At 42.1% G+C, this 72,089-nt stretch overlaps 1 protein-coding gene and 1 long non-coding RNA gene across 3 annotated transcripts; both read right to left on the bottom strand.

The window, feature by feature from the left end:
• Nucleotides 1-13,766: 13,766 nt before the first annotated feature.
• LOC105025308 lies at nucleotides 13,767-25,048 on the bottom strand. The gene is made up of 4 exons (XR_829114.3): nucleotides 25,000-25,048; nucleotides 24,207-24,826; nucleotides 14,784-14,922; nucleotides 13,767-13,848 (listed from the first exon to the last, which is right to left on the bottom strand). It is a non-coding gene; the product is annotated as an uncharacterized LOC105025308 (long non-coding RNA).
• Nucleotides 25,049-33,797: 8,749 nt separating this feature from the next.
• Nucleotides 33,798-62,285, bottom strand: lrrc4cb (leucine rich repeat containing 4C, genome duplicate b). Of its 2 annotated transcripts, none has more exons than XM_010895907.4 (2): nucleotides 60,887-62,285; nucleotides 33,798-37,938 (listed from the first exon to the last, which is right to left on the bottom strand). In XM_010895907.4, the coding sequence occupies exon 2, from the start codon at nucleotides 37,909-37,911 to the stop codon at nucleotides 36,019-36,021; it is 1,893 nt and encodes a 630-aa protein (XP_010894209.1). In that variant the 5' UTR covers nucleotides 37,912-37,938; nucleotides 60,887-62,285; the 3' UTR covers nucleotides 33,798-36,018. The 2 variants fall into 2 exon arrangements, with proteins under 2 accessions (XP_010894209.1, XP_010894210.1); XM_010895908.4 differs by lacking the exon at nucleotides 60,887-62,285 and adding an exon at nucleotides 38,567-38,734.
• Nucleotides 62,286-72,089: the final 9,804 nt, after the last annotated feature.

Genomic DNA, 72,089 nt, shown 5'->3' with positions numbered 1-72,089 from the left:
TTGGAGGTCTGGAAAATGCCAAAACACTTTGAATGGATTTTACATTTCAACGCTGTTTTCAGACCTGGCAGTGTGTCATCCACGTGCTAGCTTGGCAAAACTGCAGAAAATATGAAGCAAAACCAAGAGAATCAAAGGAATTCTGTCTTGTCAGAAAACGGCATACATCGACATGTTCTGATGAGGTTTTAATTGCCAATTTCCTGACAGGCCCTACGCACTGTTGCACCTACTGCACTAATGTATTGAGCACAGTTGGAGCTTCGCCCAAGCCAGGCATTTGATTAGATGGACCTGTTGTAACCCAGATTTACATTGGGTTACTGTTTAGCTATATTTCTGTTGCTTATTTCCCTAGGAGTCCCTAAACGTCCCCTTCACTGAGGCGAGGGGGGGGGGGGGGGGGGGGTGCACTGCAATGTTTGGGTTGTGAGGTTATCCCCAACCGATTCACACTCAGGGCGTCCAAAAGACCAGAGCCGACCCCGTTCGACGTCTTAAAGGATAAAAACAAACAGGACGGAGTTAACTGCATGCAGAATCCGGGAGGAAATCCGTTCATTGGAAGAGGAATTCACTGGACAATAACCTCCAACACCAAGGTAATTAAACTAGTGTCATTTACCTAGAAGACAGCAGGCTTAGATATAGTTTTGCCTTAAATCAGCTGGAAGACTTAGGCAAGTTCAGCCGTGTTTCCCAACATTCTGACAGTGCCTAAATAATTTAAAAAGGAATGATTGGCCAATATTTCACAGTCCAGGTTTGCAAAGCTCTTAGGCTGTTGACTCATGGCTTTTACATAAGTATTTCATATTATCTTTTTACTACTTTATTCTTGTTTTAGCTTTGAATGTGTTGCATGGACTAAGTTGTGTGCATAACAAACACTGTTTTCTCACTTCAAGTTGTCACGACCACAAGCTTTAAAGCAACTGGATGCTTTATTTATATTCCATTTATCGGAATAATGTATACTGGTAATCGTTATAGGTGAAATAAATTCCTCTCTTAATACTGTTGGTGTTTAGAATGATTTAGGTCAAGTTTTATCTGTTTGGCAGGGCAGATAAGTGGAGCCTGTTAGATCTCTATATGAGCAGGGAAAGCTGTGACAGAACAGGCCTTCTCCCATAAGCCAGACTAAGAGAGAATTAGCTGGCTTGCATCCTATTGACAGCCAACTGTCAATAATATATCACAAACCCCGATCTTAACCCTAACCTTTACCTAATTTTAACCAATTCAAAAATGTCATATTGGTTTCCACATTAGTCAAGTCTCCTTGCTTTTCTCTGTCAGTGTGCTCCTCTATTAAATTTACATTACAGGAGTAATAAATTAATTATATTTATCAATTGATTCTTGAAGAACATAACTTCTAAATGCTGCATGAGTTTAGTTTTACTGTGGGTTCCAAGCAGAATCCAAAGTATAAGCTTGTTTTACTCCAGTGTATGTGAACAAAGTACATAAACATTATATAACCCGAAAACATGGTTGAAATAATAAATCTCAGTCCTTGCATCCACAACTCTGTGTATGAATTTCAGAGTGGTTACACTTCTCCGGCTCTACACTCAGCTTTTTACAGAAACAGGGTTGAGGAGAAGCTTTGTTATCGATTTCACTGCTGAATGAAATCAAAGACCTCGGGTATTCTCTTTAAAAATCTTACCCTCAAACGTTTTTTTGGAATGAAGTCTGATCTCTGATCAGTGATCAGATGCAAAATGATGATATTACATTTCCCAACATTTAAGACAAGCAGATTTAACTGGATATTGCATATTAGGCTATGGAAAGACAGAATGTGTTGCTGTATTCATGCAAACCATCCGTTTTTGGGACATGGAGTTCTGTTTGAGCTGCGTGGAGCAGGCCGAGCCTGACACTTCCCTAAGGGACTGGGTCGTCTATGCCTTTTTATTTATTTATTTTGGAGCATGTGTCTAGTGTGAACTCTAATAGGCTAGTTCCAGTCATTTTTACAATCCCAGAAACAAAATGTGTCACATTCAAAAACACCGTCCGTAAGTGGTTCCAGGTTTCTGAGAGCACGGGGCGTTGTGACATTAGCTCAGAAAGTGAGTCAGGCATGAATCCATGTGAACATGCGTTTCCTTCTGGGTAAGAATTGGATGAATCAACGTAACGTTAAAACGGTTGAATCAATATGGCAAGCAGATTACATTCGCAAAAAACGGTAATCAATGTTAAGTAGCTTTGACTGTAAAACAAAGCAAACACGAGAGGAAAAATACAAATGTTCGAACCATGCCTTCCACGCTCATTCCTGTATATTGTATGTGATTATTCCAGTCACCCTTTTGCATCTATTTCTGAATATGCAGCAATCTGGAGAGAGAGTCAAGGCTTTGTGAACATTGGAACAAATAAAAAAAAGGCGTGTTTCCCAAGGGACAGTGCCCCCCATAGTTGACTCCTGAGGGAGCGAGCTGCTTTAAATAAAGCGTTCCATTTCCATCCCCAACTCCATCTTCCTTTAATCCAATATATGGTATAGAAGAGTGGGGAGGGCGATAGGGGAATAAGCTGTTTGGTTCCTTCCTCTGCACTGCTTAAGCCTTTAGAACCGGGGGTTTAAAACTTTTTGGGTTGACCCAGTTAGACACAACTGTAACTGTACACTCGTGTCCCCTAAAAATCCATTTTACAAACCAAAAAAAAAAAAATCGACTGTAAACAAGCGCGCTGTACTGTACATGCCACAGCGACCACCTGAGACCAGAAGTGTCACACTAAAATGGGAAAGGTAGGTTGCCGAATGTTATCGGTAACACCAGTAACTTCCCTAAAAATCCCAGCCTTCCGAGTTGCGCAGCAGTCTACCCTAAGAATGTGTTGACCCCTCTCTCTTGTGTGCTCTGCCTCTATGGTAGTGGATGGAAAAACTGGAAGCTGACCCTTCAATGTGGGGGAAGCCTGGAGGGTGGTGCGGTGGTGGCAGGTCAAGGTCGGGGAAGCCTGGAGGGTGGTGGCGGAGGTGGCAGGTCAAGGTGGGGGAAGCCTGGAGGGTGGTGTGGAGGTGGGCAGGTAAAGGTGTGGTAAGCCTGGAGGGTGGTGCGGTGGTGGCAGGTCAAGGTGGGGGAAGCCTGGAGGGTGGTGCGGTGGTGGCAGGTCAAGGTGGGGGTAGCCTGGAGGGTGGTGGCGGGGGTGGCAGGTCAAGGTGGGGGAAGCCTGGAGAGTGGTGGCGGGGGTGGCAGGTAAAGGTGTGGTAAGCCTGGAGGGTGGTGGCGGGGGTGGCAGGTCAAGGTGGGGGAAGCCTGGAGGGTGGTGGCGGGGGTGGCAGGTAAAGGTGTGGTAAGCCTGGAGGGTGGTGGCAGGGGTGGCAGGTCAAGGTGGGGGAAGCCTGGAGGGTGGCGGGGGTGGCAGGTAAAGGTGTGGTAAGCCTGGAGGGTGGTGGCGGGGGTGGGCAGGTAAAGGTGTGGTAAGCCTGGAGGGTGGTGGCGGGGGTGGCAGGTAAAGGTGTGGTAAGCCTGGAGGGTGGTGGCGGGGGTGGCAGGTCAAGGTGGGGGAAGCCTGGAGGGTGGTGGCGGGGGTGGCAAGTCAAGGTGTGGTAAGCCTGGAGGGTGGTGGCGGGGGTGGCAGGTCAAGGTGTGGTAAGCCTGGAGGGTGGTGGCGGGGGTGGCAGGTAAAGGTGTGGTAAGCCTGGAGGGTGGTGCGGTGGTGGCAGGTCAAGGTGGGGGAAGCCTGGAGGGTGGTGCGGTGGTGGCAGGTCAAGGTGGGGGAAGCCTGGAGGGTGGTGGCGGGGGTGGCAGGTCAAGGTGTGGTAAGCCTGGAGGGTGGTGGCGGGGGTGGCAGGTCAAGGTGTGGTAAGCCTGGAGGGTGGTGCGGTGGTGGCAGGTCAAGGTGGGGGAAGCCTGGAGGGTGGTGCGGTGGTGGCAGGTCAAGGTGGGGGAAGCCTGGAGGGTGGTGGCGGGGGTGGCAGGTCAAGGTGTGGTAAGCCTGGAGGGTGGTGGCGGGGGTGGCAGGTCAAGGTGTGGTAAGCCTGGAGGGTGGTGCGGTGGTGGCAGGTCAAGTAAGACTATACAGGTAAAAGTATCAAGTATACAGCTGTAATCGTTGCATTAAAACAAACCAAATATAATATGTCCTCACATCTTTAGCTTATGTTACACTAGGGGGGGGGGGGGGGGGGCAAGAAGTAGTTTTGCTTTTATCCACTTGTATACAGCTCCGGAGCTGTATACACCGATCAGTCAAAACATTACGACCACTGACAGGTTAAGTGAATAAATGGCACCTGTCAGTGAGTGGGATATATTAGGCAGCAAGTAAATATTCTGTCCTCAAAGTTGATGTGTTAGAGGCAGGAAAAATGGGCAAGCATAAGGATCTGAGTCACTTTAACAAGGGCCAAATTGTGATGACTAGACGCCTGGGTCAGAGCATCTCCAACACTACAGCCTTTCTGGGATGTTCCCTGTCTGCAGCGGTCCAACGGAATAAGGTGGCCTGGTCTGATGAATCACGTTTAACATCTCGTGGATGGCTGGGTGCATGTGTGTCGCTTCCCTGGAGAACACATGGAACCAGGATGCACTATGGGAAGGAGGCAAGCCAGCGGAGGCAGTCTGATGCTTTGGGCAATGTTCTGCTGGGAAACCCTGGGTCCTGACATTTATGTGGATGTTACTTTGACACGTACCACCTACCTAAGCATTGTTGCAGACCATGTGCACCCTTTCATGGCAACTGTATTCCCTGATGGCATTGGCCTCTTTCAGCAGGATAATGCGCCTTGCCACAAAGCAAAAATGGTTCAGAAATGGTTTGAGGAACACCACGAGTTCAAGGTGTTGACTTGGACTCCAAATTCCCCAGATCTCAATCAAATCGAGCATCTGTGGAATGTACTGGACATACAAGTCCAATCCATGGAGGCCCCACCTTGTAACTTACAGGACTAAAAGGATCGGTTGCTAACGTCTTGGTGCCAGATACCACAGCATACCTTCAGAGGTGTAGTGGAGTCCATGCCTCCATGGGTCAGGGCTGTTTTGGCGGCAAACGGGGACCTACACAATATTAGGCAGGTGGTCATAATTTTATGGCTGATCGGTGTATATGTAACTTTGTGTTGTCTTGCTTTGGCCAGGTCATCATTGCATACATTATGGCTTTGGCCAGGTCATCATTGCATACATTATGGCTTTGGCCAGGTCATCATTGCATACATTATGGCTTTGGCCAGGTCATCATTGTATTCATTATGGCTTTGGCCAGGTCATCATTGCATACATTATGGCTTTGGCCAGGTCATCATTGCATACATTATGGCTTTGGCCAGGTCATCATTGCATACATTATGGCTTTGGCCAGGTCATCATTGTATACATTATGGCTTTGGCCAGGTCATCATTGCAAATGACAGGTGGTTCTCAAATCGGTTTACCTGGTTAAATAAAGGCAATCAGTCAAACACACCTTGAGGCACTAATCACCCGTTCTCCTCCTCCATATAAAAGGTACGGGCGGGTCACTTTTGGGGAGAGCTCCGGGGAAGAAAAACGTGTGGTTTCTCCATGCGGAACAGGTACCAGCGAGGATGATTAAAGTGAAAATCGGAGATACACACCATCACCGCAAGCGAGCTCTCTAGTTAAGACGGTGCCACACCCTTGATTTATGTTAGAGTTAAGTTTCTTACCTTGTTTATTTATCCCTGAGTTTTATGTTATACTATTGAGAACATCCTTAGCTGTGTGCACGTGCGCGTGCATGCGTTTAAGAGGAAGGCAAACAGAGAACATGTTTCTTTTGTGTTAAACCTGCTCCTGACTCATTATTTTTCCACCTTCCTTCTTAAAAGCAACCAACAAAAAGACACGGTCCACTCACAATAAATAAAGTAAACTACATGTCCAACCACCATAATTATATCATGACATTTTTTTATTTATTATTAGAGTCAGACTTGGGGGAAGAGTTGTTTAGCACATAGAGTTGACTGAGGGAGAAATGTTGTTTAGCATATCCTTCAGATTCCTCTAGAAAGCACACGTTCTAACTCAGGCATTTGACCCCAGCTTAGTTCCCACCTAATAATTGAGATTGTGTTTTCAGAAACATGACCTTGGCTATTAAAGCAGAGAAGGAAAGGTTTTACTTCCAAGCAGGGTCGATTAATAATAACAGCAATCATTTATTCAACTTTTATAGCACTTTTCATTACAGAAAAAAATCCTAAGCGCTCGAAAAAAAAGCAAAACCAAATAATAAAATAAAACGGCTATGATAAATTAGGTCTGGACTATAATTTTCTGCCAGAGTTATAAAGCTAAATTCTATAACATTTTGGAATCAACTCAGATTTCCCTTGTGCTCCTGAGAGCATTGAGCTAACAGCTGAATGGGAAAATACAGAAAGAACAATCCACCTCAATATAAAAAATAATAGCTTTTTTATAACACGCTATGGACGCTAAGGATAGTGTCACTCCTAAAAAACGAGGTGATTTGAAAAGCAATATCATTGTTACAGGCAGTTGCAGCTGCCAATTACGCTAAAACCATTGGATACAGTTGATCACAGTGCACTGCATTTTATTACGGGCGGTGAGTTGAGTACACATTATTGCATTCTCTATCAGAAAGCAGATATGCCCCTCCTTGATGTCTTGCAGATTAACGCAGTGCTCTCTTTTCTGTCTATTCACTCCCTCTAACCAGCCGCAGAGGATGGGTTCCCTCCTTTGGTTTCCTCCGTGCTGGGTCTGCCTCTGCTCCATACAGTTCATCCCAAGGTTTCCCCCATCTTAGGAGTTATTCACGGTGCATGCGTATGTGGCACCTTCCCCACCTAGGCTAGTTCCTCAAGGTCTTTGTTACAGGACGGTTGCCATGTTTAATCTAGCTTACTCCAGCTAAGTCTGTTTCAAAGGCATTTCTTTTCACCAAACTTTATACCTCATGATCATGAATGTAAGCTATTATACGAGCACTAGAGAGCATTTTACATCTGGATACACTACAAAAAAAACAAAAAAAACATTCATCCTACTTAATCTGCAACCACAATATCAAAGCTTCATATTTACTTCCAATCCATATGATGGCTTCACTTTGTATGTTTCACATCGATTCTAACAATGCTGGGTTCTCACCAGTTCTTTTAGGGGATTAACATTACGCTGAGAAGTAGACACCACAAGAACTTCCTCTCTAACACTCAAGAGTCAAGCTCCACCAACCATCTAAACCATCTAGATCCTTCAACCAACCATAACCATCTAGATAAGGGTTATTCAAATTTCACCCTAGATAGATCCGGAGCCTGCCGTTTTTCTGTTCTACCTCATCTTTAATAGCACCTAGCTTTAATTGCACCCAGGATTACCAGGTTAGAGGGTGTGTAATGAAAAAATTACGTAGAACTTGCTTAGAGGTCCTTTAGCCTCCACCTAACAGTAAGCTCCTTCAACCATTCCAAACTGTCATGCTCCTTTAAGAATCTAGACCCTCCAAATGAACACCTAATCTGACGACTCCAACCACAATGCTTTCTTTCTACTTCCACCTAACTAGAGCCAACATTAGAAACTCAAGGTCATTCAGCTAAAACACTTCCTCATTGCATGCCTCGTAACTTCTCCTACAGTCTGTTACAGTGGACCTCAAAAGTATTCACACACTTTCAACTTTCATGTGTTTTACATTATGAAATTAAAATGTATTTAATTAGGAGTTCTTGCTACTGATGAACACAATGAAAATCCATAATATCAACATGAAAAATGTAATCTACAACTTAAATTTATAAAATAATATGGTAGAGGCAACTTGGACAGCAATTACAGACCAGTCTCCACTGGCTTTGCACATCTGGACAGAGACATTTCTGCCCTTAATTGCTCAAGCTCCATCAAGTTGGACCAGGACCTTGGTGAACAACAACCTTTGGTGAACACCAACTTTTTCCACATATTCTCAATAGGCTTTTGCTGTATGTTTGGGTTCAATGGCCCTCATTCATGAAACCTTCTCAGAAAAGATCTCGGATTCGAACGTTGGGAGAGACTTAAGATCATCTCTAAGTGTGATTCACGAAACTGTCACACCGGGTCGAAATGAGCGTGGATGTCATCGCAGATTGATACATCAGATAAAGCCGTGGACGCAAGAACGCGCTGCACCTGTCCTTATTTACATTTACATATGCGATCAGCAACCCAAGAATTGACAGATTTGCACATAAATAATAGCCTGAAAATGGCTAATAAACCATTCATCATTTTCCATGACTAAATCAACGCAGTTACGAAACACTTTTGCGTCTCAGCCCAGATGAGCCGAAGTTCTTTAAAAGAGCAAGCTCCGCCATCCTCAGGGTAACTGCTCGACCCTGAACTACTGGTTTATTTATCCTTTCACTATTACATTTAAGGCATGTAAGCTAATCAGGATTAGCCAAAATTATAAAGACTATGTTCTCCAAGTATGTCGACACGGCCTGAATGACTTAATTAGGAACGACAAAGAAAGTTTTTGTTTAGCGCATTACATACAAAGGCATTTGAAACCTTACAAGCGCATGAACAACAGAAATAAGAGAGAAAATGCAAAATAACGTCAAATGAATAATACAATAATAGCGTATACGGTAGTTATACAATATTTAATATTGTGGTACGTTTGTGTGTGTTATATTTCTCGTCGTCTTAGTTTATATTACCTATTATTATAATTGTCGTTGTTTTTACTAAGGCTTTTACAATTGTTGTTTTTCGTGATATTGGTCTTATTGGGAATCAAGCATGATCTTATTTTTTGACGTTGCTCTTATTTTTTGACGTTTCGCGATCAAACTCCGACCAGACGTGAGTTTGATCGCGACAAAGATAATATTGATGAATAGCAGCTGTGCTGTGAAATTTGATCGTACACAGGTTTCATGAATGAGGGCCATTGTCCTGCTGAAAGATGAATCAAGTCCCAGTTCTCTTACAGACGTCTTCCAGGATTTCTCTGTACTTCACTGCATCTTTTTTGCCCTCCGCCTTCATAAGCTTTCCAGTCCCTGAGGCAGAGAAGCATCCCCATAGCATGATGATGCCATCGTCATGCTTCACTGTATGGATGGTGTTCTCAAGATGATATACAGTGTAAAGGATTGCGCCAAACACAGCCCTTGGCGCTGAAGCCAAAACACTTCGAATCTTCCACTTGGTCTTAGTCTCGCATATGCCTTTTGGCATTTGTTTTTTCAACAACGGCTTTCAATTTGCCACTTTACCCCCCCTCAGCCAAGGAATATTTTTTACAGTTGCCATACGCCGGTTGGTGGCCTCCCTCACCAGTGTTCTTCTTGCCCAGATACTTACTTTTTGAGGATGGCCTGTTCTAGACAGATTCTCAGTTGTCATATTCTCTCCATTTCTAAATAATAGACTTGACTATGCACTTGGGGATATTCAATGCCTTTGAAATGTTCTCATAAAACGCTGACTGGTGCATTTGAAGAACCTTATTCTAGATTTGCATTGACTGTTCCTTCTTCATTATCAGTTTTTCTGTTATAAATAGCACAAACCTGTGCGACCTCCCAGAGGTGTATTTAACCTGAAATAATGTGGTGTATATACCTGAAATCAATCAATTTTAGTTTTTTTATGTTTTAATTTTAATTCATTTAGAAAAAATTGCTTTCTTTTCACTTTGACATGATTTACTTTATGTTGATCATTGGCAAAAACACGTGATTCATATTGAAAAGCAAAAGGGAGACACTTTTTTGAAAGCCACTTTATCACAAATGTACATTTGCTCCAGAAACATCCACAAAATATAATTCATGTTCTCCTTCAGAACTTTTGTTTTCCATTACTCACAGCCCAATATATTACCACTGTATATTGAACCAAAGTCTGCCATGTTTGTGGATGACGTGATAACATCACTGCTAGCTTTGGTCTCCAGTCCCCGCTATGTGCCATTGTGCTCGTTATTAGCTCTGGCAGGCAACCAAAGCCAATGGCAGCCACCATGAATCTGCATTTGTGAAAACTAGTACATTAAGTTAAACAAAATGGTCAGCCATTTTGGAAGCTGTCTCCAGTTAGTTCATAGCTCGGTGACAAACACATGCAAACATAAACAGACAGACACACAAAGGTTTGTTAACATATATATATATTTTTTTTGAATTGGTTCTTTATTTGATTCAATTCATTTTGTAACCAGCTGAATAAAAGGTCATACTGAAATGTGGTTTCTTTTTAACTCAATCTCTATAAATTGGAGAAGTTCTGCAGTTGCCACAACAGGCTCCCAGGGAGCAAGAAGGGTTAACGTTCTTGCTCATGGACAGAACATTACATTTTACTCCTTGCCATGTTAGGGATTCAATTTTGCAAACTTTTATTTACTGGACAGACGCACTAATCATTCTGCCACCATGATAAAGTATATAATAAACAGTTGTTTATTTATAGTTAAAATTTGAATTCTAACCAGGGACTCCAGACTGTCCTTTTTAAGTCTGGGCATCATTATATGGTTTAGTCCTCTGTAACATGACAAGACCCATTTACCACAGGCCCAAGAAGTCTTCAGAGACAGGTAGCTCAGTAAGTCACCCAGGCTGAAGCTCATTCCCTTTATTTCACACTGTGGCAGCACAACTGTTAAATCACATCTCCAAGCCGGGAGTTAACTCCATTCGCCTGGTGGAAGTCAGCCATTCTCGGCATTACACCCTTATCTAAGGTGGCATAGTCACCTAGAGCAGCCAAAACAGGTTATTAGAGAGGTCTGAACCCTGGAAAGAACAGCATCAGGATTCCAAGATAAACATGTAGCACATTCGCAGTTTTCACCCAAGCAGGGCTACATTTTGTTGTCCTGACAACAAGTGCAAATTGAATGAAGAACGATATGCATTTGTACAGTGGAACGTCGGCAAAATTTGTTCTAATGATCGGATAGAGGAAACCAGTGCTCATAAGGTACAGTACATGGGGTAGTGCTGTATTCAAACAGGCTTATTCCTCATCGGTTTTGGCCACCTACCTGGTATGGGCTGCACGTGACATGCAAGCTCATAATGAATCCCACAATGTCTGAGCTTGAACCAAATGTGGATCGGAATGACCCATAACCCATTTAGCATTTTACATTAGGCATTAGGCATATGTGCATCCTTGCTGTCATTTGTTTCCATATAATCCAGCGTCAATTTCGTCACCTATTTTAGTTTTACTTTGCTTGGATATTTATCTGCATACTAAAACTCTGGGAAACAGCCCTAATGTAGTTGGACAACGCTTTTTGACCAAATGTGGACAAAATATGAATTTTTTCATAGAGGTTTGAAGTTGAAAGTCTGTCATTAAAGTTTATAATTTTATTAATTGCTTTGTTCCCCTTCTGAAATAATGCATGTTTTGGCCATCTCTTACTTCATTACGTGCACAATCAGACAGCCTTGTCCAACTACAGTTGACCTGTTGTCCAGCGTTATAGTAGACTGATAAAACAAAAACGACAAAAATGACTAAAGAGCTGCCAAAATTAACCCTGCTGCAAACCAAAATGAACTGGACGTTGTATCATTACCCCTGGCTGTTTGCTGGGGTTACACTTCAGCTCAGGCCAGGCAAGTTTGTCAGAAAACTAATTCAGTTGTTTTAGATTGTGCTGTTTATCGGGAAAGAATATACATAATTAGTTTATTGATGTGAACAAAACAGATCAATCATCCGATATCCTCCTCTGATATTTACCTCTGAAAGGTAAATGGCCTAACATCGCAGATTCCTTTTGCATCCCAAAAGGCATAACCTATAAAAATGACCCAGACCTGCGAGGACGTTGACAGTAGAGTTAGGATGACTCCGTCCCCTCACCTGTTTAGGTCACTTTTCCCCCTTTATTCCTCTGATAAATGACAATGCTTCAAGATAACTTCAAATCCATCTGAATATGGCCGAACCAGAATTGGAGTGATGAGTGTCCATGGCCAGGGGTGTCTATTAACCAGAGCCTTTGCCAAACACCCCAGCAATTCCCTGAGCTACGAATGGCTAGGAACGGCACTGACTGAGTCACGGGCCTGTCTCAGTCAGAGACGTCCATTGGGTCACGTGGGAAATGTCGGGAGGAATATGGTTTTACACGTTGCCCATTTCAAATTGGATGTCACTGCACTTTCTTCCCAATTTGGCCCCAAACCTGTCAGAAAACCACGGGCCACTGTGGCTAATATAACAATGTGGCTGTCAGCGGGACCAATTTGCTTTGTGTCGTGTGCGGTACAGTACAGAGCAGTTCATCCTTGGTCACAGTACAGTACTTTGGGGTGCGGGATGTTTCCAAAGGACACATTCAGAGTCCCTTTATGGAAGTCTCTTTAATAGGAGCATGAACCTAAACAGAGTTGTAGATGGTTTTTGGGGGTGGATGTTTATTACTTTAATGTACCTCTGGAATTACTGATACCAAGAGCGTTCTTGAACGTGGTGGCTTTCTGTAGTGTAATGGTAATTAAATCAATTTAACCATTATTATCATAGAGGCACCTAACTACATCCTGAAAGTATTTAAACTCTAAGTGAACTCTCAAATCCTCCATAAAACATTTACCAACATGTATGCCTGCTAAAAGGCTACCTTACGTCAAAGTGGTAGAGATGTGAACAAATTATGAGTTACAAACAGAAACAATTATGCAACATGCGATACATACAATTACATTGGAATTTTCTTCTCTGAATACACTCGCACATTTGGAGTCGTTTAGCGGGTGCTCTTATTTAGAGCAACTTAAAGAAGCAATTAGCAGTAAGCGTCCTTGTTAAGGTGGTGCCTCTGCCTTCACAGTCTTGGGCATTTGTGTTCACTGAGAGATTCTCTCTGGCTACGGGAAGAGTGGCATGCCGTGGGAGAATGGCGGACTGTTAGTTTCCTGCCAAATGATCTCAAGGAATGTATCTATGTGCACCATAACAGAAGACTGAAAAACGTTCATCCTTACATATATAACTGCCAAAAAGGGCAACTTATTTAAAGACCTATGAACAGTTTTAAAAATAAGTTGACACTTTATTATGTATTCACATTTCCATCTACAGGTGTTCTGTAGATGGAAACACTATCAATAAACGTTCAACAAGAGGTCTGTTGACAAGCAACTGCTTGCTATTTTTAGGGTTAGAGTTTAAAAAAATAAGGTTAGGGCTTAAGGTTAGAATTAGCATTATGATTAAGGTAATGGTTACGGTTAGTAAATAGTCAGTTGAAATGTCACTGGTGGTAAGTAGATAATCTGCAGAATATCTACAGACACACATTTGGGACTGTCAAAACAAAGTGTCACCAAAGATAATCATGATCCCATATTACAACTGAATTCATGTGGCTTGTTGAAATCATCTGGCGAGCGTTCACACTTTATGATTGGACTGACAACTTGTGCCAGGCCACATTTGCACTTTTGGGTAGGACACAAAAAGCAAATGTTTTGTAATCGTGGGACAGTGCAGTGAAAACATCACACCCATAAGTCCTATTGTGCTGTACAGGACAGTAGGCTGCATGAGGATACAGACCGGGTCATTTAATAAGCAGGTCATATGTAAATGGTTGGCTCACTATTTGGCAATCACTGATCAGTTATTGTACTTTTGACCCGTGTGATAAAACTGCTCATTAATGGATTTGCAAATGATTGAATAACCCGCTATAATGTAATAAAAACCCTTCGATTAACCCTTTTTATAAATGTTACCTTATTACAAAGAGTTAGCGATTATTCATCCCCCCTCGCTATCTCTCCGGACACGTGTGGCGTGTTCCTCGTCTTGTGTACACAACGACATCCATTCCCTAGACAGAAGCACGCACAGATCCCCTTGGTTACGGTGTTGTGCGGTGAAACATTGTAATCTCTTGCCTAGGTAATTAGATCCTTGTTTGAAAGCCAAGGCACACATCTGCTAATGTCGAGGGAAATGGGGAAAAACCTGACAAATCTATTCCTATCCTAGACGGCTCTCTCTGCACCGGAAATCAATTCCTTTGATGTCATTCAGGTGGTACGTATGAATCATGACAGGATCATTGTTCTACATTTACCATTGTTCCAATTTTATTGTTGCTACATGCTCTCAGTTTCTAGTGTGTTTATGGTGACAAAATACCACACGCTGTTCATTCTATTCCCTAGATTGTTCTACCATTCTTCATGCCCTTCTATACCATCCATGCCTTTCCATACCATGCTCCTCTATCGTCGGTGATCAGTTATCAGAGAGATGAGCACCTGTTCACTTGCACTGTGTGGATCAACGTGATCCAACATGACAGATCTCTCGTTTTCTCTGTCTGTACCCATGTGGTCGGCCATTGCTCTGTCTGTCTGTTTGGCGTTCGAGTCAATTTATCTTTGAGTTTTAGGATGAGGTTTCAGGGTGACAGGTTTCAGGTAGGTCTCGATAACACCCCAGTGGACCCAATTATATGTCAATTTGGCTTCGAATTAGAAGGTGAAATTGAAAACCTTGCTGTTGCGCTCCAAAAGGAAACCCACATTTGCAGTAGCCAAAGTCTTTCTTTTCCCCACCTCCGCCAAAAAAATAGTGGTTTACCTAAATCCCTGGTTAGGGAAGTGGAACGTGTAGTATTCCCTGATTAAACAACATTTTGTGTGGAATGTGACGGGGGAAACTTAGTGTGCTGGCAAATTCACTGTAGTTCTCCTAACAAAAGGAAGACGAGGCGGTGAGGGGCAAATTAGAATTTAAATTACATGATATTCACACCTGACATTCTCAAATGGCTGTAATGCTGGAGTTCTGTAGTAATCAGCGGAGGCACAGCAGGTGTCGTAGCCTCGACAGATTGCGGTTGCAGCGTCCCTTGCCCTCGCTCGTATGCAGCCCGCCTATACCTCAGCAACACCTGGTGGGTAGGAAATAACAGCCAAACGGGGAGCATTTGCTCAAAAGACGAATGTGTCATTGTCACCATAACAACGTTTAAGAAACTCATTGAGGAATGACCAGACAAACGGCAACATTTGAGTCACGTTGTATTGTCACGTTGTAAAATGTCGTGAACTAATAGCTTCATCAGTAACCGCGGGTTACGACAAACAAGGACCTGTATTTAGAGGAAAACAAACACTGTGTATAATGTTATCAGACCAACCTCAGTGAGGCTGCAATCAATACAGGTAACCTCACTGTCCACATTTTCTCCTCTTTATTTTATTTTAGCAGCGTCGTGTCGCCAAGAGGGATTACGTGACACGCTGAATCATGATGCCCCGTTTTCAGCAAAGGTCGCGGGAGGGAAGACACATCTGTCATGCATCAATCATGTTCTATTTTTTATTTTCAATTAAACCCGGGAGCGGCTTCATAAAGTGTCACCCGTGGTGTTGTAAAGGCTCAATACTGCACCCTGGAGCCTCCTGCCTTGATTGTTAGTGTTGATACTAATAACATAAGCTCAGTCCTTCCTGAGTGGATGGGTCCCCAGGTTTTCACACAACGCTTCATTACAACAGAGCACAATGTGCATTTCAACTGCCATTTTGACTCAGTTACAGGGTCATTTGACTGGGGTGATGAACAGTGTTGTGACAGAATCAACACAGGGATATTTGTTGATGTATCACAAATGGGATTGGAAATGAAATCGAAATAAGTGATGAGCATGGGGCTGTGAATTCGCATTCCTATTGTGCTTTTGGACTTTATTTAACAATTGTCAAGTTTTTAATACACACCTACGTTTTTCTGTGCAATTATGTTTTTGGTTGCAGAACGCAATACATTTCTTGTTCAATTAACTAGTGCAAAAGGTGTATATTTTTGTGTGATATATGATCACATTTGATGCATGTCATTTTTACACTCATCCAAAGCAAACTACAATAGAGACTGCGCTTTCATATTGTTTCTCTTTTCTAAACTTCCCATCTATTTTAACTGGAAGTCATTTTGATTATTTCTCAGGATTCCCTTTAGCCTTTTTTGCTTGAACAGGCACACTTCCCACAGCCCACTGACAATAGAAAACAAATGTCACCAAACACTGTCATACTGTTGGAAACAACAGTCAGAATGACACAGTGACAAAAACAAACAGGTTTCTACCACAAACACACAGGCATCCGTGAATAACAGGATCACCCGCAATTCTGAAAATGGATATAGCACGTGTGTAGTATTCGGGAATGAAATCCTTTATGAGCTTGTAAACAGATTGATGATTTCTAATTAGTAACCGCTGCAAATATAGATTGGGAAGAAAATAAATACGATGTCAAGATTATTTGCTTGCTATGAATGCATGTTCACTAATTAGGCCCCTCTTTTATTTGACACAGTAAAACATTGGCCCTATTAAGAATTTGCTGCTTATTATGAGAAGAAACCTCTAAACGTTAGGAAACAAACCATATTTTATGAGTTCATGCATCCTATCTAGTAGAAATAGACCCACCGGTAAATGCTATCTATATTACTCCACTGCACAACCTTACCTCATGGCTAAATGAAAGCACAGAAGATATGATGGCGGAGAAATAAAACACAAAATGTCCCACCCTAGCCTCTCCAGCCTGTGTGCGAGACGTTCTGATCACCACCAGGAAGGAGCTTGTTATCGAAGCTTTGCTTTCTCGCACAGATGACTTTTTGAAAAGGTCTGGACTGGAAGGGAAAGACCCAAAATGTGCTCTGCTAAATGTGAACAGCTCTAGGAGAGATGCAACAAAGGCAACTGTGGGGAAGTAGGAAAATGCCCACCCCCCCCCCGCCCCCCCCCCCCCCCACCACCACATTTACACTAATGAATAAACCACGCACACTGACACACAGCAATCAAGGACACATCTATTGGTGCCAGTGAGTTGGGTGAACCTGTTAAACTCGGACATGGGTATTCAACCAGGCTTGATATGATTGACATTAGTCCTCAGCTTGTCATGAAGCTAGAAGCTGTGGGAGATTTGGTCCCAGCCATTCAAATTAGCTAAAAAAATTTGCTCCAATGTGTGCATTCTTTTCAAAGGGTTTTGAGGGAAATGAATACAATATCTGTAGGAGTGAGGAGGAAGTCATGCTGTTCTGCAGCAAGCTTTCTCACACATCACACCTGACATTATGAGTGGAAAACGGGTGGTGTCCTGAATGTGGAGTGGATTTACTCTGCCACTAGACCAACCCACCTGCTCAACACAATATACGGTGTGTAGGGATGTTGGCAGAGCCTTCCTGCTACTGGACATGTGGAGGAGAAAGATCCCACTGGTCATGAACACTGAGGACAGCCTCTTGGGCCTTAAAGGGGAAGGCTGGTCATGAACACTGAGGACAACCTCTTGGGCCTTAAAGGGGAAGGCTGGTCATGAACACTGAGGACAACCTCTTGGGCCTTAAAGGGGAAGGCTGGTCATGAACACTGAGGACTTCCTGGGCCTTCAGAGGGAAGGCTAACGACGGACCTCAATGATATATGAAACCAGGCTGGAGTGACTGACTCCATGAAACCAGACTGACACAGTGACTGACTGGGTGACTGTCTCTGGTTGTGGCAGAACCCAGCGTGGTGTTGGAGGCCTCTTACACTTGATTGAACATCTTGTCCTACATCCAGGACAACACACCTCAGTGTCAGACAGCAGGACTGGACTGGCCTCGGGCAACAGGGTAAACCCACAGCCCTGGACTGTGCTGAACACCGGCTCTCAGCCCTTGTTTTCAGAGCGCCGCCCTTGGCAAAGACATTCTCACCTTTACCTTTAATGCGAGGTTACTGGTTCCACGAATAAAATGTAATCTACCTCTCTGCTACACTACAAACTGTGACCCATTTCCTCTTCTACATTAGTAAAATCTAAAAGAGCCGGTTAGCCTCCGATGTGAACCGCTCTGTCCTTTCATGCGTCGCTGTCCTTTCATAGATCTGAACACGAACACCGTGCCTCAAGTAGACTTACCAGAGGACCACATCCACAAAGCGTCTTACAGTTAATGTAGGTAGGGGAGGTTGGTTCAGTGTTGAGGACGGGGCGAATTGATAACCTAATAGTTAGAGCATAGGACGAGTAACCAAAAGTATAGTTCTGAACAGGATGAGAACGTCTGCTAAATGACTCGAATGCAGAAATGTAGCAACGATGAGATCTCCAGTGTACCGGATAACATCGGATGTTGCCGTTGTTGGGCGATGGCACGTAGAAGTGTTCATGGCAGAGGCAGGCTGCTCATTTACCTGCTACATGAGGCGTGCCTTGGCTGACAAGCTGCTTAAATAACGGCCCCCCGAATGTTGTCCAAACAGGGCCATTTATGAGCAAAAACCCGGAAATACATGAGCGATGCAGAGATGACTCGGTTGTAAGGGTGTCTACGCCGTGTGGAGACCGAGCTGCTCCGTCTGTACCCCTTGGTGTCCACACTTGAGATCTTGACAATTGTTGAAGCCCTTTTTTTGAGTTGAACATCTGATGTGGGGCCACTTTAAAGAAAGTGTTTAAAATATGTTCGCATGTGCGTGCGTGTGTGAAGTATAATGCCCCACTGAATGAAGGAGTCCATACATGACAGGAATACGTCTTCTGGTTTAATACAAACTCCCTGACACACACCCGATTCAAATGCTACCCTACCACTCACACACCTGATTGACGCAAATCAACCTATCAGGTGTGTGAGTGCTTGGGCACAAACAAAAACGTGCACCCTGTTGGGTCCAGAGGACCAGGATTGGGAAGCACTGCTAGACTAATGACATACCTTATTCCTCTCTCATACATACACACACACACACACACACACACACACACACACACACACACACACACACACACACACAGACAAACAGGCAGGCACCTACGAAGCCCATTTCACCAAAAGGGCATTGGGGCCACACATCAAGTGTCAACAAAGCCTTTTACTTTGACATGACCCAGTGTGAAAACAGAACGTAGTTCCAGGTTCGTTCGCCGTGTGCTATTGGCTCCTCTCTCTCGCTGCATTCAGGAAGAACATAAGTATATCCTCCTTTCTGTTCTTTGAAGACTCCAGTGTGGAATGGTAATTACACCCTTTTGCCGTAATGTGGATGGTAATTACAGTTTAGCTGCAGACAGACGTCTCATGTTAGCACTTAATTACAATCGCATGAAGATGAGGGGACTCCAGATAAGAGACAGGGAAGCCGGGAGACCTAGGCAGCCTTTTCAAAGTGCGGGGAAAAAAAATCTATGGTACTGGGAGAACCATGGAGCTGCCAAGCCACGGGCCAAATACTGAACCCGTGTGATGTTTTTCACCTTTCGTCCAAAACGGAATTTATTAATTGCTTTTTTACAAGCTTGTTCTAATGCATTCATCCATATTTCACGGAGCAATGTCCCTATGGGCCTTCACCAGTAGAGGGAGTAACGACCCTCCACGGGACGTCGATAATGGATAAGTGTAGACGTACACAAATCCACTGTTTTGCTCCATTGGAAACAAACAAAGACAATGTGGTACGAACGGATATACCTAGTCTTTCAGCCAATCAGCATCTAGGACACATACTGCCCCATATGGGACCCTTTTTTTCCGATTGGGGTAGTCTGTAAGGATGTCTGTGAAAGGCACCGTTTGCAACATATACTTTTTAACGTACAATTCTACTCTGGCAAGGGATCTTTAGTACCAGGGCCGCAGCTTTGCTCTTCTGATGGGTGGACGGCGTCAACCGGCCTAAATTAATTAACTGATGGACCTCTATCCGTCACGGTACCGGCTCCGTCCATCACCAGGGAACACACACACACAATGCAACGGTGCCATAAATTAAGTCCGACTCCGGTGTCTGGGCTCCACTGGAGACGACAGCGTCAGGCTCATGGATTAGCCGCCGCCACAGACCATAACTCAAAGGAAAGTGCTGAAAATCAACTCCGTCTTTGAGATGAGAGATCAAAATGTCTGGAGGTCAGTTACGAGGCCATTTGCCCTCACTGCTATCACATGATCAATGAGGAGAAGTACTTTGGTTCTCACACTTTTCACAGTCTTTCCACATGGAGCTTTCCATATTGCTGCCGAAAGCATTTAATAGCAATGCTTTACTAAAAGCCAACGGGTACAATGCAATTTGTTGCACTCATAAAAATCCTTGTAGGACCTGTTATGGGCATTTATGAGCCATTTCTATTGTCCTCTAATCATCTCATAGGCCTAATGATCCAGACAATATACCAGCCAATGTAAATTAGCTAAAAAGTTTATTTTTTAGTAAACCTTTATTTACCCAGGCAATTAAATTAATTAATAGCATATACAATATCGGTAATTCGGGAGATTCTCTTATCCAGAGTTGTTTATAGGGGCAATTATGATTACGAAGTTGTTCATGGACAGATCTTTCACCAATTCAATCTAGCAACCTTTCCTTTACTGGCAAGACAGTAAAGGTTAAGCTATCCGATGCCCCTACCAAGGATTAACAGCATACCACTGTGACTTGCTAGAAATGATATGTTGATCTGTTTTAATTCAAATAGGCAGGTTGCTTGGAAGTCAAACCCTGGTTGCTCACAATTAAAACCTTCCCAAGCTGCCAAATTCATTCTCTTAGTCACTGGTGATGACACAATGAGAGATTGCTTGCATTGCTGCATTGATGAAAATAAAGTATTGCATGCTTTCCACCTCACGCGAAGAAACCATTCCCATGCTTTTTAAAAATATAATATTAAAATAAGTTATGTTCATATACAACCCTGTTTCCAAAAGCTGCACTAAAATGCAAAAAGAGAATGTAATGGGTAAATCATCTATTCCTATATCTAATTGAAAATAGTACAAAAACATATCAACATGTTGAAATTACATTGTTTTTGGAAAAATGAATTTGATGTTAGCAACATCTAAAAAACTAAATTGGGAAAGGGGCATGTTTATGATGATCTTGCATCACCTCTTCTTTTAATAATAATACTCTGTAAGAGTTTGGGAACTGAGGAGACCAATTGCTGTAGTTTTTAATGTGAAATGTATTCCCATTCTTGCTTGATATAGGATTTCCCTTTCTCAACACATCGGGGTCTCCTCTGTCGTATTTCCAATTTTATAATGCACCAAATGTTTTCAATGGGTGACAGATCTGGACTGCAGCCAAGCCAGTTTAGCACCCATACTCTTTTACTACAGAGCCATGCTGTTGTAATGTGCAGAATGTGGTTTGGTATTGTCTAACTGAAATAAGCAAGGCCTTCCCTGAAAGAGACGTTGTCTGGATGGCAGCATATTTTGCTCCAAAACCTGTATATATTGTTCGGCATTTATGGTGCCTTCTCAGATGTGCAAGTCACCGATGTCATGTGCACTAATGCACCCCCATACCATCACGGATGTTGGCTTTTGAACAGTGCGCTGATAAGCCGGACGGTCCCTCTTTAATCTGGAGGACGAGGCGTCCATTATTCCCAAAAATAATTTCACATTTTGATTTGTCAGACCACAGGACTGTTTTCCATTTCACCTTAGTCCATCATAAAGTTTTAACTTGCATTTCTGGATGCAGCGACATACTGTGTTCACAGACAATTGTTTTCAGAAGTGCTCCTGAGCCCATGCATTGATTTCCACTACAGAATCGTGTCTGTTTTTATGCAGTGTCGCCTGAGGGCCCAAAGATCACAGCCATCCAATATTGGTTTTCGGCCTTGTCCCTTGCATACAGAGATTTCTGCGGATTCTCTGAATCTTTTGATGATATTATTTACCACAGACGATGAGATACCCAAACCCTTTGCAATTTTACATTGACACACGTTATTCTTAACTTGTTGCACTATTTGCCTGCACAGTCTTTCACTGAGTGGTGAGTCCCTCCCCATCCTCACTTCTGTCAGACCCATCCTCTCAGGAATGGTTTTTTAATACCCAATCATGTTACTGACCTGTTGCCAATTGACATAATTAGTTGTGTGATATTCCACCAGGTGTATTTTTCAGCATTACACAACTTTTCCAGTCTTTGGTTGCCTCTGTCCCAACGTTTTTTTAAATGAGTTGCTGACATCAAATTCAAAGTGGGCATATATTTTTAAAGAAACAATAACATTTCTCAGCGTCAACATTTGATATGTTGTCTTTGTACTACTTTCTATTGAATACAGGGTTTACATGATTAGCAAGTCATTGCACACAGCGTCCCAATTTTTTGGGAAAAACGAGGATTTACATGTAATCAAGGTTGATGTAATGAGCTTATTTGTCCTGTTGCAATTCATGTGCTGCCTGTCTGTTATTTTCAGTTTTCACAATAACATGAATAAAATATAAACAGGTGGGGTGTTGAACAGTCACTCATATAGAGGTCTATGGAGCTTGACCCTATGGGGCTACATTTCTATCAAATTGTTGTTAACTTGTTAGTAGTGAGTCACAAATACACCCAGCGAATCACAAATACATAATGCAACTGTCAAATAAAAATCCCTGTCAAGAAATATATGGATATTTTCACAGCTATGTCAAAATCCAAAAACAAAGGATGATTAGCAAATCACAAATATGTAAGGCCACTCACAAATGTAATACAAGTCACAAATTAGTTGACAAATGCTGTAACATTCACAGGAAACATGTTCGAACATTAAAAACGGTCATACATTAATTTGCTACTCATGTTGGATTTTGTTATAGAGTAGTTTTCCGCTTGCAATGCAGCTTTGCGATAGGGGGACGTACGGTTTCCACTCATGAATTTGTACGATGCTAATAACGCTAATTAATGACTGAGACAGAGATGAATAATGGATTGTTTTAATAAATGACTATTTGCCAGAAGGATGAACTCGGGGTAAGGGAACTGTAACCGAAATATGATTTTTGGACCAACTATCCCTTTAAGTGAGTGAAAACAGGAATGTGAAAACAGCTACATTTCTTTCTATCTTGCATTATCTTAAAAGGACTAGTTTGACCTAGTTTCATATTTGGGTGAAATAACGTTTAACTTGAGTGGTTCTTAACCCATAGATTCATTTTTCACAACAAGACATTATTAAAGACATGATTCACATTATTGTGAATCGGTTGCTCTCTCGCAGTCAAAGGATGCGTCTTTGCCCCGACTTCAGACCACAGAAATCTCTGCATTTATAAACGAGCATTGGAACCTGGTAGGTTGATGATTTCACAGTGGCCCCACCCCTCTCCTGGGGTACAAACAAAGCTCAAAAATGTGCAATTGGAGACTACTGAAATTTGCTTCAAATTTGCTTTTAGAGTGGCCTTTTATTGTGGCCAGCCTAAGGCACACCTGTGCAATAATCATGCCGTCTAATCAGCATCTTGATACGCCACACCTGTGAGGTGGATGGATTATCTCGGCTAAGGAGAAGTGCTCACTAACACAGATTTAGACAGATTTGTGAACAATATTTGAGAGAAATAGGCCTTTTGTGTACTTAGAGAATGTCTTAGATCTTTGAATTCAGCCCATGATAAATGGGGGCAAAAACAAAAAGTGTTGCGTTTATAATTTTGTTGAGTGTATATAAACACACAAATACATGAATACAAAAGGTGAGTTGTTCAGCAGAAACATTAGTGGCTGCATACGTTTTTGTACAGTGTCTTTGTTTACCAGTTTGCTTATTATAAGCAAGTCCAATTTAACTCTTTGAAAAAGACAATACAACATTATAAGTCCCAAAACAAGAATATCAGGCTTGTTAAGATTTGTTGTTGTCTTATTTAGACTGAACCATGTCTTGTTATAAAGCAAACCCTCACAAGCAATAACAGCAGATTTATGTTGTTATTGCTGCTTGGTTCAAGTATTCTTTCATTTTTTTGCAGAAGGATTTTGTCTCATTAAAATTAATATTTTACTTTTGAAAAAGCTCTTATTCACTGTAAGCATCACTGTTGTCAGTACTGTAAGTTGCTCTGCATATAAGAATCTGTCACAGGAAATGTTACTGCCGTAAAAACTGGTGATGTGTAACCGTGCAGATGGAAGTTAAATTTAGATTTGTATGTTTCTACTGGTCGTATGCACAGGATACATGAGACGAACCACAGAAGACAAAACTAGCATGCAATGTTAGTCGACAAAGCTACAAAAAAATTAATCCAAATGATCAACAACATCCATACAAATGAAAACAGAACACAGTATAAATAACAATACAAATAATAGTATAAATGATTGACTACCTGGTCTTGCTGTCAGGTGTGAAGTTCCGGTGCCGTCCGTCCTGCAGGCAGGCTGAGTTCTTGGGATGGTGAAAGCGATAGGTAAGGGACCCATGCTGAGATTCTTTGGTTGAGAAGAGCCGCTGTTGCGCAATCTAGACAACTTGTAAAAGCTGACGCGTTTAAAAATGCTGACACCCTTTAATAGCTCCATTGATATGAATCGGAGCGTGTTCCCGCCTCTGATTCCCGAAGAAAACAACCATCTCCTTTGTGTTGCTGCTGTTGAGCGAGAGGTTGTTGCACCACAGTGGCAGTTTTTTTTAAATTTCCTGTATTACTTACTCATCATTGTAAGGCCTACAAACTTGGTGTCATCAGCAAACTTCATGATAGAGTTGGTGTCGTGCGGAGCTACACAGTGGGGAACTGGGAGCAAAGCAGAAGGCTTTGGAGTAGGGAAGGAGTAGGTGTTGTTGCAAATTCTCACAGCCTGCGGTCTGCTCATCAGACAGTCTAGTGCTCTGAGCTTAGTTATTAGTTTAGAAGGAACACTAGCGTTGAACTAAAGCAGCAACAGCTATCCTAGTTGGCTGAGTGATGCCTGCCAATAAGTGAGTGCGGAATGTGTTGATCTTGTTCTGGAGGGAAACATTGGTTGACACCATGCAGTTTGATTTACAGTGCATTCAGATCCCTTCACTTTTCCCCACATTTTGTCACGTTACAGCCTTATTCGAAAATGGATTACACAACACTCCAACATTTTAGCAATGGTATTTAAAAAAAGAAGCTACAGAAATATCACACTTACATGAGTAGTCAGACCCTTTTCCTATGACAAACGAAATGGAGCTCAGGTGCACCCAGTTCACATGAATCATCCTTGAGATGTTTTTATGACTTCATTTCAGTGCACCTGTGGTCAATGTAAATGATTGGACATGATTTGGGAAAGGCACACACCTGTGTGGTCCGAGAATTGTCATCAGTACCTGTAAATTTGAGGACCTTGTATTTACTGATTGTGTAAGTGCCATGTGCAACTAAGTGGTTGGGATTGTTTATACACGCATTTCCTCAGTGTTGCTGGAGTCCTGTGTGGATGGATGTCTGGAAATGCGTCAGTCTGTTCTCAAAGCGATCTTGCAGAATAGAATTAGCCTCCGCTGACTACCATCTCACTGACCTAAGTGTAGGTGTTTTTTGTTAAGTTGTTGCTTGTAGGCGGGAGAATAGAACAGGGAGTTCTGATCTAATTGGCTGAATAGGGGGCGGGGAATGACATTTCTTGTAGATTATCTTTCCGCGTTGTGGATTGTTTTAAGTCAGTGAGTTGAATATCTCCTGTGATGGTTAAGGGGTCTTCTAGATGAAATAATTTATGCTGGTTGACATTCTCATGGAAAAGTGCTCATGCCAGAAAAAAACTGAAATATTAATATATATTTTGTTTTCCTACGATAAAGGAAAGGCAATTCAAAATAATTTTTCCAAGCACAATTTTTTAGCCATGTTCCCCATTGTATGTCTTTCACAACGCGTTTCTATTCACGGCTGGGGGGGGGGGGGGGGGGGGGGGGGGGGCAGTCCAAATATAACTCTGGTCTGAGCTAGGCTGGCACAAAAACCTCAGATTGTAATAAAATCTGGTATGTGGTTCTTGCTAATGAAAGGTCCGTGACAGGTTGTGTTGATTAGCCCGTATTCATCCATACCCGTGTCATTGGCTCACATAGCTCTGAGATATTGATTTAAAATTCAGTATGGATGCAGCTACGGTATACGTCTAATTGTGATGTATTCAACAGGCTTACACCTTGAACACCACAAAGATAATATTTGCAGACGTTATGGGAGAGTTTAGGATTTTAATGTGATCATAATAGAGGAAATTGTGGATCATACTTTTATGTGTCCGCTTGCAGTTTAAAGGATGTTTCTATAGCGCTGTTAATTAGCATTAGTGCGAAGACTGGAAACCATTATGGTAACAGGTAGAATGTTACCTGTTCCTGTAGATTTTCATTCCTTGTGGTAAACTAGGTAGCATTTTCAATCACTAAATGCCTTGATTCTGGATGCAGATTTATATGTTTATTCTACCTGACGTGCTGGCTCAGAACACATTCTTTACCCCACGTAGGAGACTGGGCTATTATATGGAAAGATTAATGCATATGATAGAGCAAGTAATTTAATTAGGTTTTTCCTCATTTGGCACAGTGTGTGGGCTATCAACCAATGCCAATGCATCAATTTAACTATTCATTTAGATGTTCTCTTACCTTGAAAGAAGGCGATAGTCAGGGAAGACTGCACACCAGCATCGTTTCGTGAATATATTACCTGGATATGAAAATGTGACAGCCGTGACTAACTCTTTGGTTAAGAGGCACGATAACACTACATTTATTTTTATGAAAGTAATTCTGCTATAATTGAAACCAGGTAGGCTAAAGATATTACATAAAGGAAATGATTATGAGGTTTTGAAAATGGTGAAAAACAAGTCTCGAACTCTTCAGAAACATGCTGAAACTGGACTTAATATTTACTGTGAGGCCTCAGAGCATCGATATTACACGTAAAGAGGATCAATAAAGTATTGAGTCGAAACAAAGAAAACATTGATTGACATGAAATTACGAAACAAATTGACGCTTTTCGGAGTATTGCAGCTATAGTTTCAGTCTGAATTCATCGACAAATAAGTTTGGAAGCCATACTGACTGACATTAGAGCATTTACCAAAGGTATGACAAGAAATCACTGTGCCTTTGCTTAACCACAACCAGGGAAGTTCAAACACTGAATAATGATTGCATTTGAGATGGTACACTGCGGTTTTGAAAAACATTGCTAGGTTTAATTTAGATATACTGTATGAGGAAAATCATATTTAGAATTTAGTCAGCTGACGCTTAACCTGTGCAATTTATTCTTGATCACATATATGTAGTTCTCAAAGTTTATCATGTTTTAATATAACGTTTACAGAGGGAGGATAGTTGGATGCATGTGCCTGTTGGAAAGTGGAAATTATTAGGTGGCTATAATGACATCAGATCCAGAGGGGGAATGTTGGCAGGAGAGCCATGCCCAAACATCCCAAGCACCAGATGATCTTCAGTGTCCAGAGCCATATAATTTTAAGGTCTGTGCCCTTCACATGGCAATGTCCTCTTCATTGCCCTGGGGCATTGCAATTTTATCTTTAGAGAGAAGAGCGCCTCCTACTGGCAGTCCAACACCACTTCCTGCAGTTCTGCCAGGAATCGAACCTGCTTAGCCTCTGAGACCAGCCTGAAGTGACATGTAGGTTACTATACTGTATCTAAGTGAAACCATGTTAAATGCAACAACAAACCTACCTAATGGATCAACATAGCAGTGTGGCTGCTCAATTGATTAGACTTCAAATTCTGCAACCCACCACTGTTTTCTATCCGTGATAATTGTTTTTCGAAAAGCCTAGCCCATTTGTCAGAAAGCCAGATGTAATTTGTGTATACAAATGTCAAAATGTCAATGCATGTAATCCTTTCAAAAGGTGATTGGGGTTATTGGATGAAGCTTGGCTTGTTTCCACAATTTAGCACAAAAAATAAAGTGCTTACTACAACTTCTGGGGTGGAATGCACAGCTAAGACCCCCGCCAACACTTGGGCCCAATTCCAAACCAATTCCTGTCTGCTATGCAGTACATTAGGAAGGTGCTCGTTGAGTCCTTCTCACTGGTCTGAAAGGATTGGGGGGCCACGGTGTCAGCTGTATGGAAATAGCATCACCCAGAGCTATATTCCTTACCACTGTCCTTCCCCTGCTTTTCCAACCCTTTTTCAGATCTTCAAGAGTGCATAAGAATGGCTTGAGGAAACTGGCAAGGCATCTGGCCGTGAATACCAGACTGAGCTGTAAGTCTCACATTAAGAAACAGTACGGCCTTGTGTGAAGATCGAATAATACGGAGAAACTGGTGCTACTTGATGTGCGTCACAATTTAAACTGCTTTCGTGGATACTTTGTAAGTATTATGTAAGATGACATGCAACATGTTAAGAAATCCTAGTAGCACGTTCTGTGAAATCGAACATGGGACGAAATGCTGCAGGTGAAGTTAAGTTGTCTCCTCCAAGATTTGATTAGGTTTATATCATTTTTATGGCATTTGGCATAGGATCCCCTCAATACATAAGTGCAGACAAGGGCTTATACTGTATTATGTATTTCCTCAGATGTATTTGCTGCTGTTAACGTAATCTGAACAATGACCACAAGGTTATCATTCTCATGATTGTTCCCAGCGTGTCCAATAACAGTGGGGTCAACGCCCGGACAGGACTGGTTGAAGGGATTTCGGGCCACAACACTGACCCAAAATGCTCTTCTGTCATATGAATTTGATTGCAGTCTTTGCAACAACAGAGGACCGTGCCACATCATCGGGGACTACGTCCGGGCCAAGTGCCATGCTATGTTAACTGTCGCCTACTGTATCTGAACACCGTGTTTTCCGGGGGAAGGGGGATTCGAAGGAGCAGCACAGCAGATCCATCCTACCCAGTGTCTCTTTGTGATGCCGTGACATGTGCGTGAATTCAGCACGGCAACACGTCTGGAGGCTTATTCTATAGACATTCCATGAAGACACTGTCAGCCAGAGTTGGCCCCTTACATTGAGAAGAATACACCAATGGGAGAAACGAAGGCAGCTATATTTGGCAACACTGCCAAAAGAGCACTTCATCCTTCTATTAATACCCGCATCCTTCCTGTGACCTCATAAAACAAGCTCAATTCCTTCAGTGCACAAGAATTATTCATTGCAATTCATTTTTCTCTAATTCAATTCTGCCCCAGCGTGGTCTACAGTAAATCGACAAAATTCAAGGAGCTGCAAATGAAAAATAAGTGTTTGCGTGTGTGTGTTTGAGTGCTTGTGTGTGTGTGTGTGTGTGTGTCTGTGTGTGTCAGAGAGAGATATAGAGAGGGGGGAGGGGGGGGGTAGAAAGGAGACGAGGTAGAAGCCTCTCTTGGAGGACAATGGAAGTTCAATAGAAAATGGATGCCTTTCTACAACACAGCCTTCAGCGGGGTGTTGAAGATGACAATAGGTGCCCTGAAAAAGGATGTGCGCTGCTGTGTTGATTTCCAACAATACAGCTGCATTTTCCATTGAACTGAGAACAGTCTCCAACCCGCTCCAGAAATCATGTACATTTGTTGGACCGAGAGATCATTGTCTGGCGTCAGACGACATCGTTACTTACGAGGAAGCGCGTCCAGCTGCCGTCCCCGCTTCCTGGTGTAAGACAATGAGGTGAGGTGGCAACAGTATACATTCAGGCAATAAAGCACAGGGTGTATGGTATATGGCCAATATACCACGGCTAAAGGAGGAGTGCCTGCACATAGCTTTTAGCCGTGATATATTGGCCATATATTATAAACACCAGAGGAACCTTATTGCTAATTCATAAAGTGGTGACTAACGCAGTTAGAACAGTAAAGTGCATATGTATAAATATATATATATATATATACACTCACCTAAAGGATTATTAGGAACACCATACTAGTACTGTGTTTGACCCCCTTTCGCCTTCAGAACTGCCTTAATTCTACGTGGCATTGATTCAAAAAGGTGCTGAAAGCATTCTTTAGAAATGTTAGCTCAATTGATAGGATAGCATCTTGCAGTTGATGGAGATTTGTGGGATGCACATCCAGGGCACGAAGCTCCCGTTCCACCACATCCCAAAGATGCTCTATTGGGTTGAGATCTGGTGACTTTGGGGGCCATTTCAGTACAGTGAACTCATTGTCATGTTCAAGAAACCAATTTGAAATGATTCGAGCTTTGTGACATGGTGCATTATCCTGCTGGAAGTAGCCATCAGAGGATGGGTACATGGTGGTAATAAAGGGATGGACATGGTCAGAAACAACGCTCAGGTAGGCCGTGGCATTTAAACAATGCCCAATTGGCACTAAGGGGCCTAAAGTGTGCCAAGAAAACATCCCCCACACCATTACACAACCACCACCAGCCTGCACATTGTTAACAAGGCATGATGGATCAATGTTCTCATTCTGTTTATGCCAAATTCTGACTCTACCATCTGAATGTCTCAACAGAAATCGAGACTCATCAGACCAGGCAATATTCTTCCAGTCTTCAACTGTCCAATTTTGGTGAGCTTGTGCAAATTGTAGCCTCTTTTTCCTATTTGTAGTGGAGATGAGTGGTACCTGGTGGGGTCTTCTGCTGTTGTAGCCCATCCGCCTCAAGGTTGTGTGTGTTGTGGCTTCACAAATGCTTTGCTGCATACCTTGGTTATAACAAGTGATCATTTCAGTCAAAGTTGCTCTTCTATCAGCTTGAATCAGTCGGCCCATTCTCCTCTGACCTCTAGCATCAACAAGGCATTTTCGCCCACAGGACTGCCGCATACTGGATGTTTTTCCCTTTTCACACTCTTCTTTGTAAACCATAGAAATGGTTGTGTGTGAAAATCCCTTGTAACTGAGCAGATTGTGAAATACTTAGACCGGCCCATCTGGCACCAACAACCATGCCACGCTCAAAATTGCTTAAATCACCTTTCTTTCCCATTCTGACATTCAGTTTGGAGTTCAGGAGATTGTCTTGACCAGGACCACAGCCCTAAATGCATTGAAGCAACTGCCATGTGATTGGTTGATTAGATAATTGTCTTAATGAGAAATTGAACAGGTGTTCCTAATAATCCTTTAGGTGAGTGTATATATATATATATATATATAATGTTTTTCAAACCCACAGTGTACCATCTCAAACACAATCATTTTTCAGTGTTTGAACTTCCCGGGTTGTGGTAAAGCAATAAGGCACAGTGATTTCTTGTCATACCCATGGTAAATGCTCTTATGTCAGTCAGCATTCAGGGTTGGACATTTTCCAACCACATTTTCTCCATAGTACATAATATGATAGGGAGTACTGCAAAAAGTAATGGAAAAACAGCAATGTTTTATTGGTGTTTCTTTACAATATGAACTACAATCTCTGGTATCAATAAATGTAGGTTGTGTTCCTTGAGAGGTATGGGAGGGATGTTTAACGGAGAAATCCATTTCGGCTCCTCGCTCTCTCACAGTCATTATATTTGAATCCATAAGCACATGTAAAATGATGATCTCAAAAGTTTTTTTTTTTTTTTGCATGTTATTTTGAAAATACGTCTCGTATAAATGTACCACTTGAGGAGTGTTCTCTCTGAAAATGAGAGAAGGGACAAAATCCCCAAACAGTACCCTCCCAAACATGGACAGTTGGCAGAATGACACACAATAAATCGATCACCAGCTCCACACAGAAATATTTCTCTCACAGCCTTAGTGGCTGTAGCCTATACTGTTAAAGGTCAAGCATTAAGCCACCAAAAGCATTGGAAAGGAATTGAAAGCATTGAGAATGAATAACTGGTAGGGGAAAGAATGCTCAACCATGGCAATAGTCAGATATAAATGTCCTCTTTTTATGGATTGGACGCAATGGGGAAGGAACCCTACTGGTGATTATTGTGTCCATGTGTTATTTGATGCACCCAAGAAAGAGATCTGTGTTAGTCAGGTGGCAGGACCATGGTACTTGCCACACCTGGGTTGTAGGTTTGAGTCCCCCAAGGCACCAAAATGAAATGGTATGCACTGACTTCGTCTCTGAATGGAAGGGTCTAAATAACTACAATGTTAACATTTAAAGAGCACTGCAGATATCAAACAGAATCCTTGTGAGGGTTGTATTTCTTTATCTGTGTGGAAACATGTTTTTCAGTATTTAAATGTTTAAACTGCTGAATGAATGCTTCTGCAAATGCTTCTGCAAATGCAATTTATGTATTAAAAAGAATTGGTCTAATGCTGACAAAGTACTGAATTAGTCCACACGAAAATTGGTTTATGCCACGCTTACACTTCAAGCAAATTACAAATAAATTAAACTGTATTTTAAATGTTGCCTAAATTCATTCACTGTACTCTTTTTGGATGCCAATTGGAAACAAAATAACAACAACAATAATAATAACATACTGTACACTATATAGACTATATCTTCTTTTCAAAAAGTAATCTGTGCATATCTGTAAGGTGCCAGCAGCCCCAGTCGTAGACAGCGCTCCTCTCCCCTGGGTCACACAGGACCACCTGATATGCAGCAGGTTACGTTGACCCAACCTATTTTTGAAGAAAGGCCATATGTGAGTCGGCAACTTTATTTCTCATCATGTTGTCAGGAGCGTGATGTATGGCGAGCAGTCATCGTGACTTACTGCAGGTTAACAAACGGCAACTGGCTGTGCCCCGCTGCGATTAAAAAACAGTTGTTCAAATCTGGCCCGTAAGTGACCTTTTGTGAAGATGTAGGCTAATGCCGTCGTAGCAAACATTCTCTCCATCAACCCAGTGGCGCTAAGTGGACGTAACTGAAGCATGCGTAACTCTGTGCCTTTGTAATTCACTAAGACACTTTAACCTGCAATCTGCGAGTGGATTTGTGGAGTTTTATTGGAAAGTTAAACAGCAGTTTTTTAGCGCAGTGATGACAGCCATCTGCTCCTCCTCACTCCCCACACAAGGTCAGTGTTTCCATGACGACTATCTGTCGGCTATTTCTGCACCCCTTTCCCTTCTATTGCTTCACATCACCAATATCTCTGTTTGAAGACCCTCATGGCCATCATGGGCCCCTGCTACATACCTTCCTCCGTTCTGCCCACCCTCCCTCCTCTCTCCTCCCTCTCCCCTCCCTCCCTCCCTCCTCTCTCTCCTCCCTCCCTCCCTCCTCCTTTCCTTCCTTCCATCCTTCCCCTCACTCCATCCCTTGAATACCAAATTAGACCCGTCGTGTAAACAGAGTGGAGAAAAGACCGGGCGGTGGTGTGATAGATGGCCGATGAGTGAGGCGTGAGGCGTGATCAAAAGGACCGGTGCTGGGCATTTTCACCCACCAAACATGGCTGGAAGGACCAGAATGGTAGCTGTGCGGAAATCAAAAGACCAGCTCCCCCCATTAGCTGATCTGTGTAGGGATACGAGTTACAGTTCCTCAAACGGTTCGGCCGTAAGCTCCAGCAGCCTACAGATGGACTACTGACGCAGTTTAATGAGTGATTACACCCCCCCTCTCGCTGTTTACTGTCAGTGTGGACGGTTAGCCCACCGCGTTAGCCACGAGGGTCAATGCTGAAGTGCGGGCAAGCTCATTTGCTTGCTTTATCTGCAATAACAGACGGGCTATCAGCAGCCGAGCGTGTGTGACCCCGGGGGTGATGCCAAGGTAACGCGACAGAACCGCGGACGTAGATCATTAACACGCTAACGGGGGGGGGGGGGGGCGCGCTGCCTCATGGCCCCCGTTCCTCCTCCCGCTGCACCGCGTCGCCCTCGACGTACGCAGCGAGACAAAACCAGATGCGAGACGAGAGCAGAATGTGCCAGAGAGAGAGAACGGCGGCGGGTGGAGGGGGGGGGGCTTTGAAAGAACAAAAAATTGGGAGAGTGGAGATGGGGACGAGTGGGAGGGGTAAGAATACAGAGGGAGACGTTGGGGGGGGGGGGGGGGGGGGGAGAGAGGGAGCGTGAGAGGGGGAGGGAGGATAAGAGACCTTCATCTTAATTAAAGTGAAGGATGCGTACCTGTTGTTTAGGAGCCACTGGGGAAATGCAAGTTCAGTCATTTGACCGCCTGGTTCCCGAGGCATGTTGGCCTCATTGCTCATTTCATTAACAGCCAAGTCATGACAACATCTGTAGCCTGTTTCATCTAATTTGAGTGACAGGCAGAGTATGATATAATATGAGAATACTCCCACTTAATCTGATAAAGGAAGTTCACCCAACATCTTCTGTGCTTTCAGTTGATCCCCAACATATTTATCTATCTGTCTATATATCTATATATTGATTTAATTAAAGAGAATATCTGTTGTCACATTTTGCTGAGTCATTACTTGTCATTTTCTACAATTTATGAAAATGAATTTTAGTAAATGCTATTTATATTATCACAGAAACCAAACCCATTGTGAATAATTAAAATGTAGAGGTTATTTAGCATTTAGCATTTTTTCTGTGCTTTAGTCATTGCGTCCTTTATTGCAGATATTATCAGTCAACTAGAACTCTAGACTCAGGGATTTTATATATATATATATTTGTATATTTATATTTTTTATTTACATTATACCAATCTATAGCAACATATCTCTGGTAGGGGTCTATCTTTGATTTCAGAGGTGTTCAGAGGTGCCTTTGAATAAGCTGTAAAATGCCAGAGGAAGACCTGACTATGAGATTTATATAGGAACATCTTTGATATTCAGATGCTTAGTTACATTCTTATAGTACTTTCAAAAGAGGATATCTATAACTAAATTTAGGTTTCATATGAATTACAATAACAAAACATATTTAGTAGCAGAATAACACTTGATGAAACCAGAGATTTAATTATTATTATTATTAATATTTGATTTTGGCAGTAGTAGCAGTAGTCATGGTAATAGTACTAGTAAATAGCCTCAAAGAACTCAAAGAAAAGGTAAAACAATGTACAGCTCAGATGTTCTCCCTATCATAATAACCCACGGAATTAGATGACTGGGGTTTCCCTGAATAGCTGAGAATTGCTTTCCAGAAATGCCAGTACAATTGCTGTACTCCCATACAGTGTGATACCGGCAACACAGATGAACCAACATCAGTGCACATGAAAAAAACTGAGCTTTGGAAGTGATCAAAGCAAAAATTGCTTACATGAACATAAGAGAGCGCAAACATGATGGTTTGCTGTTGAGGTTAGTTCCAATTGAAGCAGGCTATCCTGGCATCAGTTGAAAATATTGACGAGGGACTGAAGATGCTGCTGAGGGGAGGGGGCGGGGGGGTTGTGCCAGCGAGAGCCATGTCGATCAGCTCGATAACACAAAACATCTGAATTATGTCAATTCTGCCAGTGAGAGGATTGCATGAGATATTTTCCATGCATCCAAAAAAAATAAAAACATCAAAGGGAATTTTATGTCAAATTAAATGTTTGTTACTCTCACATGGAATTCTCATCTTGTGGACATGAATTGCAAGTAATTTCAAACAGCGAATAGTTTCATAGCATTTTGTCTTGTTAGCGTCATAGTTTCAGTAGGGACAAATGTGCAGTAGGCATGCTGTTTTTGTCAGTTATTCTTGTTTGCCCTCTCCCCATAAACCCATTAGGATTTGGATGTTGTTGGTGTGAATAACATGATTCAAACCTGGATACAAAATACATTACTACTAATAATGTTGGTGTACTGAGTAAGGAGACGGTGAACCTTCCCTTTAATTTTGCTGAGTTAGTGCTACTGCTATATCCACAGGACTACAGATACACCGAGGAATAGTACAACTACTATTCAACAAAGTCATGTTCTCAAACGAGGCATTATTGTTCTCCGCTGAAATAAACCTTAAATTCTGTCGGTGCACTTAAATTTGGAAAGGGTAATTCGTTTTTTATTTTTTGTAGATTTGCAGTGAGCCATTCTTTCCCCTAACATAACATATAACGGAAAACATAAAAAGGAGCTAAAAAGCTAGTACAGTTTTTTTTTCTTGATTTAGCCACTAGACATATATTTTTTTTAATAAATAATCTTTGCTTCGTAAAGACACTTTTTGAAATAGCAGACATCCCCGTTTTCTAACATCAGTAAAGTCTATGTCAATTCATTCCTACACTAATCAATACCATTCTGTTCATGATACTCTCTGTATCGGATTCCTCTTCGAGCCTAATGAATCTGAATCAAATTTGGGTCTCTTGCACATTGTCTTTCGAGCTGGCTTGAATCAGTAAAGGTTCTTGCGTATGGGAGTGGTGTAGGGCGCTGAGCATGGGAGGGTGATGGTAAGCGTTCTTGTAAGTGTTGTAGTGGTTGTAATGCTCCAGTGGGGGCAGATGTAGGTGGGCCTCCATGGCAGCGACCCCAGCTAACTCCTCCTCCACTGTAATGACCTCCATGGAGGAGGCGGGGCCGTCCGGGTCCTGCTGGTTGTTCTGCTTCCTCATCTTGTAGAAGATGACCAGCAAGATGGCGGCCATGAGTGTGATGGCCACGAAGCATCCGATAATGATCTTGGTGGTCTTCATCACCTCCTCAAGGCCACGGTCCCCCTCCCCATCCAGGTCAAGGACAGGGACAGTGTAGGTCCGCTCTGTGGTCCGGGTCTGGACAGGGGGCCCCCTGGTGGTGGAAGATGATACCCAGCCAATCGGTGGAAGAGCAGGCGTCTGGCTGTCATCTACTGTCTCTATGGTCTCCACGGTGACTGTGGTGAAGTAGGTCACGCCACTGTTCTCCACAGAGGTGACGTTGAGCGTGGCGGAGGCAGAGATGTTGCCAGCCGTGTTGCTCACCACGCAGGTATATGTTCCGGTGTCCTGCAATGTGACGGTGGTGAAGTTCAGTGTCCCATCATTGCGAACGGCCAGACGCACCTTGTACGCGCCGTGGGTCACCAGAGACCCGTTGGGGGTGAGCCAGCTGACCGATGTCAACGAGCTCGTCCGGCACCTGAGCTCCGCCGCCATGCCTTCGGTGACGTTGAGGTCTGCTGGCGGCTCCACAATGACGGGCACGTCGCACTGGAAGTAGCTGTGCTCCAGCTCCCCGATGTAGCGGCCTTTGTAGCCGGCCGGTGTGTGGCAGCGGGCACAGCAGCTGGTGTTGGCGGGCACCGTCTCCTTCAGCCACCAGCTGAGCCACAGGATGTCGCAGTTGCAGTTCCAAGGGTTGTGGTGGAGGTGGACCCTCTCCAGGCGGTGCAGCGGCGTGAAGAGGTCGTGGGGCAGCAGGGTAAGGTTGTTGTGGGCCAGGTTGAGTTCCACCAGCGACTGCAGGTCATCGAAGGTGTTCCTCTCAATGGTCTGGATCTGGGCGTGCATCATCCAGAGCTTCTGCAAGTTTCCCAGGCCAGCAAAGGAGCCGGGCCCGATGACCGTGAGCTGGTTCCCCGACATTTCCAGTTCCTCCAGCCTGATCAGCGGCAGGATGTTGGGGATCTCTTTAAGATTGCACATACCCAGGTTCAGGTAGCGCAGGTTGCTCAGGTCCTGGAAGGCCCCGTCGGAGATGTAGGAGAGCCGCTTGAGCTCGCCCAGGTCCAGCCTGCGCAGTGAGGGAACCCGGTTGAAGGCGTACGATGGAATGCTTTCAATGGGGTTGTTCCTCAGCCACAGCTCTTTGAGCTTGGAGAGATACTCGAACGCCCCATTGGGGATGGTGGTGAGGCGGTTGTCAAAAAGCTCCAGGGTGTTGAGACTGGCCAGGCCGTTGAAGGCGCCGATCTCGATGTTGCGTATGTGATTCTTGCTCAGCTGCAGAATCTCCAGGTGCCGCAGGTGCTTGAAGCTGTCCACCTTGATCACCTGGATGAGGTTATCCTGCAGGTTCAGGTAACGCGTGTTAGTGGAGATGCCGTCGGGGACATCGCGCAGGCTCCGCCGAGTACAGATCACCTTGCTGAACTGGTTGCTGCAGGAGCAGACTGAAGGGCAGGTCTGGGCACGTACCAAGCCGGCCACCGCCAGGATCTGGAGGGCCAAGAGGAACACAAATAGGGGGTAGGACAGTGCCCCCCTCAGCCTAGGACCTCTCATTGTCTGGCGCTGGAGGGAGGAGATCATTGTATTCAGCATTCATAGTTCACTGCCTGGTGGTCTTCTCTGCAATATGGTAAAGAAGGGGGGAAAAAAGTGAAAATGGATGATTAGGCAGTAGACCAGCATAAGGCAAACAAAGTAAGCTCCTGTTCAAAAGATGTTTATTGAAAACGTGACATGATAGAATAAAATCTACCGAAGCCGAACCACACAGTGTGTGGATGCGTTTGTCTGCATGAAAATAAGACGTACAAGAACGAGACAGAAACTCTGTAGATTTGTTAGATTACATGCCATTAGATTGTGCTTTGTTATATGTTAATCACAAAACAAAGCAAATAAAAATAGAAATGGAAATAGCAGTGTCGAAAAAAAATAGACAAAAGAGATCCATGACATAGACATAACATCAGACATACAAATTCACATTATAATGAAGACATCTTATCACTGGGGACGAGTGGTTGTTCACTCATCCTAAATACTATCCATCTGTGGAACGTTAAAGCTTTCAGAGAGATCCCTGAATCTGGATTGTTCCAGATTTTCCGGGCTCTCCAGGACAGGCTTCTGACTAGGGGCAATGGAACTGAAAAAACCCAGTGGAGCGTCTAACTCCCATATGTACTTCCCTATCTCATAAAAAAAGAGAGAAAAAACATGAGTGGCTGTGCATCTGACATTTCCTGACCTTTTGAGAAAATGTATCTTTGGCAGTAAAGATCCTGAAGCATCTGCGAAAGTGCTATCACATCTTGGTGTGTATCACGTTCTGCGCAAGAGTCTATCATGTCCGGAGCATTGGTCTATGGCGCTCTGCTAAATAGTGAGATTCCACACATCGATTGTTTGTAGCCGATCATCTGAGGTCTTTCTTGGGTGCAGGACTGACATTTCGAGGTGTTCTACAACAGACATTAACTTATTTGTCAGTTGTGTGTTGGGATAGTTGGATTTGGCTATCATTGGCAAGGCAGCCATTGCTAACATTGTCAGACAAGCTGCGTCGAATTGACAAATTGCAGTAGACAATGTGGGGCAGGCTAGTGTCATTTCTACTAGTAACTGTAGGCTAATGCAAACGTTAGCACAACACAAGCCTTCCGTCTTCGGGCCACGCGACTCCTTTCTCCGCGTTAGCCACGGCCCTGATCACAAACGAGACCAAGACAGGCAGTTGGCGAGTTAATGTTCTTTTTGGCCACGCAGACATCGGTTATACATATATTTTCGGTATGTTCGTCGAAATAGCAGTAGGGTTATTTTTGATGTTCAGAAATATGAGGCATACATGTGGCTAAAGATCAGGCATTCAGAAATGTGATATCCTTCTCATAACTTGCTAAGCATGAATTTTCAATCATCTGTAATTATGTAATGCTACTATACAGCCAGGGAGTCGAACATCCTACTGTTTTATGGATTTTGCGAAGTGATTTGTAACCAAGTGCTGTAAATCGAGTGCACTGCATAATCTATCTCGGGCTCTAAATTGGGCTCTATATTTATATCTATATATATATATATTTATATCTATATATATCAATCTATATATATATATATATGCATAGTCTATCTCGCTATCTATATATATATATTTATATCTATCTATCTATCTATATATATATATATAGATAGATAGATAGATAGACTATGCATATATATATATATATATATAGATTGATATATATAGATATAAATATATATATATATAGATATAAATATATATATATATATATATAGATATAAATATAGAGCCCAATTTAGAGCCCGAGATAGATTATGCAGTGCACTCGATTTACAGCACTTGGTTACAAATCACTTCGCAAAATCCATAAAACAGTAGGATGTTCGACTGCTTGTGTGGATAAATGCAACTCCCCATAATGTGTTTCAGGAGAAAAGGAAACGTTCGCAATGGTTCTGATGTGGGGTAAAACTCCAACATTTTCATTAGATAACGAAGTAGACTGTATCTTGTTTGGTAGTCAAGTATATATACGTAAAACATTTCGCCAGTTGATCTGAATACCCTGACGAAGGGCGATGATATCAATGGTATAGCAAAGGGCAAATAACTCAAACAGTGTAAAATATCAACATTACTTGTATTTTCAAGGCCCTTAAGCATTCTCTTCTTTTCTCCTCATCTGCTCTAGCTAAAGTCATATCGGTAATCATCTATTTCAGAAGGACCCGGAGGCAAAGGAAAATACTGTTTTGACAGGTGTTTTCTAAACTGTGAAAATTGTGAAGCGAAGTGGAAATGCGTTTTCCAGTGGGGACAAATGGGTGATTTAATCAGTGGGAAATGAATCTCTAAATATGCCCCAGCGAAAGTAGTTAGCACCAGCAGAGATGCCACTCCAGAGCGTTGTGAGAAGCCCGCCGAGAGACACTTCCACTCCGGTGCCAGACGGAATCAGGCCACCGCCTGGCAGGGGCTCGTTTTGTCACGCCGGCATTCCAAACACTCCGCATAGCAGCCTCGTCGCTTTAATGGCTGATTGCAGGGAAGAAAGCCTATAGAAAAAAAAAACGGTGACAAAGGCGTCGACGCAGATGAACTCCCACTCTGTAGCAGCATAGGGCGTATCTTACAACACAGTGAGCACTGGTGGTGGTCGCCATGGTGTTGTGGACGGTACGCGGTTGAATGCAGGAACGTGTACCCTGTACCGGTCTACGGACTAGCGATGTAAATAGTTGCATAATGCATTTTATGTAAGTCTTTCTGAATAACAGCGTCATCTAAACGACTTCATGTAAATGTAGCTATGTTTGATGCACAAGTTGTGACACGTAACATATTGAGTTGGGTCCTTAGAGGTTCTCACGCTCGCGACGACAGTGTTGTATTTTGGTCATCATTTTGTTGATAAACACTGCAACCAGGAACAGTTGGCTTTTTATGCTTCTCGGGTCAGAAGGTAATGTTAAATTAGTCAATTTTAAGACACTGATTAAATTAGGCCTTGCAGTTTTTTTTATAATCTCGGGCTAAATGTAGATGGTCTAATTAATATGTATCTCCAGTGAAACGTTAACTGGTGTGCTTGATTTCAATTATACATACAGAACTTATTTGGCCCTGAGCAAGCACGGGTGAAAATGTAGCAATGTAATCAATGTGAAACCCAAAACATTGCTGAAACAGCCTGTAGACCGTAGAGACCAATGTATTATCAATGTACTCACGATCATGCTATGCATACAAAGCTTGCAAAAGAAGCAATTAGCTGGTAGATCGGATCATGTACTGTAATTGCATTTGATTCAGAGTAAGTTGACAGATGCAACAAGATTAGCCGTGTGCCGCATTACACAATGTAAAAAATCATGGCGGAAAAGAGACGTACGTGTTGAAAGTGTGGGAGTTCTGTGAAACTAAAACACCGGCTGTAACTCTAGGCTACTTTAAAATTAACTGTTGATGTTGCATGCTTAACTAACTGCGGTAGAGTTGATATTAAAAAGGCGCGTTTTCCATTCACGTCAATGATGATACATTAGCAGTAGGCGGACAGATTTCATATGTTGTAGTGTGTCGACAACACACTGCTTTCAGTCACTCATAGTCCCTTTCTCCCGCTGCAGTAAGAGACATAGAGTACATCCTTTATCCACCGGCCGTGTATCACGTGTCGGCCTGCTAATACAAAAGCTAATGCTCCAAATCAATCATGTTGTGCATTCCATTTCACAATTAATGAAGGAGGAGCTCAAATGGACTGGAAGATAGATAATAATAATTATATTTGTCCTATTTCACACATACAAGGTGGATAGTGGAGCATTTTTGTACCTCCCCGCACCCACCCCAGACACCCTTGTAGAGTTGGGTCAAGGCCAAGTCATCAGCCATTGTTCACGGGCGACCCTGCAGTGATTAGGGTCAACTGCCTTGCTCAATGGCAGAACGACTGGTTTTCACCTTGTCGGGTTAGTGTGTTTTTTCGTCTCTTTGGCTTTGGGAGTCTTTTTTCCCATGAGTTTTTTTTCTTACGTTGTCAGCTTGGTCGAGGGAGGGGGGGTCAGTGCCATTCGGTGGCTGGACCGATGCTGTTAACTTCTAGGTCACCTATAGCCACCCCCAAAGTGTGGCCTCAGCTGGATCATCGTATCTGGGGCTGTGAGTGGGCAGCCGACCACAGTGTTTGGAGTGACGCAGTGCTCTGGTGTCAAGCAGACAGTGAAACGTTTGTAAATACCAGGATCCGTGTTGGTGGTTTGTACTTTTCAAGCCGTCCACCTCCTAAATATAGACGCACCTGAGAGCGTCGCTCAAATTGGGCTCGCGAAAGTTGTACGTTTATCAGATAGCGCTACGTGAGCGCCCGTGGTTATATCCAAATTACGAATTCTTCTTGACGTCCAAATCATTACGCATTATAGTGCAGAATTACAAATCACTGCGTTGATGTTATTTTTTTTTAAATGCCCTTTGCATTATGTAAATTATGCTTCATGTATACAGTTTACTGCTTTTATAGAAATAGGTTATAGTGTGTTTTTAGTGGTCTTTCTATCCACATCATAAAGGCCATTATTTTCCGATTTTATGTTACAGAATTCGGATGTTGTATCCACATCATAAAAGCACTTATTTTCCCCCCACAATTTCTGAAGAATAGATAAAGTTGGAGCCTGGGGCTTGGGTTGACATCCTGGATATTTGTCAAAAGGAACCCTCCAGCGAAGATTAGCAGCCAAGAACGCTGCAGCCAGCGCGTAGCAGCCAACACGTAGGAGGATAAACTGGATTGGATTACCGGGTAATCTGATTCGACACTGAAATTATAATATTATAATATTCCTCAAAAACACACGACAAACCATTTTAGCAATATCACAGGGAGCAATGTAATCTTTGTGGTGGGTTTAGTGTACACGAGGTGTACCGTAACAATTGCGAAGCGCCTTATCCTATATCTGCGGTGGTGGCACACTTTCAGTCAATGGGTGTGGGATCATGGGGAAAATAGAAAATGGTTCTCTGGAGTTATTCCGTTCTGAGAGACATTGGTTTATGGGATGGTTGCCAAGGGCATCCGTGAAATGATGTAGAAGATCAGCAACCAAAAACTAAGGTTTGAAACGAATGTAGGAGGAAAACCTTACCTAATGCTGACCAAGAGAGAGTTTCAAATATGTAGCATGTACTGAACCTTGCAAGACAACATTTGCTTAAACATGTTTCTGGTCATTAGCATAGTTCATAACAAAACAATTACTTCCTAAAATCTTTCATGAATGAATAAGCATTATCTTTCTACAGTATATTCCTTGTTAAGTACAGTGGGGAGAACAAGTATTTGATACACTGCCGATTTTGCAGGTCTTCCTACTTACAAAGCATGTTGAGGTCTGTCATTTTTATCATAGGTACACTTCAACTGTGAGAGATGGAATCTAAAACAAACATCCAGAAAATCACATTGTATGATTTTTAAATAATTAATTTGCATTTTATTGCATGACATAAGTATTTGATCACCTACCAGCCAAACTCAATCAAACAGACTCCAACCTCTCCACAATGGCCAAGACCAGAGACCTGTGTAAGGACATCAGGGATAAAATTGTAGACCTGCACAAGGCTGGGATGGGCTACAGGACAATAGGCAAGCAGCTTGGCGAGAAGGTAACAACTGTTGGCGCAATTATTAGAAAATGGAAGAAGTTTAAGATGATGGTCAATCTCCCTCGGTCTGGGGCTCCATGCAAGATCTCACCTCGTGGGGCATCAATGATCATGAGGAAGGTGAGGGATCAGCCCAGAACTACACGACAGGACCTGGTCAATGACCTGAAGAGAGCTGGGACCACAGTCTCAAAGAAAACCGTTAGTAACACACTACGCCGTCATGGATTAAAATCCTGCAGCGCTCGCAAGGTCCCCCTGCTCAAGCCAGCGCATGTCCAGGCCCGTCTGAAGTTTGTCAATGACCATCTGGATGATCCAGAGGAGGAATGGGAGAAGGTTGTGTGGTCTGATGAGACAAAAACAGAGCTTTTTGGTCTAAACTCCACTTGCTGTGTTTGGAGGAAGAAGAAAGATGAGTACAACCTCAAGCACACCATCCCAACCGTGAAGCATGGAGGTGGAAACATCATTCTTTGGGGATGCTTTTCTGCAAAGGGGACAGGACGACTGCACCATATTGAGGGGAGGATGGATGGGGCCATGTATCGTGAGATCTTGGCCAACAACCTCCTTCCCTCAGTAAGAGCATTGAAGATGGGTCGTGGCTGGGTCTTCCAGCATGACAACGACCCGAAACACACAGCCAGGGCAACTAAAGAGTGGCTCCGTAAGAAGCATCTCAAGGTCCTGGAGTGGCCTAGCCAGTCTCCAGACCTGAACCCAATAGAAAATCTTTGGAGGGAGCTGAAAGTCCCGAAACCTGAAGGAACTGGAGAAGGTCTGTATCGAGGAGTGGGCCAAAATCCCTGCTGCAGTGTGTGCAAACCTGGTCAAGATCTACAGGAAATGTATGATCTCTGTAAATGCAAACAAAGGTTTCTGTACCAAATATTAAGTTCTGCTTTTCTGATGTATCAAATACTTATGTCATGCAATAAAATGCAAATTAATTACTTAAAAATCATACAATGTGATTTTCTGGATTATTGTTTTAGATTAGATCGCTGAAGAGTACCTATGATAAAAATGACAGACTTCTACATGCTTTGTAAGTTGGAAAACCTGCAAAATCGGCAGTGTATCAAATACTTGTTCTCTCCACTGTATACTGTTCAGACGCACACGCATGAACACACACACAGACACACACACACACACACACACAGACAGACTGTAGGCTCTGTCTCCAGGATTGGAGACCACTGGTTAAATCAATGTCAACCCCACATTAAATCCTAGGTCACTGTGAGACAGTCATTAACCCAAGGCAGAAATGCACAGCTTGTTCGTATGTGCCGGTTTCACTCCAGCAGTAGTGCTGTGCCTATAGGGGACAGGAGGGCACATGCCCTCTCCGATTGTCCTGTTTGTACATTTTTCAGACTGCAAATTAATTCCTAAACCTAATTTTTCAGTCTGCATTTTATCAGCAGCCTTTCGTGTATGTATAGATAGAGGGCACGCTGACTCGACTGGGCAAGAAGTGAAAGAGCAAAGAATTTCGTGCCCCGATGCTTGAAAGACTCAAAATGCAAGCAATTAAGGCTGGCTGATCCAATCACAGGCAAACCGTGTGCAAGAGCGTGCTAGTTTTCCTGTACTCAACGGATAACTCCAAGGCAAAATGCAATATTGCTGGTGTATATATTTCTTTGCATGACTGATCTGCTTGTTCCTGTGTTAAGCGGGATGTTAAGGTTTTAGGCTCCTTAGCACGGCCTTGGCTTGTTCTCTTGTGTGCAGCTGTGGGGTCAGTGACCGCATTTGCATTATTAATAACCTTGTCTTAGAACTGCTTTGGCCTACATTTACATTTCAGTCCTTCATCAGATACTTTTATCCGGAGCCGCCTACTGGAGTAATTAGGGTTAAGTGCCTTGCTCAAGGGCAGAACGCCAAATTCTTTTTCCCTTTTAGCTTTTGGTTACCGGCCTGACTCTGCCAACCACTAGACTATCTGTTGCGTGGGCTAATGCACTTTAGGCTCAAATGAGATCCATCGCTGGTTACATAGTTAACATAATCATTTTATTATTGGATGGCAGCGCACTGATTGATTTTCTGACCAGACATGGCTTGTGCTCATCCTAAGGCAGACTAAATCAATCCCAGATGGCATGAGAGCATTACCATTGGAAATTATCACAATATTTTTTGATGACCAAATTAATTCGCTCTTGGCCCGTGACGGATAGAAAAGACAATGATGAAAAACCAGAGCTCTTAAACTGCCAACTGTAATGACATTAAAACGGGGGCCGAAATGTGACTGCCGTGATTTGCAATAGGTCAGCCGAAACACAGACAATTGGTGAGATATTGTAAAGGTCACAATGGAGCAAGCTCAACTTCCCACTGTAGCCTACACTTATTTTTCGAAAATCCTTTTAGTCCATCTCAGTCTGACCTTATTGACGGCAAAGGAATGGTGTGGAAGTGCCACTTTCACACACCCAGATAATAGGCTCATGTCATTTGCGTTCCGCTGCATAGAGAAGGCCGCCACTGTATATTTGTGCTATTTGAGCATTTCAATAGAGGCTGATATTTATTTTTATTTCATTTACTAGGATCCCATTAGCTGCTTTGTATGCGTTAGTTACCATTTCTACTGTGCCTACACAAAACAAAACTTTGCATAATATGTAATGAGAATATATATAAATATATTTCTTAGGTGCGCTACAGTGTTTGGTTTTGTACGTCGGTATGTGGAAGCTTGTTCTTTCAGTTCTCTAGTGTTGCACCTGGTTGAATGGGGCTGAGATAAAGGGAGACTCACAGCTCACAGTGATAATTGAATTTCTGTCCACGTATTACCTTATGCTGCTGCCTCCATTATGATAATTGCAGGGCTAAATAATCTGCTGAGATCTCTCTATGTTTGGGGTGCTCTTTGCCAAGGCTGTCTCTGTCCCTGTGGGGGAATCAGGGAGAGAGTGAGCGAGCGAGAGAGAGAGAGAGAATGAGAGAGAGACAGAGACAATAAGAGGGAAAGGATTAGAGAGAGAGAGAGCTTTGTCTTTTTGTAGGGAGCAGACAGTACGCCCTGGGTGGTAGGAAGAGCTGGATTGGCTGTTTATGTGTTTGAATGCTCAGTAAGCCTTAGTATTCCAGGCACAGGTCAGAGCAACACAGAGCAATACAGATCTACTCTCTCGACATGACTGCTACTGAAGAGATCACACTCAAAACCAAGTGTAGTGCGTCGCATTGCACTGTCTCTCTGTCCAGCATCGCGCAGTCTCTTCTGCTTAACACAGAGAAGGCACATTCAGTAAGGTGTCAATATTATGCAAACCTAGGACTGAGATAATACTGTAGGCTGTAATAGCTGCAACTTCTTTGGAATAAGACAAGGATGACGGCAGATTGGGATCGTTTTGGTTAAGTCCACGTTTTATTTTATTTTTTATAAATCAAGGCCATTGTGTGACGTTAAGGTCAGCATCTGATATATTTTTAAATATAATTTTCTTGCAGCTTCTGACGTGTAGTTACAAAAATAAAGATCAGGGTTAGAAAAAATAAACCATAACTCAAGGCAACAACAAAACATCTGCACATCATTCAAAATGACACCTGAAACATTTTGACACATATTTTGAGACATGAAACCTTTTTGTGAGGTTTGGTAGGCAGGTCTGTTTCTACTCTATCATTTATAGCCTAAAACATTTATAGCTAAACCTTCCCCAATAATTAGTTTGACAGACAACAGAATTTCTATATTTGTTCATAGTTGACAGTTGAATGTTAAACTTTCCTGAATAATTTAATGTGCTTTGAGAGAAGGGTGAGGAATTGAGAAAACAAGGTGAAAAGCCAGTTGTGTTTACTTGATTCATTTCTCAAAACCCATTGGATTAAAAGTGAGGGGGGGAGGGATCTCTGACCTTCTCATCCAATAGATTTTGAGAAGGACACTGAAAGAAGAAGCAATGAATCACGGAAATGCAATTGAGATTCTCCCAAGGACAGAGGACGCAAAGAATTTGACAGCCATTAACATTTTACACCATGCCTGAATGAGTGATTGACTGACCAAGTGTTCTGCCATAATAGCCTGTCCAAAAACAACCCCTGGCCGATATCCTCCAGAGTCTAAAAACCAGCGGAGATATGAGGGGGATTGTTGGGTGGTGTTGAGGCGAAAGGCTCCTTGGTGGAATGTGGACATAACTGACTCTACCGCAAGTGTCTGGGCAGTGGGGGTTTGAGGTTTCATGTAGCCAACGTGTAGCTCAGTTTGTCAGTTATTGCATGTTTTTTTTTTTTTTTTTTACAAAGCTAGGCTAGTGGGTTGGATTCCCGTGGGATTCTGACCGTAAGTTATCTTGATAAGCACCTAGTCTGATCTAAATGACTTACAAAGGCATTTTGTTACTGGACCGTAAGGACCCCAGACTGTCTGTCAGGTTTGCAGAGGATGTTTAATTCCATTGGTGGATACACACAGCTGTAAGCTGGAAACACCCCATTGATTCCTGATCAGGAAGCTCTGGGCAGCTACAGACCCGCCACAGCAGATTCAGATTGGAAAATGTAACACTGTATTGAATTGACTCTATTCAAATGATTGCCATTTTTAAGGATTGTCACAGTGTTCATTTCCAACACCTGTGGTGTGGGTCAGAGGTACCCAAATATTGCTTTCCTGTCATCCGTGTGGATATTCTTTATCTGTGGAGTAAGAGACTCCCATCTCAGGGTACTCTACATGGGACACCAAGTTTCAAGCTAATTTTCAGAATTTCTACATTTTGAATTAATTTTGCCATGAAGGTGTCACTTCTTTTGTACCGTTGACATTTTAGTTTGCTGCATTTTGTAGAACGTGTTGCGTGTTCTCTGTCTCCATATGGTACCCAGAGTCGGTGAAGTCAGTGTGGATTCAGTAGATACTGGACACTTTGCTGCTTGATGACAACACACTGGAGTGGATACCTCCAAACGCCAGTGGCGTAGACGTTACACTGACTCAGCACGGGCCCTGCCAAGACGTTCACTTACCCTACCTCGTATTCAGATTAAAAAAACTAGCGAGCAACAGTCAAAAGAACCCCTTGCTTTCCATCTAGTTGATGTGTGCACAGCACTGACTAACTCTAGCTAGGAGCATGGCTCATATCTCCGGGCATAGATGTTGTTTGTCTGTGTGGTGTTGCTGATTAAGGTCACCAACGGTTAGCAGGTAAGATAGAAAATATTATGTTAATCCTAATTAGAATTAGAATATGCTTTGCCCCTCAGAAAAACATATCCCAATTTGTAACATAGGGAGATACGAATCGGTACAAGGTGCGTTTCTGAGATCTGAGTACAATAACGTGACCAAAAGCAACAGCCTGAATGTCTACTGTATCAGGTTAAATGTGGAATTCAATTGTTAAAATGTGTTTTTCAGCTGTTAAATGTGTAATGATTTAACAAAAAACAACTATATATGATGTGAAGAAAGGTATATCTGTCAAGACACTCCAAACACAAGAAATATAGGTTTGGATTCAGCACTTATTAAATGTATTGTATATTTTCCCCTTTATCTTAACTTTTCTTAATAATAATCTAAGCTTTATTTTACCAGGTTTATTTTACCTTATTTAAGATGACCTCTAAATGATAGAATTAGAAGAATGCCAACATCAAAATACAAGAACAAACAAATTATTCAGTAATGGTGTCATCAGTCAGCTTTCTGAGCTGCCCTGGAGGCATCACATCTGAGACATTACCCACAATTACCTACAAGAAAACCAAAGCTAAATGATCTAACTCACTAAAGACCAAATTATTGTTAATGTTTATATGTTAGTGTAATAGGTATTTTACATTTCTTTGTATAGGATTTAAAACTTGTAATTAGTTTGAAGAGTGATCGACAGATGTGGAATGGAATGAAATGACATCAGAGATAAAATATTTCTTAATGTTTAACAACTTGTAATGAAAATGTTTTTTTTCATTATCTGACTACTGTGATAAATAAACATCTACAAAGTAGGACGTGGTCGGTCAGTCAGTCGTCTTCATCAGACTAAAGTGTTGAAAAAGAGACACAGAAAAAGCACAATGTCGCAGGCTCGGCTGGGCAAACTGCCACATTCCCCGGACTGTGGCCGGTAAAATGCACATTTTGAGAAAGGGATTAGTTCACCAGGATGTCTCCTGACTCGCCTGCGCTGTCACAGCTGTATGGCTATGAACTCAGACCGCTGGTGTTCAGGGAGATGAAAAAGAGAGTACAAGTCCTCTCTGTACCGCAGTGAACCAGCATTAGCCTTCAGGAGAAAACAGAAAAAAACACATGCCATTTGCTGCAATTTTTTTTTAGTATTATTTTTTTTCAGTGCTGATACAAAAATGTTGCCTATGCGACACATCTGATCCTTAAAACAATTTCTGGGGTTTATTTGATCCCACTCACAAATGTCTGAGGGAAAACAACACGCTTTAATAACATTATCGGATCAGATTCACAACCCCCCCGTTGTTTGCCAGATGTGTATAGGAAATGTCAGATTGAAGCGTGTGCATCAAAATCAAACATCTGGTGCTCGACCAGAAACGACTTACTCAGAACAACTGCTTCTGTCTGTTATCACACTGCACTCAGTACCTGTTACAATGATCCCCCTGAGTAACTGAAAAGTAATTATGTAATTACGTGATTAGAAATTCTTACTGAACTTAGTGTACGATGTTCCAACGCATAAATTACCAGTCAGCACATCTCCACTCTACACCAGACGACACACCCCAGCCTACAACCCACAATCGCTTTCAGCAAAAGAGATTCGGTTCACCTCAAGCCAACATCTATAATTATCTCCGCCACTATGAAGGTTGAATAGAGAAATAAACCACCATCAAGCTTATTTGGGCTGAATGAACAAAGAATAAAGAACATTTAGCAGTGTGTGATCTGTTTTCTATCCGTTCCTTTCTTCATATTAATCTGCTTTGATAATTCTGCGGAATACACATGAGGCTCATGGGGGGGGTGGGGGTTGGGGGTTAATTCAAAACGATTGAGTTCTGTAAGTCCAACACTCACAGCTGAGAGACAGGGTGAGTGAGTATGTGCGTACTGCGTTTTTTTTGTGTGTGTCATAGCCGAGGATTCAACTCTCATTAGAAATGTTTTGAGAGGGACACCATGTGTGTACGTGCGTTTGTGTGTGTCGGGTGTGTGTTTCTGCGTTTGCGCGTCTGTGGGTGTTTTCGCCGCACAGTATGTCACTGTGTGTGCTCGCACACAAAACCCTTGTCATTTAGGAAAACAGAATTGTTGCCGTCTCTGTAGTGGCGGAGGATTAGATATGTTTTCTTTTGACAGGCCATCTATCTGTACATTGCCGTTGGACCTCATGCTGTGCCTAACCTGCTGCCCGCCCAGACAGACGCCATGACTCATTGTTCAACGCAAACATGACATAGACACTCACAATCCCTCTATCTGCTCAACACACTAGATAATGCCTTTCAGAGGAATAGTAATCAACTGAGAGCGACGGAGGGAGTGAGGGGGATATAGAGAGACAGACAGAGAGAGAGAGGGGATGGAGAGAGAGACAGCGAGGGGATAGAGGGAGGCGGAGAGAGACAGAGAGAGAGACGGGACGGAGAGAGAGACAGAGAGAGATAGAGGGGAGAGAGACAGAGAGAGAGAGACAGAGGTGCAGTGCATTAGCAGTCGGAGCACTTAGCGTGTAGAATACCATTCATTATTCATTAGCTAATTCACCATGTATAGTAATTAAAAACATAGCTGGGTCAGAGATGAAAAGTGCTATTATAGGTAACAACAGATTTTTCTCACATCATTTTTAAGAGATTGCAGTTTCAATCAGCGCAATCAAGCCTCAGACTTTGTGATTAATTTTGCATACATTTCAGAAGCACTTCCAGATGACTCCTCATAAACGTACTTCCAGATAAACAAAAAGGGTTGACGGTTTCATGTAAAAAAAAAATCTAAATTAACCAAAGTGAGAGATCTCTGCGGTTTTAAATGACATTTTCGGGAATATTAAACCAATTCACATATCTGAATGATAACGCCCCTGTTGCATTTTATTTATTAATTTTTTGCCCACGAGAGCGATGACAAGAGGAGCTGGGAGTAAGGGAGCCTGTGAAAAAGCCAGTGGAGTGATGGCTGATGGACAGCGAGCTTCTCCCTGCATCTCCGCCTCCCTCACACTTTTACCTCTCCCTCTGCCTGGGCACGCATTTAGGCTCTCATCCCCTGAATACAGATGGCATTACACAAGCAATCCTCTAAAGACCCGAGATGCACTAACATGCTGGTGAGTGGAACGGCCAGAGAGACCGAGTCCAGCTCCACGGCCTGGCCATGCCAAGCACCTAAGCATGAGCTCCCCAGTAGCCAAGGCTCCTGGACTATCAAGTATGACGCGCCATTTTCCGCAGCATGTGACACAATTTAATTTTTTTAGCATTCGCGTTTTACGCGGCAACACATTTTGTCTCATAAGCTATAATTATTTGCCGTAGTAATACAGCGCCTTTGGGAAGTGTTCAGACCCCTTCGATTTCTCTACACATTGTTGTGTTATAGACTTAATTTAGGATTTATTATAGGATTCATTTTCTTGCCATCAATTTATGTAATATATGTCATGATGACAAAGCAAAAACACTTTTTTTGAAAAATGCCAAAGTGTTAAAAGTTTCCTGTAGCACGGTATGGAAACCACCAAGACTCTTCCTTGAACTGGTTGACTGGCCAAACTAATTAACCGGGCAAGAGTAACCGCGTCTTGGTCAGGGAGGTGGTGACTCTAACAGAGCTTCACAGTTTCCCTGCAGAGATAAAATAACTTGTCAGAAGGACAACCATCTCTCCAGCACTTAATCAATCAGACTTGGTTCAGAGACGGAAGCCACTCCTGAGTAAAAGACACACTGTCATCTCAAGGAAAGTATAAGGAAACATTCTCGGGTATAATGAGACCAATATCAAACTATTATGACTGAATGCCATATGCTACATCTGGCAAAAACAAAGTATCATCATCTGGCTAATACCATCCCTACGGTGAAGGATGGTGGTGGGATCATCATGGAGTGGGGATGCTTCGGGACTGGAAGCCTGATCAGGGTCGATGGAAGGATGAATACAAAGAGGTCCTTCAAAAAAACTTGATCCACAGCACACAGGACACATCTTCCTGAGGTGGAAGATTCAACTTTCCAAACAACAATGACCCAAAGCAGAAAGCCAAGACAAAGAACTAATCAATTAAATCTGGGACAAAACAACATTTGGTGAAAATCTAGGGGTCTGAATTGTTTCCAAAGGCACTATACATGTCTTTCACAGCATCTAAAGATGCTTAATTGTTTAATAGGAAGAATGGAAAATGCCTGATCAGTAACTTATTAGAAGCTTATAAGCAGCTTAGATGCAGTTCATGAACAGGGTGTTTGAACAGAATTGTGTGTTACCGGAGTTTGCACAGTGATTGGGTTATTTTCACTGGGTAGACCACAAAGTAATATTTGCATTTATATGGAAAAACATAACCTATTCAGCAGAATATAATCTATATGGCAAAACTGAATATTTAAAACAAAACTTTTTACTGCCAAACTGAACCTATGCAGCTAACCGTAATGAACTAAAATTAGAGTTATTTGAACAAACCTGTTATTAACAAAGTAGAACAGCAACCAACCCTATAATAATGTGTGTAGAAGTATTCTCTCCTCGTCGCCCACAAATGTCATCTTCACAAGATACAGTCATCTGTTTCTTATGCACATGTCCCTGGTGAACCTCCTATAGCGACTTTGCTCTTTCCCCAGTCAGAAACTGAGTCTGACTGGTTTGATGGCGTAGAAAAGGCCTGTCTCCTGTCCTTGATCTCCGGTCATAAACGTAACCTCATGTGAAGGAGCACAGGGGCCTTTAAACACAGCCCTGTTTGATTAGACACCCTTCTGTTACCATGCCCAGGCCAACAGAGTTGTATTCATCTGGCGTTGAAAGAAAGAGACAGGGAGGAAATACCCAAAGCAGTCCAAAGAAAGATATTTGTTTTTCTTTTCTGTTGCCAAACGTTTTGCTATAGTGTGCCCTAATGAATAGGACCCACATAATGTGACCCCGCTAATCCGCCATCCATTATACATTTTCGCCTGATCTGATAAATCGCCTTTGATGAAGAAAGGGAGTGCGTTTCTGCAAGGAACATAGTAATAGATCGATGATACGAGAAAACAACATTTGCATCCATTTATTATGGCCGAAAAAGAATCAAAGCGGTGTTTATGAATCCCATTGCATTTGAAGCAGCCTTTCTCCTGTGTTTCGCACGTCTAATTTGCTCATGCATATTACAACATGCACCATTTGGCTTATGAATATGATATCTCAGTGACTGGGAGTCCCCGTAATCAACAATCCAGTCAAAGTCTGCCAGTGGCATGTTTTCCAAGAGTCCTGCTTCTCCCTCGTGCATTTGTCTGATTCCAACTATTGGTGTTGACTTGACAATGTTAATGTAGATGCAGTATATATGCACACAAATGCATTTTAAGAAAAGCCTTCACATGTCCACATTCAAGTGGACTTGTGTTTACGTTGTCTGTCATTTGAAGATATTTCATGACTAATAACGGCTAATAATTGCGTCGGATCGGCGTTGACCAGTTGGGAATCTCCAAACATCTTGGGTAAATAAGTAGAATGATTGTATGGACGTGAAGCCGAATACACATGAAAGCCTACATCACTCAACTGATTTACACGTAAAACGTCTTCAAGCACCGCCCACTGGGTCGTCATCAGCTTCTGCGCTCAAAAAACTGCTCTAACATTTTTAACCTAACCGTAATTTTAACCCTAACCTAACCTTTAGGCGTTTTTTTTTATGCGATATTTACTAAGTGGCCGTTAAATCACTAAAAAGTCCAAGCTGATTATAATGCAGTGGAAACTAATTTCTATATGCTAGTATGGCCAACATCACACACCATTTGGCCACCATCATACACCATTTGGTCACCATCATACACCATTTAGCTTTTAGAACACAAAAATCCCAACATATCTGACGGATATGTGACGTTTGTATGATCAGATGTTGTGAATATCTGCCAACGACGGCATCCATGTTCTTCACCCCATGGTCTGCTCTTCATTGATCTGTTTACTGCATGTATTAGTGTCAAGCATCACCATTGAAATTGATTCCTACACCCTTCGCAGGGTTACAATTGAAAATCCAAACTAGCCCAAGATCTAATAAAGAAAAATGTGTTACCCAAAATGCCATGTAGCCCCCAGAGAATTATCTCCGCCCAACTCCTGTCTGGCCTGACGCCCACACTGGCAGAATGACAGTCTGCCATATGTGCCATAGCCTGGCCTGTCTAGAACAACAGGGTGAAACGCTAAGCATGTCACAATACTTAAACAAAATACAGCACAGATACACCGCCACGTACACTCTGACTGCAGGCTAGAAGGACCATTTAAACCCAAGTGGCATTGGGAGGTTTTCTAACAAGACTAAATCATTTTTTCCCCGTACTCTGCAATAAAGCTGGGTTTGAAATAATATGCTAAAGATTGTATTAAATGAATCCAACCGGCAGGTGTGATATTCTCAACCACTATGGGAATGCAAAAAAAAATTTGAATTCAAGAAATAATACATACAGTATGGTTAGTATAATAAAATAGTAGAAAATGTGAAGACAGCTGCAGTTTCTAACCAAACTAAGCTGAACAAAATGCCTGCCGACCTAATCTTCTGAGGACAAGACAGGCTCTGGCAACACACATATTTTTCCAGTCATTAATTGAATATCAGAGTAATTTTTTATAGGATGTTTAGGTAGATAAAAAGCATGTCTGTCCGTAGGTTAAGGCATCTATCTGATTGGTCTGTCTGTAGGATAAGACATATGTCTGATTGGTCTGTAGGATAAGACATCTGTCTGATTGGTCTGTCTGTAGGATGAGACCGCTGCCTGATTGGTCTGTCTGTAGGATAAGACATCTGTCTGATTGGTCTGTCTGTAGGATGAGACTGCTGCCTGATTGGTCTGTCTGTAGGATAAGACATCTGTCTGATTGGTCTGTCTGTAGGATAAGACATCTCTCTGATTGGTCTGTCTGTAGGATGAGACCGCTGCCCGATTGGTCTGTCTGTAGGTTAAGACATCTGTCTAATTGGTCTGTCTGTTGGATGAGACCGCTGTCTGATTGGTCTGTCTGTAGGATAAGATATCTGTCTAATTGGTCTGTCTGTTGGATGAGACCGCTGTCTGATTGGTCTGTTTGTAGGATGAGACCACTGTCTAATTGGTCTGTCTGTAGGATGAGACCGCTGTCTGGTTGGTCTGTTTGTAGGATGAGACCACTGTCTAATTGGTCTGTCTGTAGGATGACCCTAACCCAAACCACTGTTTGGTCAGTTTTATTGGACCTACTACAATGCATGAATGAATCACTGTGTGTCATTCACTCAGAGGTAGAGCAAGAGTGAAATAGATCCTTTGTGGCTCAGTTGGTCAAGCACGGTGCTTATATAGTCAGGGTTATGGGTTCGATTCCTATCTCGTACTATGAGAAGTACAAAAGTGCATGCACCCATTGCTGCAGGTTGCTCAGGATAAGGCAGTTTGACAAATGTAAATATAGACAGAGAACGAGCGCAGAGTCAGAGAGAGGGCGTGGGTTAAGTGAAACCAAAATAATCTTTCCCCATAAACATTTTTGAAGAATATTTCAAGTAATTTCCTGGTAAGGACTGTGTTCAAAGGCTTCCCACGGATATGCACAGACGAGAACTGCAGAGACTTTGTGGCAAAGCCCTTTGGAGCGCTTTAGCATTAGAAGTTTTAAAGCAGAGCCATCTTCCACTGAAATACCTGTATTTTATCTGGAGCGCTGTTGGATTCTGTCATGTGTGGGAGTGTGATTAGGTAGGCAGAAAGGAGCCAACAGGGCTTGTTGGTGGGTGGTTGGTTTACACTGTAGCTACTACACACTGCTGGCAAAGCTCTGCAGTACAGAGGCAGATCCCATACCCGCAGTGATTCAGTGAATGGGTGTGTTTAAGATGCGCACGTTCTGTGCAGGTCTGTGCAGGACATCAGATCTTTGCAGAGACTGAAGAAGCGTTTGAAGTGTGATCACTCTAAACTCCCCAGGCCTGCATATCCTCTGTGTATTCGAAAAGCACCCATTATCTCTGCCCTTGTGATTCCATCCACGAAATCCTCAGTGAGAGAGGGGAGGAAATTCAGTGTTTCTCCTGGATTTTCCCACTGGCATAGCCGAAAATAAACTTCAAGGATTGGAGATGTGAGGCTGTTCTGACACCTAACACTTGCACCCTAGATTACGGGGTCAGATTTCATCCTATTATAATTATGGTGTACATTTTACCTGTTGGTTTTAGATTCTGTTAAAGCATGCGCTTTGCCAGTCTCTGCCGCGAACCTGTGAATTGCGTTGCTCTCAGCGATGAGATGTGAAGCTTAATCCACGTTAGACAGAAGGCTAACATCATAGACAGGGGGCCAGGCCAGGCGTCTTCACATTTAGCATGCTATCTTTGATTTAAATGTCAGGATTGCAGAGTGACAGCATGCAGAATTGGCCGAATAATCCGCTTTCGGGAGCAGGGAACCATGACGTTCCTGACTGCCACAGTGGCCGGAATACAGAGAGGAATTTCCAACGGTCGTGCTGTCTGGTGGATACTTTAGTTGAGCTGATTCAAAAGACAGTCAAAGCGGTCAACCTCATCGAGATGCAGCTAGCTGTCTCCAGACCAGACACAAACATATGTTAGAGCACGGGGGTCATGACGGCATGTGGTATCCATCATGAATGGACAGGCAGGACGTTAACAGGGCTAAATCTGTCGTACCTCTGCGATATTGTGGAAGCCCAATTTAGGACAAGACCGGTGAATGTGGTCACAATGCAGGGAACACCGAAAGCAATCACATTTTTGGTAAGAAGTGACACAGACAAACATACCAAAACACAAGACTCATAAACATGCACACACAAGCACGTATAAACACTAAGATTTGTCTCCCTGACTGTGAGTTGTGGTGCATTCCTCAACCGAAACGTTAATACACACATAAATCTTCCAGAGTGTGTGTACAACAGGAAAGATAATGATCTGAAAAATGGATCAGCATTTTTGCCATTGACAAAAATCCAAGACAGTCAGAAATGAACATTAATCTCGTCCTGCACCCGGTTTTACACAGATGAATCCATTTTATTCTCCCGGCTCGCAGTCATAAAACACTCAATGGACGCAGGCAGCAGCTGCCTGCTGGATACAGCGTTGGGAGATATTTAGGCGATGTACGGCAGTTGTTAGCCTGGTTTAACCACGGAACACTGCAACATTCCGTTTGGTTCAACTAGTCTGTTGTTTTGATAGTAGGTTCATCTGAGGCAGGGCCCGTGAGGACCCAAAGGGGAGACTACGTTCTGATTTGATTTACAGCTTCAGAGCCCCTGATGTATGCAAATGCATATCTGAGACCTGAGGTCCGGAAAACTACTGGTTTTCTGTTCTGCCTGATAACTAGTAACACCCACCTGGTGTCACCAGACCAAACCAGTCCAGATTTGGATTTGCCCGATCAAAGGCTCCAACCAATCTGACATCTTGTGTGATTGTCCAACATGGCAGCTCCCGCTGTATTGGGATGTTCATAAGGACTGGTATTTTCAGAAGGCCGCGTATCATTTATGTGTAGCACATCATTTCTGAGGAAGTCAGATGGCTTTAATTCCAGATGGACTTGCATGTAGCCCCAGTAGTCTCCGAGCGTTGCCGATTGGCGTCCGCGGAGAACTGACACGGTCAAACAATTAATTATCTTTTACTAGATGAGAGCAAGATGGAAACAAAGGCACTCTCTCTACCGCCCATTAGAGTAATGTATGAGGTACTATATCGACTACAGTCGACACGAGCAGTAAAGCCCCCTTCTTCTACTTCCTCTTAGCTTTAACACAGATGACACCTACTCAGTACGAACCAGCCGTAGCATGCTCCTGTTTGATGCTTACTGCATGCATTTTTTTGGATTCAACAGTGTGTTCTGAATGGTATTGTTAGTGTAACACTGTAAACATGTATTTCAGTGGACTGTCAGTAAATGGTACATTTTGACATGTCCTCTGAGACTGAACTTAGTTTGTCCTCCGCCTGTCGTCTACAGAATTCCCTGCCTAACAGTGCTGACGGAGATATCAAGACTCCACTGGAGGACACTGATCTCAGCCAGATGTTTATGAATGACCTTTAGAAGGAGAGCGCTCATTTCCATCCCCAATGAATTGGGAATGATTGGCAGCGCCTTATTAGAATTACATGGCGCCAATCCTTGTGACACACTTGGGATTGAAGCCTGAATATGAGATCCACAGAGTGAGGTCGACGCAACGGCGGTCCAGTAATAATAGCACAGCCCTATATAAGGCCGGTTCTGAGGACTAAAACCATCAGGCAATGTATGTATACATGATCTACATCCTTCAGACCAAACCCTTATGGATTGTGATCCAAGCCCAACCGTGACAGTTTATATTTCTGAAGTCCAGAGTGTAAACCCAGAGTTTCATTTGGGTGGATTTCCACATGAATCAACGCTCCAGGCTGCAAAAAAGGAACCACATAGTATTGAGTACATGTTCCTAGTCCTCTACAGGCTTGCCACTTTACACCATGAGTGTAATCTGCTTCGTTGACTTACACTTGCACTGTTAAACATATTCCATGCAATGGCATAGTAACAGTCTTTTTCCGGTTTAAGTTCAAGTATTTCCAGCAGAGGACCAAACTGAGTACATCATGAAACATTACATAATTTATAAGTGGCGGGCCTTTATTATGACTATAGCAGCCAGCAGCGTTTTGGAAATAGAGATGGGATTAGGGAGTGTGTGTCTTGACAAAACATATTGACATGATAGGGGCATTCATTTCCAGCATAAGCCAAAAGGTAAATATCATTCTTCTTGAGCTGCTGCTCTGCTGCAGTGGCTAGTATGTAACAGGATGTGAGAGGATTATACACTTCATGCATGTTTGAATTCACATAATTGAAGAACCCAGTGTTTACAATAATAAACCATCAGAATACCATGCATGTCAATTCAAGCATGCTTGTTTTCTGAGTGTCCAGTTTCTAATGAATGTGGCCCGTGGGTGAATGGTTATTTGGATGGATAGGCTACACTGAGACGAACACGGTATTTCTATTTTAAGAAATGGGCTTCCATGTTTTGGGTAATGTACTTTCATGCTCGGGTTAATTTAAATAATGGGCCTAACAATGGATCGCCCTCCAACAGCCGAAGTCTTTTCAGCACCACCTTCCCATGGACAGCTCCCATCAAACTGGGCTGCTACGATATTTACCCGCTCAGGCATGACGCCTCCGTGTGTCACCACAGCTATGAACACCCACTATTCTGAATCTGATTCACTACCAAATTACATAACTCCTGGTTGGACATCATTCTACTTCTGGTCAACAGTGCTTGGTCTCCCGTAGGGGGGAAATGGAGACGAATGCACCTTCATCGAGTTCCATTAGCGACCGTGCCGCGAAGGCTGGCTGGGGTTAACACACAAGCAGACTCATGTGGACTGACATTTCGCTGGAGTCAATTGCTTTGAGGATCATAAATATTACGAAGATTAACAAGCAGGGATACAGAGCTAGGGGGTTGAGAGAAAATATAAATTTGACAAACACTATTAAAAACGTCTCTAATCTAAGCAGACCTATTGTTGAATCCACCTGGAGAATGTGGTGGGCCAATCCGGTGGCCCATATCCTGCAAATGGCGAACCACACCTGAGCTGAATATGAATGACCACATGACGTATTCTACCAACAGTGGTATACCCTAATGGCTATACACGGGGTAGCAACATCTCGAATCAACCCAAACGCATTGTCGCACCAAACCGGAGCCATAATGACACAAATTAAATATATTTGTATTTATTTATACAATTATTTGAGACCCCCCAACTCTTCATCTCTCTTTTTGTCTCTCTCATAAAAACGCACATAAACGCACGCACGCACAAGCGCTCAAACAACGCGCGCGACAGCTTCGTGGTTTAATTATGTCTCTATAAATGTAAATAAACACACACTATTGCAAATAGGCTTATAGCCTCAAGCGACGTTATAGCGATTGGGGAAAACTGTCTTAATGAACAACCAAATGACAACTCGGTCGTGAAGCCTATAGATGGATAAGAAAGGTTACAGTGCTTAACTTAACGGACGTTAAAGATTTTAAGCAATCAAATAAAACATACTTACGCATTTTCTCGAAGATTTGGGACTGAGCTCAAAACGAAGCGAAAAGAGAAAACACCAGGGCTGAGGTATCCGTTTTTACTTGCTGTAAGACCGATGCACAATTTTCACCCATGTGAAAGCATTCGAGGCAACCGTACATTTAAGCTACACAGGCGGCAGCAGGGTAAAAAAAACAAGAAAATGAACCTCGAACATAATAAAACAATGAAAAATTATAAAAAATAGTTGGATTCATTTGGGATGAAACCACCATTTCTGTAACCACGGTGGAGAAAACCCGCGGGGTGCCGGTAGCCTTTGACTTAGTATTCCAATGGGAGGGAATCCTGCTGAGTTTCTGAGAGGGGGATAAGTCTGGGGCTATTTCTTTCACATAGCTACCCCTTTCCTCTGGGACTGAACGTGGTGCCCTATATAGGATTTCACGGGAGGATTTCCCTATAAAATAGTTTGAGATCACACACTTAATGCCATGAACCAAAATTGAAATAGTCCATCCACATTTCGATTGATTATCATCCCTTTTTGGCGCAGCTCTTCTTTTTGCCTATATACTGGAGGATTTAAACCGCTTACCAGATTCATCGAAAAGGGTCTCTGCAGAGGTGGTGTCTTTTACCATTGAGGTTCAAGCGATTTTACAAAGATGATAGATTTCGGTGTCAAACTGACAGAATATTTGGCAAGCCTGTAAAAAAGAAGAGAAAAAAAGGAAAAAGTCTTTCGATGCCTTTGAGGTCTATAAATACATAGGATGTATGTCTCAAATGGAATCGGGATTCTTATTTCGAGGTTCTGGTCCAGATTCTTCAAACAACCACCGAACGCATGGATAGCCAATCCATCAACTTGATTCCCAGGGAAATAACGCAGAGCCCAGTCTCCAAACCAATGGCATATGAGCGCGCGGAATGTAGCCTATGTTCAGCTATGAAGCTAAACATCCACCAGAAGCTGGTAATTGATGGAGTCCGGTAGGCTACCTACATTAGCCTGCATAAGCGTAACTATAGTAAAAAAAGACATTGCTGGGAGGATTTGAGAGATCCTTGTGATGTAGAATATCAATATTCCGTTTTAATCCATATCCACAGGAAGCCAATGTGTTCTAATCGCTCTTGCGCTTGCTGCAGTCCATGACTTGAATAGAGAGCACATGGAATTCATTAGATTGCATGGTCAGAGCTCATGATCTGAAATCTGCGGCGGTCTGGGTCCCTCAGTGGTGTATAAGCCCCAGACTGCATTGCACACAGCGGTACTATTCACCTAAAATCCATCGTCTCATTCTACCGAATTTCCGTTTGACGGAAGACGTCTCTGAACTCATTAATGAACGGCTGATCTACGGCATTAACACATAAAGCCCTAAGAGAATGGACGGTGTGTGTGTGTGCGCGCGAGCGCGTGCGTGTGTGCATGTTTGTGTGTGTGTGTATAGTGTGAGAGATCTTTACTTGATGAGGCAGGGTTGCCACCTACAGGCGTTTGCCCCCACTCTATTCAACTACTCACAATAATTAGTCATTTCTCAGGACGTTCTGCCTACTTAACGTCAAGTGTTGTAGTATCTCCTACTCCAATTTTACTCAGTGATTCAACTATGTCTGTACCTGTGATTCAACTATGTCTGTACCTGGACACAAGTCAAGGTTATTGCAATTTTAGTGATTTGAAAAGAGGTTTTGGGCATGTAACAGGTTTAAGCTCGGATGAGAAATGAGACATGGCGGTGGACTGTTTATCTGCGTGTATTGTGTGGATATGAATGGAACTGGTCTGGGCTGCATGAAGTCGAAAATAGGAACGAAACATACTGTCACTACAAATCATTTAGCATACTGTTGGAGGGAAAACATATAGTATATGTCTGTCTGGCTGGCTGTCTACTCTATCTATATATACAATGGGTGGACTAAATAAACCGAAACACGCATGGAGAAGGACTGGTATATTGAAGAGTTCTAAATGACAATTAGAAAGGCAGCTGCAGAGGTCACATTCAGTTAATTACCAATTAGCAGTACATATGTGTCAGCTATAAAAGAGGTCTGACAATAAACACTTTGATATTTCAGGTATCAAAGCCACATGAGGCATCTAACAGAGTTCCACAGAGAGCAAATAGTCTGTGCCTGATTTGCAGGTGCACTGATGACAAAAACTGGAACATTTTTCAATCTGTCCAAGGGTCTCAAAAGAGCATACCACATGCCAAACATGGACAAATTGCATAATCTAAGAGGAAGCTTGTAGCTTTCCAACATGGATAGATGGACACTTAAAAGGTTGTGATTAAGTGTCCGCCCTAGAAGCTTCAAAAATAACCATAGAATGAATCAGCACCTCTGTGACTCAGTCTCATCAAAAATGTTATGTTGTGAGCTTCACAAAGATGGAATTTATAGCAGGGCTGCCATTAAGAAACTGATTGTACATCCAAGGCCAACGCACAAAGATGCATAACTCGGTGTGAGGGGCACAGAACCTGGATCCGTGAGTGATGGAAAAAAAAGTCACATGTTCTGATTAATCATCTTTCACCCTATTTCCTACATCCGGAGGGGTTCATGTTTAGAGAACGCCCACAATGTCTGTTGCCAGCTGTTAAACCTGATGGGAGATCTGTCATAGTATGGGCAGGCATCTTCTGCGAATCATTGGGTCTGAAGTTTGCACTGCATGGTTGTACACTGGCCACAGAATATGAGACTATTTTACATGACCAGGTGTTCTTCCATACCACCGTTCCCTCAGGATGTTTCAATATTCCAGGATGACAATGCCTCAATACACACTGATATGCAAATACAAGATTGGTTTATGAACACCAGGATTATGTGAAATACCTTCTGTATCCTCCTATTACCAGATCTGAACATCATTGAACCATTATGGGAAGTTCTGGAGCACAGAGTGCAGAGTAAATGTCCACCTTCATCCTTCCAAGACCTGGAGGCTTTTCTTCTTGAAGAACAGTGCATCATCCCACAACACAGACTTCAGGTCTTATATGTTAGCAGTCCGAGAAGGATTGGAGCTGTTCAACAATCCATTCATTGATATTTTGTCCACCCCATGTGAATATACAGTGCCAGTCACATTTGTAGAAACATCAAAACTATGAAATAACATATGGAGTCATGTTGCGACCAAAAAGATTTTGAACAGATTAAAATACATTTCATATTGTAGGATCTTCAAAGTGGCCCTTTGCCTTGATGACAGTTTTGCACACTCTTTGCATTCCCAGAACTTGCTTTGTGAGATAGTCATATGGAATGCATTTTAAATGAACTGGTGTGCCTTAAAAAGCTAATATTGTCCTTAATGTTTTGGATGAGATCTGATGTTAATCAATTGTTTTAACAAGGTAGGGTTGGTATACAGAAGACCATCATAATGTCTGTACTGCAGTATTACATATTATTGCAAGAACAGCTCCAATAAGCAAAGACAATCAACAATCAATCATCATTACTTGACATGAAGATCAGTCAATCTGGAAAATGTGAAGACAAAACCTGGCACATGAAAAAAAGAGAAAAACTACAAACCTAGCACACAAACCTATACTTAAACTAGCACACAAACCTACACTAAAACCAACACACAAACCTAGACAAAGACTAGCACACAAACCTATACTTAAACTAGCACACAAACCTACACTAAAACCAACACACAAACCTAGACAAAGACTAGCACACAAACCTACACTAAAATTAGCACTCAAACCTAGACAAAGACTAGCACACAAACCTGCACTTAAACTAGCACACAAACCTACACTAAAACTAACACACAAACCTACAAGAGCAATGCATTACAATTGATTGCATTGTATTACTAATGCTGTATCTAAATTTATACAAGCTTTCTAGAGCAAGAAGGGGATTATGAAGCAAAATGAAATGTAATAATTATGTGGCTTGCAATTAATGTTCATTATTTTGTGGGGTTTACTCTATTTCTTTGTTAGGACAAATCCACCAAGACTTTTCAAAGTTTACTAAATTACAAACTGTAGAACCCTTTTTATATCTTCAGTTCCCTTCAAGTTTGCATTTCATGCTGTGCAGGAAAATTCCATTCAGAGATATGGCATTCCATTCAAAGATAAGGTTTGTTTGCAACACTAGTCCTAATAACGATTTACCTTTTCTTCCTGTGTAACTACATTTCATGTGCAGGAAACAATGTAAAAGTCATTTTAATAGTATACGTTTTCCTTTAATGCATTTTTTTTTTTCAAGCTAAGCAATGAAGTAATGGTTACATAACCATGAAAGATTAGAACACTTTCATCTTTAGACACTGGGGATTCATTTTGATATATTTTCTATAATCAGCATTTTATGCAGGCTTTGATGAAATATGAATTTAAATTTGGAGAGATGTCTTTGAGAGCAGAAAATAAATCTAAAAATATCAGTGCAATGGTTGAAGGAAGGAATGGATCAAATGCGACATTCTAAAAATGATGGCTGCAGCGATGACTTCACAGAATAGGGGAGACCAGGGTACAAAGTAACACAAATTATTTTGCTAACTCTGACAATATAGAATCTAACTAAATTTCTATTGACCGAAAATATATTTATTTTATCATTCAGGCAGGTCAAATTGACAGAAGAACTGTAGTCTAAGTGTAGGTATTTTATATAAGACAGTTTCCAGAAATCAATGATTACAACATATATATGTCTATATATTAAATACAAATTTTACTGCTTTGTATGTTTAGTCATTTATGTAAAAATGTATGTAAAGAAATTCTCAATGATTATGTGAAAGCGTTTTGTGTATGGGGTTAGTTCTAACACATTACATTGCACTCCCATTATATGCTTTACTGAGTCTTGTGAGAAAATACAACCATCATAATGGTGATCAACTATACTAAATAACATACTTTTTCTTACTGATGAAAGCAAAATATTAAAGTATTTGCCTTGCTGTTAGCTCCATCATTGCTATACCAGGGTTCAATACCTGATGGAATCCCACAGAGAGCAGTGCAAGTGGCCAGCACCATCCTGGTTTAGGGGGTTTAAAATCGTATATCGTTGCCCTGCCGCATTGTTCTTTAGCGACTCCTTGTGGCTTCTTGGGTGTCTATGAGCTCCATCAAGGTAAAACGCCAGAGAGTGCACTCCTTCTGGCGTAGAAGGTTTCCAGAGTAGACTTTCTGGCATCAGATTTGCTTTGGAAGCCACATATATGTGGACATACAGCTCTGGAGAAAATTAAGAGACCACTGCACCTTTTTCTTTCCTTTCAAAAAAAGGTTGAAAAGTGAGGAACAGAAGCGTTCAATTTGCAGTGGTCTATTAATTTTAACCCTTTTGTTACTCACTCAAAACCTTCCTTTTCAACTTTTTTGGAAAGCAGAGATAAAGGTGAAGTGGTCTCTTCATTTTTTCGGGAGCTGTATGTCCCAATTCCTGCGAATCAATAGGGCCTTCCAGGGGCAGTGATAGTGGAATGATTGTGTTTCACAACACTTACCACCATAAATGATTTTGGGTGCATGCAAAAGTGCATTCTAAAATGTAAATTTTTGATTAGCAAAGATGTCTAGAATGCCATATTTAACATGCTAAAGAGCTTTTTCCAGTCACTTTGCAAACAGGAAAACCATATTTATTTGTGGTTCCAGATAAAATTGTTAACTTTCCTATAATCCTGATTAGAGCCCTGGTTAAAGAGTAAAAATAATAATATAAAAACATCAGTAAATAAGTATGTTTTTGACCTGAATATTTACAATTTGTTGCAAAAGTGATATATATACATTTCTTCACCCCTTAATTATTCAACTCAGCCACTGAAAATGTTGTTGGGGAGGTAAAGTAGCTAACAAGTTACTTAGCAAAGTTAGTTATATTCCCATTTCGGTTTTTCTTATTTGTCTTTTCAAATTGAGCAGCAGATACACTTTCGCAGTTGTGAAAGCCCCCCCATGGGGTGTATGCTTTCCCCCCAAAATGCCAGGAATGACAGGAGTCGGAGTAAACATTTCTATAATTATCTGCGATTGAAAAATGTGGGCTAATTTCAGTTGCCAGGAAGCTTCCCTCTGCCACTCAAACAGTGTGAAGCGCTGCTTGCTCTCAACAGTGCTATTGGCAAGTTCTGCTCCCCTGTCCATGGCCGCGACGGGAGGCAGTGGGGCTGGTTTCGGAGAGGCGAGGGAAGAAGCGCTGTGATGGGTGCAGAGATGAGGGCCACACACACAGACAGGGAACCGTGAACGGAAATTAATCTATTCTAAGTTGGTTTCCATTCTCAGTGGCTTTATCTGAGCGGAAAAGACGCGCGCGGGGGGGGGGGGGGGTTCTCATTACCATAATCTGGGGCACGCTTCGTTGGAGGTTGATTTTTAGAATAGTTTTTATCTATGTTTTTCTCATGCGCATCGATTGAATATTTGATATTATACTATACGCTGGAAACGTCCATTTTGTTTTCCGAAGCTCATTCGATTGGTAAGGGGTTGGACCTATTTTACCTGTTACCGAGACAGTTCTTCCAGTTCATATGGTTTAGGTATTCTTGGTAGGAAGTATATTACCATAGCCGTCACTCCCATTGACGGCTCAGGTTGATAAATTATTCAAATTGTTGGATTTCCTCCCTATGGCTGGATTCCGACCCGAATTACTAATCACTTCACAAACTAGAATATTGTTACTTGCAGGTCTGATGTGCCCCGTGAGACAAGAGTTCCAGACCAGTGTTGAAGATAACTAGGTCATAACTGAAAAATGTGTGAAATTTGGTCATGAAGTGCTAAACACATTTACATCAGAAGTCACTAAGTGAAGGCCACAAGTAAAGTGAAGGATATTGACTCCAACACCTGCATGTTGTCTTTGTCACTAACAACCAGTAGACTAAATGGCGGTCATTGAAAAAGGAAAAAAGAAATAAAATCACGTTACTTTGGATATCTTTCATTTTCATTCAGGCTCCATTCAATTGAGTATGTGGGTGGAATAGATTAAGCCCCGATTTACCTCAGATATATCTGATGCTGTTTATTATAGAAATGTGACATGGGCTGAGGCTAGGAGAACAGTTTCAAGTTCTGACTGGCTAGTATTCAGGCAACTGAGGAACATGTGTACAAAGCATGTTAGAAAAGCTGAATCAGACTACTATGTACTTCAATAAATTGTAATTGAAAACAGGGAAAACATTAATAAACAGTTCAAGCAAGCAAGTTTATTTATATAGCACAGTTCATACATAGAAGCAAGTTCATACACAATCTTACCAAAGCAGTCCTTTTTGCAGACTGGTTCTATCACTGACAAGGACATCATTGCTGATGCCTCTAATAGCCACTTAATTACAGCAGGCAACATCTTTGAAAAGCATTCTACTGCCGCCTCAAATTAAGTAAAATATGCTAATAAAGAAAGCTACAGGGCCTGATAAATTGGACCCTTATTTGATGGTTAAGGCAGCACTGTTTATCTCTGGTGCACTTATGGATATTGCAGCTGATGTAAATATACAGCTGCAATCTTTTTATTGACTGAAAATAGCATATTAAACAATATCAGTCTTTTTTAGACCAGGACACAGCACTATTGCAGCGACCACTCTGGCGGTAAATGATATTGCCAAAGCCATGGATGAGAATCTAAGTTGTGTTGCTCTGTCCAAGGGCTGTTCATCATCCTGTTTTGCTGTACAAACTGTCGTCCTTGGGAATGGAAATTAATACTTGCTTATGATTTCAAAACATCAAATCTGTGATAGAACTCAAGTGGTTATAATGGATGTGAATCAGACATTTATAAAGGAGTGCCCCAGGGCTAAATAGTATTTTACTGTTTATTATTCATATACGTTGTATTTGTGACTCAGTGAGAAACTGTCATTTTCACTTCTATGCTGATTATACAGTATTGTATACGGCAGCTCCATCTCTTGCACAAGCATGTTTGCACTTGCAATCTGATGTCCAATTTTTACCAAATTCCCTTGGAGTGCATACAAAACACATGGAATTTGGTTGGAGGATAAGCTGTCTTTTAAAACCCACGGTTGGTTTTCAGACTTGGTTTCTTTTTTAACAGTAACAAAGCATGTCTGTCATCTCAACATAGAAATGACATTGTTCAGGCCGTTTTTATGTCTGGACTCAGCTTATCATCGTTATTAGCAGTGCAAGCTTGGGTACACATTGTTGTCTTTAATACACTATTGTTGGTTGGGTCCCTTGTCTTTCTGAAGGGCCAGACGTTGGTTAATATTTATTAAGGCCATCATGCAGAAACCTCTTAATTATTTTCCCTTAAACATTAATTGGAGAAATAGCACACATCAAAAAAGGTAGTTCATGCTAATTCTGTGATGGGTAAAACTTTGTTTATCTACCACGCTCCAAACATTAGGAATCTTCTGCATGAAGTTTAAGGCCACTGTGCTCATAACGCAGTTTAAACAGGCCATTTTTAAGTTATTGTGTCTCTTAAGGTGTTTTCAAACTGGTTTTAAATCTGTATTTTGAAAATGTTTTTATTGTTTACTGATGTAATACAGGGCACCACTATAAATGAGAGAGCAGTCTCAGTTGGGTTTTACACGGTTTCATTCTAACCACAAATGCCTTGACGCATTTTGCAACAGTTTCACAGGAAAGCTTTTAGTTTTGTGTTCAGATCCCAAAGACCTGGTTTTACAATGCAGAACCAAAAACAACTGTCAAACTAATTGATGGACACAAGGGAAAATGTTAAGTTAAAGTATTAACAAAACGCTGAGGAAAGATGCCTTTGGTTGGTTTCTCTCCTTCATTTTGGCCCACAGCCACTGTCGCACTGTATTTTAAGTTGGCCTGTGTGTTGACTGTTTTTTTTTTTACCCTTCTTTGTCTATTGGGATCTTGGAATCAGCTGTCTTGGAAAAAAGAAGTCTCACAGCTTTCTGGGCCAAACTTCAAGAGACAGAAAAGGGATGGGGTAGAAAAAAAAAAAAAACTTCAATGATTTTCCAAAGCTTCCAAGGCTGTCCTTCAATTATTAAAATGGCTGCCCCAATGCACATGTTCTCACAGCCTTGCTTAAATATTAAATGGCCGCCCCCAAAGAAAGATAACCATAATACGAGGCCCATGCAGAGACTAAAGGCTGAATCGACATAGACTCATCTCTCTGAGTCCCAGCAGAAGACGATCTCGAACCCTTCAACGCAACTGGATGTGCGGCTCGGAGGGGGGCGAGTATGCCTGTCACGTCTGGCCCAAATTCCCTTATAGGAGGGAGGAGAGACGCAGCGCCATTTCCCAGGTAATACGGAAAGCGTCTGGACCTCACGGTTTACTGTATAACGCAATGCCCATGTCTGCCTGAGCTACGTAGTGGGTCTGAAAGGACGAAAAACCCAGAAAGTTAACTGGAAGAGCCATGACAAAAGGTATGCACGTAAGGGTTTGAAATGTAATGGCTCACGTACCTTTTTCTACTTCAGAGCGAGACATGGCCTTCAAAGAATTTGTGTTTTTGTCAATTAAAGAATAAAATTAATGCTCTGAGATTTTCTTCCTGTTCCATTGAGGACACCTATAATTTAGGTTGTGATGTCCTTGTTTTCTTCAGTAGTAAAATCTGTTATGTAAAGCATGTTGTCAGCTTTGAGCATGTTGAGACCTTGGGACCAGGAGCTTCTATTCGTGCAAAGCATAGTTCTGAGATATGGAGCATCAAAGACTTCACATCCCACATCTCAAAACTGTTTTGTAGTTAATTATTATTTCATAACCCAATAACGTTCTCATCTTGAGGATAGCTAAATGCCTGAGTATCAAAGTCCTGGGACTTTTGTAAATCTTTTTAAAAGGGAGCAACTTCAGAAATGGATATGTGATGGTAATGTAATCATTGCATAAAATGAATATTCTGCTTCCTTATCACACTCTGAAATATAATGATTATATTATTTTATCTAATTCAATAAACATTTGGTAAAGTTTACAATAATAACAACTATACTATGAACTACTGAGAACTAGTAACATTTATGAAGTTTATTGGGTATATCTTATATTTGCTACCACATTTTTATATTTTAGCTGAATTATAGCAACATTTCATGCAAACCAACTGCACTCACTTTAATTTCACTTCTGGTCGATCAATTTACAAACACTAAGAACAATACGTGTTTTTTTAATAAAAAAAATTCAAAAAGTGATTTAAATGGCACCATGGTTCACTAATCTGTGCTTGTTTCCTAAATTGAGAAAATTGAGAGTTTTCTTGCCACCGTCTGTCATTGCTCGTAAAACCCTAAATATTTTTGGTGAGTAAATGTGTTTACTGTCAATATATTATGGATATTTTCTTTTTTTACAATGCAAAAATTCTACGTAATGTGTAATTCAACTCTGAAATAGTAAACTAGGTTGTGATGGTGCTTGATACCCAAAATCTATTTTGGTTATAGACTAAAATAACCAGCTCCTATTCATCAATAACATCTGGTTAGTTATATAAGAATGACTGCATGCTTAGATATTTTAAATTGCTTTTGACCAACACATTCTCTGAGCACCTGTGTTTGTTTGTTTGGATCATGAAGAGCTTAAATCTTTTTGCTTCGAAAAAGTGCTGAAACAGAAGATTTGGTATAAAATAAATCAAGTAGATAATATTAAATATGCAAAATGTAGTTTTTTTAAACAGCAATTTATTTTAAAGTCCCAGATTTCAGAACTGTCATTTTGATGTCTTTTACTTATCACTCATGATAAAACTGTTAAACATTCATGGACACCCTAGTATGTGCACACAGAACCATTGAGAGCAACTTAATGTGAATAATACAATATCTGTTTCAAAATATAAACTTTCCCAAGGTCATGTCGGGTCAGTCTTGAGTTTGAAAAAACATAATGGCTGCAAATCAGAATGTTTTGGTATCTGCAGTCTGTCAACAGTGCAGACCTTTCAAAAGCTTCCACGCATTTTTGGATTGCGTTCAGCAGTGCGGGACGATAGGCAAATGCACAGGTAGGCAGTTTAGTTTAACAACATCTGCTCTAAAATGTGTTCACTGCGGGCTATAACTGACACAGAAATGTATCCCCGCAATTAAAACTGATTGAGCACAATAGTTATGCTGAAAGACCCTGCATGGATTGTAAAACTGAAAATGATCATCGTGAAAAAGGCAGTTCAGTTACAGA

Source organism: Esox lucius, chromosome 2 (assembly GCF_011004845.1).
Source record: "Esox lucius isolate fEsoLuc1 chromosome 2, fEsoLuc1.pri, whole genome shotgun sequence".
In the NCBI taxonomy this organism is placed as follows: Eukaryota; Metazoa; Chordata; class Actinopteri; order Esociformes; family Esocidae; genus Esox; species Esox lucius.
Note: the sequence above shows the minus strand (reverse complement) of the source record. Positions and strands in the feature narration are given on the sequence as shown.

What these genes read in the sequence shown, in the direction of transcription:
- lrrc4cb (XM_010895907.4), bottom strand. Translation starts at nt 37,911, where the DNA reads ATGCTGAATACAATGATCTCCTCCCTCCAGCGCCAGACAATGAGAGGT.